Source organism: Euprymna scolopes, chromosome 23 (genome assembly GCF_053919585.1).
Source record: "Euprymna scolopes isolate OS-2025 chromosome 23, ASM5391958v1, whole genome shotgun sequence".
Lineage (NCBI taxonomy): Eukaryota > Metazoa > Mollusca > Cephalopoda > Sepiida > Sepiolidae > Euprymna > Euprymna scolopes.
The window spans coordinates 25,366,974-25,439,062 of record NC_136504.1 but is presented as its reverse complement, the minus strand read 5'-3'; the positions used below and the strand labels follow the sequence as shown (position 1 = coordinate 25,439,062).

The 72,089-nt window shown below is 33.8% G+C and overlaps 2 protein-coding genes across 3 annotated transcripts; one reads left to right on the top strand and one right to left on the bottom strand.

The window, feature by feature from the left end:
- Positions 1-12,629: 12,629 nt before the first annotated feature.
- Positions 12,630-66,779, bottom strand: LOC145245802 (iron-sulfur cluster assembly 1 homolog, mitochondrial-like). 2 transcript variants are annotated; one of them, XM_080107447.1, is made up of 6 exons: positions 66,360-66,494; positions 61,434-62,161; positions 32,148-32,304; positions 22,558-22,611; positions 15,467-15,572; positions 12,630-12,989 (listed from the first exon to the last, which is right to left on the bottom strand). In XM_080107447.1, the coding sequence occupies exons 3-6, from the start codon at positions 32,235-32,237 to the stop codon at positions 12,841-12,843; spliced, it is 399 nt and encodes a 132-aa protein (XP_079963573.1). In that variant the 5' UTR covers positions 32,238-32,304; positions 61,434-62,161; positions 66,360-66,494; the 3' UTR covers positions 12,630-12,840. The 2 variants fall into 2 exon arrangements, with proteins under 2 accessions (XP_079963573.1, XP_079963574.1); XM_080107448.1 differs by lacking the exon at positions 61,434-62,161 and having other exon boundaries at positions 66,360-66,779.
- On the top strand, positions 41,702-66,912 carry LOC145245803 (protein PET100 homolog, mitochondrial-like). Its single transcript, XM_080107449.1, has 4 exons — positions 41,702-41,863; positions 57,109-57,195; positions 60,450-60,482; positions 66,278-66,912. Exons 1-4 carry the CDS (start codon positions 41,834-41,836, stop codon positions 66,350-66,352), a joined length of 225 nt encoding a protein of 74 aa, XP_079963575.1. The 5' UTR covers positions 41,702-41,833; the 3' UTR covers positions 66,353-66,912.
- Positions 66,913-72,089: the final 5,177 nt, after the last annotated feature.

Here is a 72,089-nt window from a genome sequence, read left to right as displayed (position 1 = left end):
TGTTTAAATAAAAACGATGTTAAACGTCTGTAAAAAAAATCGGCAAAACCAAAACAAAAAAAAAAAAAAACAGCAAACAAAGATAAAACTTCTTTAAAAAAGAAATCGGAAAAACAGAAAGCATAAATCAGGGAAAAAGATAATGGACGTGTTCAGAAAAACGAAAATAAAAAAATATAGCGAAAAGGGAAAGAAAAAAAAATGGCCTAAATAAACATTCGATTCGCTTAAATCTAATGGTGCGTTTCATCCATTCCATTCCAGTTTTTTTAATCAACTACAAAACGAAATAAAGCGAAATTCCCTTCAAGAAACCTTTGATTTATTTAAATCCAATGATGCGTTTCACCCAGTTGAAAACATAGAATGAAAAGGAACGTTAAAATGCCATTCCATTTTTGTTAAGCAACTACGAACTCAAACTGGCGTTTCTTCGTACTGTAAGTGTGTAAGTGCTAGCAGGGTAGAGAGAAAAGATTTTACAACTTCCAATGATTCTAACTGATTTTGGCCGTGAATTCTCACCAGAAAAAATATAGGAATCCACGATTATTGAGGAAGTGTAGAGGTAATAGGCCTATAACATACCTCAGATAATGTGCTGCAGTTTGTGCATATTACATTTGCATGAAATGTCTTGATTTTCAATCCTATTAAGGTCAAAATCAGAGAGGAAAAAATTAGCTCCTTTTATATATATATATATATATATATAATTTAAAGGAGATTAGAACAATAGTCTAAAGAGCTGAGTGTATTTTAATGTAATAGTGAAATTACTAGTTTAATTAAAATACAGGAAAGAAAAAGTGCTCGTTGTAATTCTTTTTAAAATTCATCATTCAATAAGGTGAAAAGCTATAGTAAACATCTATATGAGTATTTTAACCATAGTTCCTGATTTCAAAAGGCGAAAAATTAAAAGGTAAATTTTTGTACCTATATTTTTATGTATATACCTGTATATCTATGTATATGTATGTATATGTCTATTTTTTCATATATATGCATGTATATATTTGTAATGTTGCACTTAAACCAAATTTATAATTTAAATTCAAATTTATATTTTACTCTATTGCTTTTCTATCTCTAACCCATATTAATTTTATTATCAATTTTAAATCCAGACCTTTATTTCAATTTTTTTCAGATACATCTGCCTTGCTTTTAATGCTAGGTTTATTTATGGTGTCTTTTAAATTTAATAAAAACCCTTCACAATTTGCTGACGAGGAGACCTTGTTTATTAAAAAACTATATGTAATAATTATTGTCCGTAACTTGATGTCTACCACAATAAAAATACTGTTTTCCGAAACGATCGTACAGATAATTGATTTTGTTGTTGTTCCTTCTTATGAAACAGATTTTTAATTTTAATTTAATTATAATTTGATTTTTGAATTTTAAATTATCAATCACATTACTTAATATATATATATATATATATATATATATATATATATAGTAATTTATAAAATATATATGGCGATTAAGCTACACTGAATATTCGGCATTTCATCCACTCTAGGACTCTTCAGGCTTATGCGCGAATTCTGTGGTTGTTTATCGTTTTTATAATGATAAACAACCACAGAATTCGCGCATAAGCCTGAGGAGTCCTAGAGTGGATGAAACGCTGAATATTCAGTGTAGCTTAATCGCCATATATATTTTATAAATTACTAACTAGCTCTACCTACGTATTGAGCACTTTTGAAGTAAATACTTAAAGTTTACGCATAAATCTATACTTCCGTATATTAATTTTATGTGAGTAAATTAAGTAGTATATATATATATATATATATATATATATATATATATATATATATATATATATAGGGAGGATAAGCCTTACATCATCGTTATTGTTAACTAGATTGAGTCAATCATTTTGTTTATGTAAATATTACTGCTTTGCGAAACTAAAATTTCAAGTCTTTTATTATATAAATATTTAACTGGTTTTTAAAATATTCAATATGGTAAATATTTTTATTGCAATTTTTAAAATGTGTTATTGAAAATCTTTTATGTTTCAATAATATTGAACCTATCACAGTGCTATCTTTTTGTTTCACTTACTCTCTCGAGTAACCTGGTGCTGCATGGAAATCAATACCCAGCAGGACTGCTGTTTTCATCTTGAGTGTTATTTGCACATTTCGGTCAATGTGACCTGCAACCTTCTTCAGCTGTATCTTGTCAAATTTGAGAATCTGACTGGAATTTCAAATGGAATCCTTTATTTAATCCACAGGGATAGCATGCGTTTGTTCTGTCAGCCATGACAGGGTAGAAGTCCTAAGTAATTTGCAATTGTATTTTTGTATTTTACCCGCACTGAGAATTGAACCTTCAATCTCCAGTAATGTAACTTTTGCAACTAAATTTCACCAAGTACTCGATCGACTATGCCACAGGTCTATGGGCAACCCAAAAATAAAATTGTAAATTATTTAGGACCGCTTCCCAGTCATGGCTGATGGAATGAGAGCATGCTACTCCTATGGATTAAATAAAGTTTTGTTCGTAATTCCATTCAAATCCCGGAGTTCAACAATCTTGTTAATCTTGGTAAATGGTAAATAGAAATCTTTTAATGAATCCCATCTAAATTTCATATTACTTGAATTCTTCAAACTACTCATCAAATCTTGAGTGCTATTTGCACAGCATTTCGATCAATGAAACGTCCAATCTTTATACGGGAGATACACATGAAGAAGGTTGGTGGTTACATCGACCAAAACGTTGTTCAAATGACACTCAAGAAGCGAAAAGTTGTCCAGAGAATTCAAGAAATACAAAATTTAGATGGGATTTATAAAAAGATTTCTATTTACCAATTCACTAAACATTCTTCAAATTATTTTAAATTTGAATGATTAAAAATAATAATTCGTTAGAAAGCCGTACAGTTTTGTTAATTTATTTTTTCAGTTAAATTTTTGAAGAAATATGCCTTCATTAGAATTACAAATAGAAATACTCCAACAATAATCGCTGACCACAACATTGTTTTTCTGGTCTTCTCTTCTCATCCTGGCCGTATCATCGTCTCTCACACATTGGCAACTATTGAAGGCGAACATTAGTTCACAAGTGTTGCATGTCTGGGTCTATATATATATATATATATATATATATATATATATATGCATTCGTGGGTGCAGCAGATGCAACATATATGCATATGATGAAAGTCCTACCTTCTCCTTCTGCTCCCTTTGTCTTTCATCTCATCTCGTTGCTCTGGAACCAAGATGCATGCTCCAAAATCACGCATTTCTTATTTGGGGAGACAGTCTTTATTGATGAAGTTTTCACACTCTCTGGAAAGGTTTTCTGCACACAACCACTTTCTGATTTCTTTCTCTTCTTCATATTTCCTAGGTGACCGGTCTTCTTCAAATATCGCTAACTGCCTTGATGAACTGACCTGACTAAACTCTCAACCGAACTCCCCATGCACATTTTTTATATTAGGGATGGGTTGTGTGGGTGATCTCTGACCAGATTCACCTACAAACCAACGTCAGAGTGATGTCGTTGGGTTGATAAGTCTTAAACTTTTGAACCCGATTGTACTCAACACCATCCTGCATTAATCGTGCTATTCATGTCATGGATTCCATAACACATGTACAATAAACGAAGAGAACTCAATAGAGAAAACACAACTCCAGCAAATTCTGTAGTGTGTGTGTGTGTGTGTGTGTGTGTGTGACACTATCGGCCCTATAAACGCTAACATCCACATCTTAATTTTTCGTTAAGGTTGTATTTGTCAGTCAATCGATAAATTTATCTCCTCACCTCAGCTTCTTAAGAGTTCTCTTAATCTGACCCACGCCGCAAACTGCTGTCAAATCACTCCCACTCCTAAAACTGTCCATAAACACAATTCTAAATATAGCGACTCTTTTGTTCCAGTCACTGCCACTGTGATTAACAATCCTATTTCAGATATCCTTTGTTTCTTTCTCCCTATTGTTTTATTCCTTTTCTTTAAAAAGCTGAAAATACTTAAAAAAAAGAAATAAATAAAAAACTAAAGAATAACAAAGCATTAGACGAGGATAGCTTTCTGGCAGAACTCTACAAGAGCTGTCCAGACCTTATGGTCAGATGCTTACACAAAATTTTCGATAAAGTATGGCACTTTGAACAGTTACCTTGACTGGAGCGATGCAATACTCCTCTCCATCTAAAAAAAGGTGACCATCATGATTGACACAACTATAAAGGCATTAGTTTGATTGATGTAGCCTCAAAAATTTTCTCAATTATCCTATTGCATCGTTTCAAGAATATCCAGGACTGTAGGACCCGATCGAACCGCGGGCTTTGGTAGAAGCAGAGGATGCATAGATCAATTTTTTTTTTGCTCAGGTGAATTCTCAAAAAGCGATGGGCCAACCGGCAAGCTACCATCATATGCATCATCAATTTCATTGTAGTTTTCAACTCTGATCACAAAAGCCTTTGGGACATCATGCATCACATTGGCTTCCCGACCAAGTTTCTCAACCTCATCAAGGCATGCTATGCACACATCTGAATAAGAGTGAAATGTTACAGGAAGAATCTAATTGTGCAAATGGGCATCTGCCAAGGATATGTGCTCTCTCCCATCTTGTTCAACTACATCATTGACTGGATCCCAGAAAAAAACTTAGTTGGCTTCGATGGTGTCAGAGCTGGTCATGACTGATTCATCACCAATCTTGATTTCACTGATGACGTTACAATCCTTAGTGAGTTCTAGACAGAGGTTCAGCATGCATTTGACAAAGCCAGTCACATGACCAAACTGATGAGGATGAAAATAAATGCTTCCAAGACAAAAATTCTCTCTGCAAACTACCCCCCTACCTGACAGAGCAGCTATAACTCTTGATGTAGCTGTGAAAGAGGTTGAAAGCTTCAAGTATCTGAGTGCCAATTTTATAACGACTGGTCAAGTAAAAGATGAAATTAACACACATATCGATCTGGCTAGAACTGCCTTTGTCTGTCTTCAAAAACAACTTTGTAGATCATCTTATCTCTTGGTGAGACCAAAGTTGTGAATCTACAAAGCCATAGTCAGAACAATTTCTCTATGGATGTGAGACCTGGCCATCAACTATAAGTCTCCGATCACTGCTGCTTCGGCCATATCCTGCGTGTTCGCCTCTTGGTCCAGATCCCTAACTTGACCATCAACACTAGATGTAACATTCTTGGCCTGGAAGAAACTCTGCTCAAAAGGAGACTCCAGTAATTTGGCCACATGTTGCACTGGTTTGTTGAGGAGTTCATCCATAGCCTGATGGTACTGATGACTGGAGGAGGTGCTGAGGTGACCAACTCAAGGTGTGGCTTGGAACTGTCAAGGCAGGCATAGAACTCAGATCTGGCCCTCACGTTTTTGGTGTCTGACACTGGAATCGTGAATAGCTAGATTATGCCGCTGACTTTGCTATCTACTGACAAGAGTGAACAACCTTGGCGTGTGATATGATTAACATCATTGAAGGTAGTTCCACCCACCCCAGGTAAACGCCACTACAAGTACGAGGAAAAAATGAGAGATCAAAATGACTAAATATTTACTCGAATGTCTTATTTAGCAACATTCTAGCAAACGTGGTTATAGGAAATTATCAAAACTAACAGCTTAATATGGTTCTGAATTTTTTAGATGAAGAATAATTATTCATATTAATTGAATTCTTTCAGACTACAGTTCTCATCTCAGGTACTATTTGCACAACATTTCAATGTAACCTCTGACCTTCCGCAAGGATCTGTGGTGCAGTGGATAGAGTGTTAGGTAAAATTCAGCTGTAAAAGTTACACTCTTCTGGAGGTTGAAGGTTCAATTCTCAGTGTGGGTGACACCCAAAAATTCAATTATGAATTACTTGGTACTTTTACCCAGTTATGGCTGACTGAATGAGAGCATGCTACTCTTGATATCTAAGGAGTACCAGTGCCACTATCATCTATAAAAATGCAGATTTTTGATTAAAAAAAGAAAAACAAAAGGTCAAGTTAACGTTCACAAGGAACATGAGCTGGAACAGATACATCGAGAACATTGCCAAGGTTGCTGCAAAGAAGGTAGGCTCTCTCTACCGTGCTAGAAAGCTACTTACGCCTGAAAGTATCCTGTACCTCTACAAGACCACCATTCGCCCATGTATGGAGTATTGTTGTCACATTTGGGCTGGTGCATCTCTTTCTCTTGGACAGGGTTTCAAAAGAGAGTCGCCAACCTGATAGGTCCTAAACTGTCAAAGCTTCAACTTTTGTCCCATCGACAAAATGTTGCATCCCTCTGCTTGTTCTACAAGTATTTTAATGGTGAATGCTTCGACGAACTACAAGCCCTTGTACCCCTTTGACGTAAATACCTCCCGACAAACCCAACAAGCAGCAAAATCCCACCCCTACACAGTAGAGATCCCTAGATGTAAGAAAGAATAGTTTCTTCCCCACAGCTGTTAGACTTTGGAACTCTCTTCTGGGTTCTTGCTGTTCCAACTGTACTGACATGCAGAGGTTCAAGTGTAATGTAAACAGACATCTTGCTGCTCAACTCCCTGCATAGTATCCCTGCAACTTATGTCCTCGATAGTAGCCCCTACATCAAAGTGGCACTGTGCCTTGCTTGGGGTAAAAATGGTATTAAAAAAAAAATTAAAAAAAAAAAAAAAAAAAAAAAAGTTATTTTTTTTATTATTGTACCTATTTACAATGCCTCCCCACGGGACAGAGTTAGACACCAGGGTCGTTTTTTAGTGTGGAGAAAAGGTACAACAATAAAAATTGTCTCAGTCGTGAAGGATTTCACCTCTGAAAGAACGAGAAATGGAAGTGCAGCATCTGAAGAACAGATACTACACTTTGATCGTAGCCAATTGTAGATTAAGGACTAAATTATAAAAATGAAACAATGTAATAATCAAATTACAACTACATTCAACAATGAAGTTTCCTGCTTCCCTTATTTTGTCCTTTAGTCCTCACATTCCATGAGCAATGTTTCTGACAAAGGGGGAAGAATCACTGTTTTCTGGGTCAGAATCGATTCATATAACACTTATCGTTAACCAAATTTTTTTTTTACCTTGCAGTGGTATATTTTTCTTTTTAGCTGCTTACATCAAGTGGCTTCATGCCTTGTCTGAATCAATTTCCACAAATATATATAAAAAAAAATGGTTACAGAGGTTACAAGTCGCCATTTAAAAGGCATCTTAAGAATGTATGTTCTGTTTTTATTTAATTTCTTGAATTCAGCAGTTTTTATCTTGTGGAACCTTGGTGGAAGAATACGCTCTTCCGAGTGCAAGTCTATTTCATCTTTGGTTGAGGGGTCATAAAAATTGTTACTGAAAGGTTCCATTAATTTCGATTATCATAGTATTCTAAGCTAAAGTATAATTATTTAAGAAGTTGAAGGTTTTAGATTAATGAGATGTGGATAAAAAAAGTAAAATAGCAACTTGTGTTCAACAAATGATTTCAATAAATTTGAATAATTAATGTGTTTTGGGATATAAAAAAAAAAAAAAAAGGAAAAACAGATAACACTGACAACATGAATAGGAAGTTTGAATCAAAATGTTTGATGTAAATTTTAATTAAATTTCAATTACAAATCAGATAAAAGTTATAGGATTCACAAATTTCAAGCAATTACAGTTTAACTCTATAAGAGTTAAAATTTTGCATTTCGAAATTATATAAGTATAAATACACATTCACACATACAATATATATGAGAGAAAGAGAAGCATCACAAAAATCTATTACAGGATGGAACGATAAAATTGTCGCTATAGAGAAGACAACATGATTCCATTTCCGTTTAATGAAAACTGTTTTTTTTTTTTTTTTTTTGCAGACCATCTACTAGTTGGTCAGTTGGGTACAAATCTCAAGGGCGATAAGAGCCTTTAATCATGTCTGAAAGTGACACAATGTTTAATGAGCAAGGTTGGAAATATGCTGCTGTACAACTTATGTTCTCTACTCTTCCGAGTGACGACAACAGGACCATTGTCAGCACCCTCAAAATACATCACTGGATTGCCATGAATAACAGGGACGTGACCAGGGTGATGAAAACAGTTTCTGGCTACAGTTATGGTCTTTGATGTGGTTTCAAGTGAGGGCCACATCATGCAACTGCACATATTTGAAGTCGGCTTGAAAGTCAACACCAAAGTGTACCTAGATGTGCTGAAGAGTGTGGTGATCCCATGGTGCAATCAGGTGGCCGCAGGGCTCGGTACTGGCCCACAAGTCCAAAGAGAGCCAGGCTTGGTTTAAGAAGGAGTGCTACGACTTTATACCCTTCTCTCACTGACCCCCACCCCTCCTGATCTGAACCCGTTGGACTAATTTGTTTGGTCATACATTGTGAACATCACTAACATGACCTCCCACAAGACCAAAGACAGCCTGATTGGCGCCAACCACTGACTATTTGCCAAGCTCCCACCGACACTTGTGGAAAAGGCATGCTCCCTGTTCCGAACTCGCATCGAGGCGGTAATTGAAGCTGAAGGCAGCGAAATTGAATAGATGTCAGCTCTACTACATAATCAAGTTATTCGAATTGATTTTTTTTTCAATAAAAGTTTTAAAATAAAACTGCAATGTTGTTTTCTTTAGGGAGACATTTTTATCGTTCCACCCTGAACACTGCAAGATGCAGAAACATGCAGATATTGAGGACAAAAGAGTATTTTTGTTTTTTGAATAGATTTAGTCTCAACTTCTACATAGCAATCTAATGTGGGTAAACATAGTTCATAATGTATTTCAAGGTAAAACTACTACATCAAATAAAAAACATTAACTTTTTGTCCAAGTGATACTTCTTATTTGATAAAGAGGTTTTAGCTTGAAATATATAGCATGAAACACGATTACACACATTAGATAATTGTGTAGAAGTTGAGACTAAATCAAGAAAGATTGAATCTATATAAATAAAACAGATGTTTGTCCGTAAATATTTAACCAATAAACTCTTAAACTACTTGTCACATAACACTGAAATTCACAGGATATAGTAATCATACACTAAGGATGGCTTACAATGAGTTAAATCTTTGTTTGGATGGATGAATAACAGAAATATGTCCGCAAGTTGTAATGCAAAATGTTCATTTCAACTTGCCGACATTTGTATTAGTTTGCGCATGCATAAAACTAATAACGACAGGCTGCTAAATCCCACCCCCACACTGTAGAGATCCCTAGATGTAAAAGATCTTTCTACTCCAATAGTTTCTTCCCCACAACCGCTAGGCTTTGGAATTCCATTCCAGGTTTCTGCTTCCCCAACAGTACTGACGTGCAGAAGTTCAAGTGTAACGTGAACCAACATCTTGCTGCCCAAATCCCTACATAGTACCCCAGTAGTTGTTGCCCCTGATAGTAGCCCCCTACACCAAAGTGGCAATTTGCCTTGTTTGGGGTGAAAATGTAAAAAACTAAAAGTGGTTTTATTTTAAAACTTCTTATCTGTCTGATGGGCGAGCTCAAACAGTGGGGAACATTACTGCAGCACTAAAGGAGGAAATGCGGCTAGAGCGCTAAATGCTTTGATTTCAATTCTAGCTGATGGCACCTAAGTCACCTTTTTTTTTTATTTTTGAAACGAGCACTATACATTAGTGCAACAACGGTCATGGAAACAAGCGTTCAAGGGTGGCATGTGCACACTTTAAAAAGTCACAGACACTGAAACTTGACCGATAGAAAACGAAAAGGTGACATATGCAAATTAAGACGCGGTAGAATTTGAGCATATAAAAAGCTGGTATTTCTTTCGTTGGAGACGACATTCTGTTTTAGACTCGGAGGCGTTTGAACGTACGTTAACTTGCATGTAAGTGGGAAGAAAGAAATACAGATTTTCTACGAATGTTAAAACAAGAAAAAAGGATTGTTGTTTTGTGTGTGCTGAGAACATTGCAAGCCAAAGAAAAACTTCTTTTTTTTTTGCACGAACATTTAAACAGTATTTGACAGTTGAAAGACTTTCATTTCAACCCTTCAATTAAGTACAATATAATAATCAATACAGAATTGGCTTTGTAATAATAATTACGAGATCTGTATGAATTTAAATATATTTAAGCATATTTTATGACCGGACAAGCCCCCCCCCCCCCCCATGCTAGTAGTAAAATAAAAAACCCATTTAGGTTTTTGTCCTCAACACATGCATATTTCTATTCTGTGCGTATTATAGCCTTTAATGACCCCTCTCTTCCCCACACACAATGATTCAAGCAAACTACACACACACACACTAGCACACGCATACATACATATATATATATATTACTGACAGCATGACACAAAATAAAGGAAGGAATGTACAAGTCTATTAATTATATAGTTTAAGTTATAAAAATATATTTATGGCAAGTTATTTTCATAACTTAGTATTTAGCTCTACTAATGTCTCGAGCACTGTTGAGGCAAATACTGAAAATTGATACACAAAATATTATATATCTTTATAATATTTTATGTCGATACATGAAAAGAAACACATAACTAATAGACATATACGTTCTTTCCTTCATTATTAGTCACGTCATCAGAAATATGTAAGTATTAAAATAAGTTCAACAGCTTCAGCCAGTATCACAGTTACAACTTTGCGATGTATACCCCAAAAACATTTCCATGGAAATTTATATTGCAGATGATTTATTTAATTCTTGATCAGCAATTATATCTATTCATTAATCATTAAATGTTTACAAAACCTAGCATCATCATTATCGTTTGATAGAAAATATTAGTCATGGTCTTATATAGATTTGATTTCATTTGGGAATATCTTTGTCAAGATCGAAAGAGGAAAGTCATATTTTTCGCATTGACTTCAACTGATGCTTATCATAGAGACTCACTATTCGGCTCATACTGTAGCTAATGAAGTTCTGCATCTTATAAAACCTTAACAGATTCAGTCAGGATCTAAATTTTTATGGATTTCTAATTACCAATTTTTTCAAAATTTTATGTCTGAATCTGATGCTTCTTGATAAGAAAAATTTCAGCCTGATAGGATAAAATGGTACATTTTAGTAAATTACCAATTGTAATTCTAAAAATTTTCACTTAAAAAAAAAAAATTACAAAGTTAAATTCAGTTATTTTAATGGAAGCAGCAGTAATCTGCAGTTGAATAACAGGGATTACCAATTTGAATCTTGAAAGCCAAAGTTGGTCGAATGACATTTACTTTTTATGAAAATAAATAGTTTTACTTTAAAACACTATTACAACTACTACCGCAGATATTTATTATATAAGCGTTTTTAATTATATTTAAAGTACATTTATTTAATCAATTTTTTTATTTTCTAGGTTAGAATCTATTTCATCTAACACTTAGCATTGGCAAGGTTTTGATCTTGAAAAAGCATTTTTTTTAGCGCCTTACATCAAGTGGCTCCATGCCTTGTTTGGAATGATTCCCATAAAAAAAAAAAAAGTATATTATTTCTCAACATTTACTGGGTCCAGAGGCAGAGAATGGATTATTCACAGGTATACAGGTTCAGAAAAAAAGAATTTGTCACTGGTCCATATTGCTCAATTTACATGATTTTTTTGTGTACTATATTTTCTTTCCGTCACGGGTAACATAAAAATGTTTTCTTTACTTTTAGTAGTTTTGTTTTCACATGGAGTGGAGTGGGTTAAGGTTAGGGACTTGTACCATATTTTCACACACACACACACACACACACACACACACACACACACACTTGATCCAAGTACTTCCTTAGAGTCCAACCATTCCTCATAATATCAAAGCCTTGTTATCTGAAAGTCTGGTTTCTGACAAAGCTGTCTGTGGCATCAAGTGGTATCAGTGAACATGGTTTTGGTGAAAGTCCAGAAAGAGTTGGCATCAAGATCCATCATCTTCTCGTCATATGCAGGGTCAGATGATCAAAGGCATGTCACATGCGGAACTACAAATCAAGTGAAAGTGGCAACATTGCTTCTGCGATATTCCTTTGTATGCTCTTGGTTAAACCTAATCCATCATTTGCATGCACTCACAAAGCATTGCTGTGTTCACATTAAAAGCCTGCACATTAACAAATACTTGCAACAAATGAGAACTTTATGCAGACCACGATCTTTGTGGGCTCTATGTGCAAGTCTGACTCTTAACAACAATCAGCAAAAAAAAAAACGTTTCTGAATTTTTGAGATAAGGATTGACAACTCATTATCTGCATTATTCGGACTACTGTTCTCACCTTTACCTACAACTTCTACCCAGTCAGGACCACTATAATGAGAGCACGCTACCTGGATGGATTAAATAAAGGGTTCCATTCAAAATTCTGTGCCGATTCTCGAGTTCAACAAGATTCACCTGAAACATTGTATGAATAGCACTAGATATGAGAATAGCAGTCTGAATAATCCAAATAATCCCCTCCAAAATAAAATCGTGCCAAAAATCTTGACCTATAATTACATTAAAGAAAAAAAAAAAAAAAAAAAAAAGCAGAGATGGATTTTTCAAACCATAAACCACCCTCCCCCCAAGAAACACACAGAAAAAAAAAAAGTGAACAAACAAAATTGAGGTATTTATCTTATCTACATTGCATTCCATAGTTTCTTCTTCCCAGACACCATTTTTTTTTTTTTTTTTTTTTTAATAGGCTGAGTGCATCAAAAAGGAAACACTTATAAAGAACACTATAGATATATTTTATATATACACATATGCATCCGTATGTAAAAGAAATGGTCCATAGCTAGCCAGGAAGTTGGGAGTTATACACTGAAGCTCTCTCCACAACCACAAGTGCCCTTGACATTGGGGTTATTAAATATAAATTCAGACGAAAGTTTTGTTTCTACATAGTCCATTTCTGTGCCCAACAATGTCAGCTGGGCTTTTGTGTCCATAAAGATCTTTATGCCTGAAAAGTAAAACAAAATTATCTTAATGCAAAAAATCAATGTTTGTGTGGATGTTAAAGAAATTTATATGTCGATAATTAGAACATTCAAATAAGTTTCAATAAAGATTACATTTTTCAAACAATCGACTGACACCATTGAAATTTTCCTTCCGTTCCATCCAAGATCACTAAGGGTAATTATTGTTAAACTTGTTAATAGCACTGAAAGATAACACAACGCGTGGTTGCTAAAGTTGGACAGAGGTGCTTTATTACAACTCATCACACAAGGATACAGATTGCCTTGTTCTTCAACTGCTCCTCCTGATTTTCTCATGTAGAAAATCGACTTCGTTATTAAAGAGTTCTACAACCCTCGACTTTAGGATAGAGAAGGGCTAAAGTCTCTCCATCCATTGATATACAGTATAACTCCTATAATTTGAACATCCGCTTCGTTCAAATTAGAGGATGCTGTTCAAAATTGAAAATAAATTAAATCTACTCTTACTTGTTAGGTATTTATTACCTAATTTATCATCTACAGAAATCATACATTTATGTAAAATACAGTTTTTTATCTATTCATTGACTGAGTCTCATTGCAGTTTCTATTTTCATCAATTGAGCTCTCGGGCGCTGCCATTGTAATCCATAAGCGATCACAAAATGTATTAGTGTTGGGGCGATTAATCGGAATAGAAATCGGGAATAAAAAAATATCGGAGCTTTTGGGGGTATAGGTATCAGTATCAGTAAATTTGCGCCTATTTCTCGATGCCAAGACAGATTCCTTTAATTATCCTTTTTATTCGATTTTGGTTTAAAAACATCTTCTACTGCTTGTAGTAATAAAATAGCCAAACTTTAGAGAAAGTTCAAATTAAAGGAGTTTTACTGCATTAACAATTATCACTTGGGTGCATAAAATAACCGAATTATATTATTTTTATTGGAATACTTTGAGATAAGTAATTTGTGTATTCATTCTTTTTTTTTTTGGGGGGGGGGGCGACTATTATCCTCATCTTCATAATTGAAATGACTACAATTATGAAGATGAGGATAACAGCATGCAAAAAAACATAACTGAATTACATCATTACTTTTAGTACTTATACAGAATATGGACCATGCTGAAATTAGAACATTTATTATTTAGAAAACCATTCTCAACATGGGAAGGAGAGGGCGTTTTTTTTGGCACTTCTGCACTATTAGGATGAAATTTAAAAATTGTAAAACTGCATTTCACATGACAACAATGGCATCTACATATTCCTCGTATTTTTAAGATGATTTTATCCAAATATTACGAAAATCGATAAGGTAGAAAATTATTTTTTTTACAGAAAATAAAATAAGAATTTGATTAAAACAATCGTAAGACACAAGAGAGTTCAAAAGGGAGGTAATCCATACTAACAATGCCTAATGAATACTGATAGTTATTATTAATACTAACATGAATAAAATCCATGTATATAATACGCTTTTGTTTGTGTGTACGTTAATAACTTAAACAATCATCAAATAAAGTGCAAACAAAATAAATAAAATAATTGTAAACTATCTGATATCGCAGTTTACATTGTTTACATTGGATTTGAAGATGACCATATTGTAGTCAGCTAGAAAATAGGCCAGCAGAACAGAGTTCCTCAGGCAGACAGTTCTAAGAAAGAAGCCATGTTCATGGAATTTGCGTTTAGATTTATGCACAGATAAAGTGAAGGAAATTGTTGATAGTTGTTGTAGAAGACGAGTGTTTTATATGGAACTTTGGCAAGGAGGGACCATAGATTGAAGTTCAGAAGAGCACTTGCCATGAAAATAATGATAAAGTAGAGATAGGCTCACAACGTCTTTTCTGTTGAAAAGCGGTAGCAGGGAAGGGCATTGCCGACTAGATTTGGAAGCTGGTTTTGAACTTTGTCAAGGCAGGATAAGTTGCTCAAAACAGCTCCTGCCCAGATGTGGTAAACTTACTTCTTATTTTAAAGAAAAAAAAAAAAAAATTCACATCAGTTTGGCTTTCTAAAATTTCAAATTTTAATATTCAAATTCGTAGTCATATTTTAAAAAAGTGACATTCTATTTCTTATTACACATTTACACTTAAATATAATTTCAGATTATCCAGTTTACATCAAAGGACAACTATTCATTAAATTTTTATATCTCTAAGGGGAGAAACAAATAAATGATTTATAAAAAAAAAAAAAAAAAAAAAGGAAAAGTCGCTTGACAAGACCTGTTGGGTCGAAAGCTTGCTTCATATCTTTAAGGTAAATAAATGTTCACTTTAAAATAAATATAAAAACGTATTGTTTTGGTTTTCTTAACTTTCAAATCTTAATATTCAAATTCATAACAATATTTAAAAAAAAAGTGCCATTCTATTTCTTAAAAATAGAAGTTTATTATGGTGATGTAAGAGGAAGTGTTAAAAAAAAAAATCAAAAAAAATCAAAAAATAAAAATGCCAAAGTTACCATCTTGTACAATGACTTCATCAAATTTCCCTTTTTGATTTGCATAATCCAATGTGTAGCTGAGTCCATTACAGCCACGTGTTTTTACGCCAATCCTTAAAGCAATCTGAAGAATAAAATGAAAAAGTTAAACGTGAAAACAACGTAAAATAAAAATGTCTTTTTAAAAAATATCCAAAAATAAAACACAAAACTGCATAGCACTTCACTTAGAATGCTCCTCCCTCTCTCTGAAAATTTAGAACTTTAATTCACAGTGACCCTTTATATCTCAGAGTCAATGTACTTTGAGGTGAATTAAAACAAGTAAAAATAAAAATCCATTTTACTTATATACAGGCTGTCCAAAAAGTCGTTGAATTATGATATCATTCTGTAATTCTAACACTAAGACATTGGGAATTAAAAAAAAAAAAAAAAAAAAAAATGCAAAATTCAAACAATATTTATGAAAAATAACGTTTTTTAAATGTTGCCCATTTTCAACTCCACATATTTATGCTCTTTCCAAAACATTATTCACGACAGCAGAATCTCTGAATTGCAATTTATAACTCCCTTATTTCATTTTTGATGTTTTCCTTCAATTCTTGCAGGGTTTGGGGTTTGTTAACTTTCTTTAAGATATCCCCAAAAGAAAAAGTCGGGGCTAGTCAGGTCTGGGGAATGTGGTGGCCATTTGACATTGCTAATTGAAAATCCAAGGGTAAAACTAAAAATGGGCAACATTTTAAAAAAATTATTTTTTATAAATAAAGGTTGTTTAAATTTTGCATTTTTTGTAAAATAATTTTTCCAATATCTTAATCAGATTGTGTTGAAATTACAAAAATATATCAGCAAAAATAAAGAATTTATTTAAGTTGAAAACCCTTCAGTGACTTTTTGGACACCCTGCACTAACACTAGAATACCTGATTCAAAGAGAACAGTTTTGCACCACTTATTTCTTTTGAAACTTTTAAATTAAGATTTAATGTTATTAAACCTTATGTCTAGAATCATTTTTCCAATGTTGATCAAAATCCATTACATGATCTTGATTTAAAAAATTTAAGTTCTTAAACTTAAAGAATTGAACCTGAGGGATTGGTTAGTTGGTTGGTTGTTTTACAGCATATAAACCCTTTTCAGTTAAATACTAAATTCTTTTTGTTCCCCAAATTAAGTTATGAGAGTTAGGTATTTTTACTCATTTGTTAAATTAAGTTCAGTTTTTTTTTTTCTTATTTGTTCGATGATGTAGGATTAAAAAAAATTTTTTTTTAACAGGGTCAGTTTGGATTGGATTAGTTATATTTTCTTGTATAGGTTTACTTTTTTCAAAAATGTTAATATTGTGTTAGTATTTATTTTTTCACATTGTAAAAATTTGGATGGATGTGTTGGAGATCGCCACAATCTAGCAGAAAGTGTTTTACTGTAAAGTGTTTTTGGCACGTCATGCATTCTGGATAATTTTCATTTGTCAGAAGGAAAGAGTGGGTTATGTGTGTGTGTCCTATGCGAATACAGGACAAAACGATTTCTTCCATGCATAATGAAACTGAGGGAATCTTAATTGATGTCTAATGACTATCGATCAAATACAATGCAAATCTGAAATATCTGAATTGAATAGGAGGCTGTGGCCATATATACTAGCATGGATACCCAGCATTACCAGGGTCGACATGAAGTTCGGTTTGGCCATACCTGCTATACTAAGAATATTATATCAACTATCGTTACCTCAACAAAAATTTCAAAAATAAAAACGAACGAAAACATAAAAATGTACCCCCTGCCCCGAGAAAAAGAAGTACGTGACAAACTCTCCACCAGATATTTCGATAAGAGGGATACGAAGAGAAGCTATTCTCTGGATATTGAGCACCTTTTTATGACTATATTCCAGTTTAAGCTAATTTCTTTTATGCTACCTCAGTCTAGAAAGATCTGTCTTTACGGTCTGTTGCAACGACAACAAACTAAATAATTCAGTTTCAAAAATACCAAAGTAGAATTTGTGTTAACAGAAATACACGTTTTTATGTCATAAAAGTGATGAGTTATGACTTACTGTGTTATTAAAGAAAAAAAAAAATTAGTTACGATGTCAAAAAAATGTGAAGAAAAAAAAAAACTGGTAAAAAAATGTAAATTAAATTTTTTTTTTTGTTTTTGTTTTAAATAACGAATCGTAGTTGAATTGAATTGTTTGTTTATTTTAAAATAAAAATTCACTGGATCACAACGTTAATTGCGAAATCACAGAAATTATTTTTTTTAAACTAATTCCAAAAATAATACTTGAAAGTTTTTAGTTTTAATATCCGCCGAAAAAGAAAACTAAAACAAAAAGAACAAAGTTAGTGTCCAGGGGAAATAAATCAAACCGGTTTATAAAAAAAAATTGATGTCAATAAAAATAAATTTAATATGTTATCAACATAAATCAAATTTAAATAATGAACTTAACTAGAACACTTGAAACAATTATTTCACTATAAAAAAATAACATTCTCTCACTATAAAAAATAACTAACACATCACTATTTAATAAAATTGATTTTTCTTAATGTAAATGAGGTCACCTCTTAATCGTATATTTTGCAAGAATCATACTATATATATATATATATATATATATATATATAGGATTGAATGAAATAATAAAGTAAATGGACTTTTGTATATATATTAATCAAATTGTGAACAGACAGACAGACAGACAGACAGACAGGAATACAAATTTATATATATATAGATTATATGCCCTAAAAATAGTTTACAATAGTAGAAAACAGTAAAAAAAAAGAAAACAGCAATGTCAAGAATAGATGTTAATTAATGTCTAATACCCATTGTTTTAATTTCACAAAAAAAATGGAGTTTATCTGAAATTTCACAGACGGCTTTAATCTTTTTTGACATTAAACTAATTAATGATGGGATGATTTCAATATTATTCCGATACCAATTCTGTACTAAATTCCGATTCTTTATAAATCTCTAAAGAGTTATTTTTTTCCCTGATTACCATAAAAACACATTAAATGTGCAGATATTTTCTAATGAACCCATGGGGGTGGGGGTGATTCATAGATTTTAATTTTATTCGTTGTTTTAAAATCAATTTACATTTATAATTTTATCATTAATACCAGCAGTGGAAAATTTCGTTTTTATACAAAATAAAAAAAGACAATCGCGGAATCGTTTTTGGCATTGTAAAATAGTAAATTTTTTGGATTACGATACGGATTCCCCGATTCTGATTAATCATCCCAAACACTAAATATATTTCACATAACTGTGTTTCAAAAGTCATCATGATTGGTTTAGTTTAGGAGTTAATCCTGTACATAGCAACATCTAAACATAAATAGGCATAGCTGATTAACCTATGTACGTTTTTGTTATAATTAAAATTTGTTTCTTGCCTAAAAATGAATTTTTCACATTTGATGCTATGAGGACTTCATCATATATATATATATATATATATATATATATATATATATATATATATATATATATATATATATAAGGTCTTATCCATCAATTCAGAAAAGTTTTCTTTCATGAAGATCTCTAACCTGTATATAAAGAAAACAGTAGATGTTTGCATGTCTGTGTGAAAATATTTAACTGCTAAACTACTAGTCATGTAACACTTAAATTAACAGGAAATAGTAATCATACACTAACGATGGTTTATAATGAGTAAAATCTTTGTTTGGATGGATGAATAATGCATACAGAAATCCATAAGTGTTGAAATGCAAACTGTTTATTTCAATTTGCCAACATTTCTATTAGTTTTAGACATACGTAAACTAATCATAGCTGAAAGTTGTTTAATTTTATAATTTCCTTAGCTGTTTGTCAGTTTAGCTCAAATTGTAGCGAATGCAGGTAGATTGCTAAATGAGAGAATGCAGCTGGAGTGCTAAATGTTTTGGTTTTGATTCTAGCTGATAGCACCCAAGTCATTTTGTTTTTAAACTTTTGAAATCAGTACTATATATATATATCTATATAATGATAAAATTGTGGACCTTGCGCCCTTGCTTGAATCTTGTCTTTGATGATCAGGCGATTTCATCTTTTAAAAAAGGGATGACAGGTGAATTTTAATATATATGTGTGTGTGTGTGTGTGTGTGTGTGTGTGTGTGTATATATATATATATGTGTGTGTGTGTATGGGTGTGGCTCAGAGGGTAAGGAATGAGGGCAAAGGGTTGTATGTTTTGGTTCTAGCTGATGGCACCTAACTCCAATCTCTGGTCCCCCCTCGCCAATCTTTCACGAAAAACACCCGTCTAGCCAAATCCACTTTTTTCCCCCACTCTTTATCTGTGCCTAAATCAAAACGTGGAGTCCATGAACAAAGCTTCTTTCTTAGAACTGCACGCCTGTGGAACTCTGTTCCGTCCGCCTGCTTCCCACCGGACTACAACTTGGATGTCTTCAAGTCCAATGTTAACAAATTCCTAATGAACCGCCCCCTTAAGTAAACACTTCATCAAATCTCCACACTAACGTAATGTACTTGCAATAACCCTTATCCCTGAGTAGCTTCCGGGCCTTGATAAGTGGTGATCACTGTGTAAAAAAAAAAAAAAAAAAAAAAAAGTCATTTTTTTTCAGTTTTGATCTCATTACTAGATATTAGGTTCAATATAATTGTTAGAGAATTGTTTCTGTAATAATTAATACGTAATCTGCATGAATTAAAACATCATATTTAAACATATCTTACGACCGGGCAATGCCAGATGGCAAATTGACTTTGTAATAATACAAAATCTGCATGAATTAAAATATATTTAAGCGTATTTTATGATTGGCAAGGTTGGGTACCCCCCCTGCTAGTAACTATTAAAAAAAGAAATAGAAAGTTTTAATACAGAAGGTTTTAGAATTTTCTATTAGTTGGCGCTTTATAAAATGTTAATGACGCAGTTTTGTGGCCTTAATGAGTTGAATTATAACTCTGGCGTAATTCATTATAATATTAATAGTCTAGTTGGAAGAAAGCAAATGGTACAGGTAAAAAAAAATACCACTTCAATGATAAATGTTATGTGGATAGATTCCCATCCAAAAAAACAATTCTTCCCCCTTTGTCAGAAAAATTGCTCATAGAACATAAGAACCAAAAGGACAAAATAAGGGAAGCGATAGTTACTAGACTGCTGAAAGTAAACTAGATGGTCCACTCTATTCCCCATAAACCACTAGTTAATTTTTCCTATACATTATATATTTTTCATATAAAAGTTTACTTTTAATAACAGAGCTGTACAAATATTCTTGCACGCTTCAGGCTAATTAAACTCCCATTAAAAAGTCTTACAATAATTATGAGTATATTTTTATACTATTGTAAACATGCACTAGGAGGCTGCATATTTGTGGTGCACGTGAATAACAGGCTTGCTGCAGGGGAGAGATGTTTGGTCAAGAAAAGGGGGAGGGTCACAGAAAAAATTGAAAATATGTCAGATTTTATATTTGGTTTGTTTATTTGCTTTTACGGTATACCAACTCTTTTCATATTTAATTCAGAATTTGCTCATTTTGGTAAAAAAGTTTATGCTTCAAGTTCTTAATATCTTCAAATATCTATTCATGGAGTTTGGTTAGTTGCTTAGGTAAGAGGGGGTAAAATTTGTGCTACTTCGTCTAAGTTATGACGATGATGAAGATGGCGCTACTAGGAATAAATGTAATGTTTTAATATTACGGAATAATATATCTGTAATGGAGTTCTATAGTTATATAAGCTAATGGCTAATAGTGTAAACATAAATTTTTATGCGCCATCTGTTGGTGTAAACCTATGGTATTTTGGTGCAGAGGGGAAAAACTGCGCCTCTCATTATTTAAAAGATTATAAATTTCAAACAAGTGAAATATTTGTTTATTTTCGTAAAATTGCGTCGTAATTTGGCTTTCAAGTGCACTTGATGCATATTTTATTTTATTAATATTAATTATTTAAAATTATGTTAATGGTTAAATCAACAATGATCGTATTTGAGTTTTTAATACAAAACTAACTTTTATTTCATACACACACACACACACATATATATATATATATATATACATACAAAGTTTGTGGAAAGTGTTTGCTTCAATATAATTTTCTTGTGGGCACTAGATACACAAAAAGTGAAGTTGAAATACACACAGGTTGAGAAATGATATCAAGTTTGTGTGCAAAAAGTGTAAGACAATGGAGACATGAAAACTTAGATGTGGAGAAAAAGTATATTTGGATGGTGAAACTATTGAGGCCATTCAAAAGTTTTGTTACTTCAGTGATATCATCGGAACTTAGAAATGAGCTGGTGCAATTGTAAGAGTAGATAGAGTATGTTAAAGAAATTCTGTCATTACTAACTGTCGATGAAAGGAAGAGTCTATCAGGCACGTGTATGCAGTGTGAAGATGTATAGGAGTAAAACCTAGCTAATAAGTGTTGAGGATATGCGTTGCATGGAAAGAAATGATATAATGGATGTGTAATGCGAGTCTTAAAGATAGGCTTAGATCTGATGACCTCAGAGTAAAATTTAATTTGAACAGTATGTGAAGAACAGGAGACTTCATGGCCATGTTAAAAGAACGAGTGAGAGTTCTTGGGTTGGTAGATTTAGAACAGTTGAGGTAGAAGGGTCAATTGGTGGAGTAAACCAAGGAAAACATGGAAAGGAATAAGGGTGAACTGGCCAGAGATGATTTGTAAGGCAATTTCTAAAAGCCATACAATATGTGCATGTATGTAAACACGGATATTAGACTGATGATGAAGAGATCACATGAAAATACCCCTGGAAATTTACCATGTAAAAAAGAAAAAAAAAAAAAAATTCAAAACAAAACAAAAAAAGAATGAAAAACAAAGAACAAGAACGGAGAAACAAAACAAGAAAAGAACGGAGAAACAAAACAAAAAAAGAACAAAAAACAGAAAAAAAAGAACGAAAAAAACAAAAGAAAACCAAAAGGATAAAGAAAAAAAAAAAAAAACAATCTTTTTTGTCATTATTTCAAATGCTGATAAAAAAAAAAAGAAAAAAAGAAATTTCTTACCATTTCTGGTCTGTTATCCATTATTTCTCTAATCTTCTTAATAGCTGAAGGAGTCTAGAAAAATAGATATAAATCCAAAATTATGTTTCTGGAATTTTGAGATGAGAAATGATAATTTGGATTATTACTTACTGTTCTCATCTTGAGTGGTATTTTCACGTTTTGATCAGTATATCTTGTTGAACGCGAGAATCTGCACAGAATTTTGAAAAAAACAAAAACAAAAAAAAAACTTTTATTTCATCCACCGAGGTAGCATGTTTGCGTTCCTTCAGTCATGACTGGGTAGAAGTTTTAAGTAATATAATTCACAACTGTATTTTGAGTATTGTCCGCAATGAGGAATGAACATTCAACCTCCAAAATTTTACCAAGTACTTTATCTGTTACACCATGAGTACTTAAGAAATTCATCTACACACATACGGAGTTCAAAAACTTTGAAAAACTTAATTTCCAATATTGGCAAAGATAACAAGATTGGTTTAGAAATACAATTCCAACAACATAATGAGAATGGTAAGAAAAAAAAAAAATGAAATTGTTTATAAACATAAATATTTAATATTCAATTTATAAAGAGTTGCACATGTCTACGTCTTATACACATTACAAGAATGTTTTATTGTATTGTCCGCCAATTTTTTTTACCGAGTTGATCATGAATTTCAGGCTTAAAAGATAAAAACAGTTTACCCTAATCTTATTGACAACCACTCTGAAAGTAAGTGTACCTGGATATGCTTAAGAGTGTGATGATTCCCTGGTGCAATCAGGTGGCCGCTGGCATACCCTGGGTGTGGCAGCAGGATAGCGTCTAAAAAGACCAAGGCTTGGTTTCAGGAGCGCCAAGACTTTGTACTCTTCTCACTCGACTTGAACTCCGACTACTGCATTTAGTCATATGTTGAGAGCATCATCAACATGACCTCCCACATTACCAAAGCTAGCATGATTGCTGCCATCTGCCAAGTATTTGCCGAGCTCCCGCCGACGCTTGTAGAAAAGGCATGCTCCCAGTTCTGGACCCATATTGGTGATGTAGGCTGAAGGTGGCTACATTGAACAGATGTCAGCTCTACTACATAATCAAGTTACCAGAATTGATTTTTTTCAAGTTTTAAAATAAAGCTGTAGTATCGTTTTCTTTAGGGCAAAACCATTATTGTTGCACCCTGTACTTTTGTTTTGCAACCTCGTTTTTTTCCTTAATATAGAAAATGCATGATTCCTTTTCTCTTCTTTTTGATGGCAAATTAGCGTTGCATAAACCCTCCCCCCTCCTTCTGCCATGTAGTTTTGTTGTTTATTTTCTCTTTATACTGTTGTTTCTGTCTTGCTTCTGTATTATTCTTTGTTTGGACCCATGTTTGTTGTTGTGTAAACAAGTGCTAGGCTGCTTATTTTAGTGATGCACATGAATGGCAAACACTGCAGATGATAGATGCACGGCTAAAGGAAAAAAGGAGGAGGGGGACATAGAGAATTGAAAAATGATACTTGTACAGTTTAAATAAAGACATTAAAAAATATCGAAAAAAGATTATATTGTACGTATCCGTTATGGAACAAAGTTCTAAAAAAATTTTCACTTAATTTCATCAAGTAGTTTTTTTTTTTTTTTTACAGCGAAAAAACAATTTGTTATGATACCGAGCAAAAGGTTTGATTTTTAGGAAGAAAAGCTAGTAATAAAGAGGGGGAGGGAGTCTCGGTGCTTTACATAGAGTTATCTCCCCGTGGCATGTTAAAAATTTCCATAATGGCCGACTTCAACGTGCTCTCATAAAAACGTGTTTTTCTGCTGTAAAAAACAAAACAAAAAAAAAACTACTCGATCAAATTAAATGAAATTTTTTTTCAGAGATCTTCAGTCCAAAACGGATACGTACAATATAACCTTTTTTCGATATTTTTATTTTTTAATGTCTTGATTAAACTGTACAAGTACCTTGAAAATATCTGCTTGGAATTCAGCCACCCATGAGATGTTTTTTGTTTGAAATAAAATACATTAAACGGAGACTCGTGTTAATGCCTAAAATTATCTGCAGATAAATCCCTTTGAATGGACACTATCTAGCTATTATCTTCAGTGGATATCTTGAGTAGTCAGCTTTTGGGTGGTTGAATAGTGATCACTAACAAAAGCCACAATCTAAGATTCAAGGAGATAGGAAAGGGAGGCAATTTGATGGCTTATGGTCATTTATGCTGGCATACCTCTCCTGAGGCAACGTGGGCCCTTGGAGCTCTTAGCTAAAGGATTGTGATGCTGAACTTCGGTTTGGTTAGGCAAAAATCTCATTTTACAAGTTTGCTATTCAACCTAGGAACACGAAGACCATTTTAACCTCCAATGAAAAATAAATCTTGGTTAATTGTATTCAAACAGGATGTTTTTGTTTGGAAAATTCCTTTATTGCAATACCGACTAAATCGGACAACAATTTTGTCTTATTGGCATTTATCTTTGTGTCGATTTTTGAAGCGTATTTCACCCAATATGACAATATCATCAGCGTAGTTGAGATCTGATATTTGTAGATCACGACTGATCGTTACACAAAGTTGGCACGGGCATTCAATGTGATCCAATCGATATCGTAATTGAAGAATGAAGGTGAGAGAACACATCTTTGTTGGACGGCAAAGTGAATGCCAAAGAATCATGACTCCTATCCATACAATTGGACTTTAGTGCGGGTGGAGATATAGTAGGCTTTGATTTGAGGTAAAGCAATTTTAGGAGCATGCCATCAAACACAGACATTAGAAACGTCAATGAAGCAGATGATAGTCTTTTGGTGGTAACTCCAGCGATACTCAAGTACTTATTCTAGGGAAAATCTAGTTGGTACATACTTGGCCTTGATGAAATCCGACTGGTTTGGCCTTGTCCATGTGTCTTTGTTTTTGAAACCGCTTCATCAGGATGACAGTGAAGAGTTTTGCACTGGTATTGATAAGGCTGATACTGCCATAATTACTGCAACAGCATTTATCTCCTTTCTTGTAAAAATAAAGCAAAACAACATCGCTCTAGTCTTGAGGAAGTTTTTCGGTTTCCTAGACATTGGTGAAGATTTGATGGAGGGTTGCGATCAATACGTCTAAAGAATATTTGAAGATTTCAGATAAAAGACTATTTCTCCAGCTGCCTTATTGGTTTTCAGTTTTTTATGCCATCCAGGATTTCATCAATAGTGGGGACAGGGGTGATAACAGTCATAAACTGCAGAAAGAACAGTTGGAATCTGAAGGGTTTGACTGGAATGATTAAGCGTTGGGGTAAGTGATCACTCCAATGTTGGAGGCACTCAAGATTTGTGATAGTCTCCTTGTTGATTAGAGAATTATTTCGTTGCTGCCTTCGAATGGTTTCGTGGTTGATCAAAGAATTCTGTACAGCTTTCTGGTATCACAACGAAGATTGCTTCAGGTTTTCAGAAATTTTTTGCCAATAAATGTTATGATCAGCTTTCTCAGAGCAGGCAGCTTCATAATGCAGTTGGAAGTTATGGGACCTGAATCATCAAACTTGTTTTGTTCAGTTTGCAATCTTAATTGTGCAGCCTGGTATTGACGATTTGACATCTTTTGACTGATGTGTTACATCATTAACATTGCTTTTGAAGGATTGCCACAGATCCTTGGTATTTGTGTCAGTCGATAGAAGTGCTTCAAGAGCGTTGAAATTAGTGTTGGGACGATTAATCGGAAATAAAAAAAAATCAACTTTTTGTGGTATCGGAAAAAATTTGTGCCTATTTTCCGATGCCAAAAACGATTCTTTTAATTGCCTTTTTTATTTGATTTTCTATAAAGAAAAATATTCTCCTTTTGATAGTAATACTAAAATAATGAATATTTATTAATTTTAAACTATTAATAAAACTAAAACCAATGGATCTTCACTCACAAGTGTATCTTTACGTTTGAGAAAATATCTGCCCATTTAACCTGTGTTTTTAACATGGGTTTACGGTAATCGGGAAACAATAACAACTTTATAGTTAAATATTTAGAGATTTATAAAGAATCGGAATCAGGAATTGTATCGGAATCGGGAATTTAATACAGAATTGGTAATTGGATCGGAATCGGAAAAAATATTGGAATCGTCCCATCCCTAGTTGAAATGATTGGATAGATGGATTCGAAAAGAGTTTGAGTAGCTTCACACTTGATACATCATGTTTCAGTCACCGATGAGTCTTCTTATTTGCCTTTAGTTGTAGACGTAGTTTTGCACGGCCCAAGACATGATTGGAGACTCAATGAAGATGTGGTCTATTTGGTTCTGAGTGACACCGTCATTGGAGTACCAAGTTACGAGGTGGTATTGGAGATGTTGAAAATGGATGCTTGAGATTGAAAGCTGATTTGTTGCTGCAAAATCAATGAGATGTTCTCCGTTTGAACAGTGATCCCTGATGGCAAACTGGCCGACATAACCTGTCTCAACAAGTGACCTTGTTGCTGTGTGTGCGAAAAGTCTATCAAACTCCTATCTAAAGATTTGGTCTAGAGTTGAAATTTGATATTTAGGGTATTTGGACTTTCGATTTGGTTTTTAGCCAGCAAAAATTACTAAGGGGTCAAAATTGAAAATAAAACAATTTATTTTGGCAGGGTAAGTCAAATAAAACATTACTCCCTGCTGTTACTTTTGCGCATGCTCAAAACTAAGCATTCATAGCTCAAAATTGTTTAATGTTTAACCTTTCATATCCATCTGTCGGTAGCTCAGATGGTAACGACACTGGAGAGATAAATAACGATTAAGGCTGGAGCACTTAAACATTCTGGTTTCAATTCTAACGGATGGTACCTAAGTCGTAATCTGTTTTTAAAACTTTTGAAATCATTACTATATGTTAGGCACCGCCAAAACTGGGGGGGCAGGTCAGTACTTTTTGACGGACCGTCTTTTTAAAAATCTACCAAAAATCAGGTAATTATCCGATCAATACGAAATTTTCAGCGATTATTAGGAGAAGAATGAACTTTATAACAGTGTACTTATTTTTCATAAACGATATTTATATATATATATTTTTTTGCTTACAAAACCCCCCCTTGTTTTGAAGTGGGAACAAATATGCTTAAAATAATCATCTGAAACTGAAATCAACAAATTGTGTTGTTGTAAGGGACAGAATTATAGATTAAAAAAAAAAAAAAAAAATTGTTTGCATACCTTATTTTGACGTCTGAATATCAGAACTTCGATTGTGTTTAATTATCCCGCTTTTGAGTTTTGAAGTGTGAAATTCGGTGAATATGTTAAGTAAAATAATTAATTTAAGTTAAGCAAAACAAAAAAAAAATTTTTTTAATATTTATACGAAAAAAGCTATTTTAAAATTTTTGATAAATAAATTAACAATTTTTTTTTAGCGAGCCGAATAATGCATGACCATTATTAAACAGGGCATGCTTTGAATAATCGATACCAAAAAAAAAAAATTCGATAAATATTGTGCCCTTTGTGTTAAAAATAGCATCATTTTTTTCGATCCCGTTTGAAAACGTTTGCCGCCTTTCGACTACAGTGGACCAAACGCGCTGAAATAATTTTTTTTATTCTGCTTTAAATTGTCCCCCCCCCCCATTTTGGGGAGCCTGGCCCCCACACACATACACATTAAAAACCAAACTCATACAAATGGTCACCCATCTGGTACTGGCCAGCCTTAGCTTAATAATACATTGAAATTTTCGTCACTGAAAAATAAGTTTTTTTGGCCTGTTTGGTCTTCCATAGTTTTCTTATCATCAAAAGAAAATGTAAACAGAGTCGATCTGAACTCTACGTCGACGCGAAATATTTGGTTACCTATATGAATAAGTGGAATTATTTGAAATTCAGGTACTTATATTATAATATTTTTGCATATTCTCTTAGAAAATCATCCTAAATCTTAGTTAGACAATAAATAAATAAATTGATTATTTCAAAAACCCTTTTTTTTAAATATTTAAGTACGTTTTTTGTGCAAGACAAAAAATGTCAATTGTTAACTTTTTGGGAAAATTTAACATTTAAAATTGAATTAAAAATAGAAAAAGTTTTACATTATTCTGTTTTCTATATGATAAAATTCAGGGTTTTATCTTTCTGGAAAAAAAAAGTTACTCAGAAATAATGGATTTTAATAAATGTAATTTAGTTTTAAAAAACAACAACAACTTGATTTTGCGGCCATTTTTGGCGGTGCCTACTATATGTTGGATAATAATCAATAGAGTTGGTTCTATAATAATGAATGAGAAATTTGCACGAATTAAAATATATTTATGCGTATTTTATGACCAGGCAATGCCTGGCAGTCTGCTAGTATTAAATTATATTGCAGAAGAACGAAAAACACTATGTTTTTGTAAACCGATCGTGAAAATTAAATGTTTGGATCAATTAAAAAGCATTAAAAACTATGTAACACACACACAAAAAAAAAAAAAAAAAAAAAAAAAAAAAAATGAACATTTTTTTTTTTAAAAACTTTTATTTCAAATGTCTGCTAAAGATTCCTCCACGATGTGATAAGTCACTTCACTATAAGAAAACACTACTGAAAGTGGTGAAATGGTGTAAGATAGTCCCAGGGTCCATACCATGCAAACAGTAAATTTGTGACGGGTTTGATTATCACACTCTACCCTCCCCATGTTAAGAATTGCTTTCTAAATAACGGTATTATTTCAGCACGGAAACATAAGTGCATAAGTACCTATTTTTTTTCGGGGGGGGGGGGCGAGCTTACTTTTATAAGAGTGTACGGAGAGCTCTAATTAGTAAAATTAACACAATAGGCAAAATCGCTGCTTCCATGATTCATGTTATTGTCTTTGGTCATCCGTAAAATTTATACACAATTACAAGTTAGACACAAAATGATGATGTTACTGTTACTGCGTAAAACGTTGGAGATTTTACAAGAATTTGGAGGTGCCTACTGACACGGCCACCGATACGAGAGTGCCAACCCCCCAAAAATGCGTGCTTTACACCTTTTTTCGACGATTATCAGATTACGGACTTAAGTATTATATTAGCCGAAAAGATTTTGAAAAAAAAAATAAACACACAAAAAAAAAAAAAAAAAAAAAAAAAAAATTAATGACTTAAGGGGCTCACTTTCTCGTTATAACCTACCTGACTTACTGTCCATGTCTTCCCAGACGTGTCACGTGGTTAGAACGTTATAACGAGGAAGTGATCTCCTTAGAGGTTATTAAAAAAAAAAAAAAAAAAATTCTGCCGATATGATCAAGTCTGTAATCGGTACTTGTACAGTTTAATCAAGACATTAAAAAAAATGAAAATATCGAAAAAAGTTTAAATTGTACGTATCCGTTATGGAATGACGTTCTCCCCCCAAAATTCACTTAATTTCATCAAAGTAGTTTTTGTTTTACAGCGAAAAAACAATTTGTTAAGATACCGAGCAAAAGGTTTGATTTTTAGGAAGAAAAGCTAGTATCAAAGATGGGGAGGGAGTATCGGCGCTTTAACGGGAGTTATCTCCTCGTGGCGGTTCTAAACTCCAAACAAAAATTAAGAAAAAATCCAATATGTCTGCCTTCAACGTGCTGTCATAAAAACGCGTTTTTCCGCTGTAAAAAAAAAAAAAAAAAAAAAAAAACTACTTGATGTCGTCGTCGATCAAATTAAGTGAAATTTTTTTTTGTACTGGTCGCGATTAGAGTTCCCTGCCGAACACCCTAAAAAAACACTGACTTCTCCCTTAGTTGCCATAGTAACTAAACGATCATGAATTTTTATCGACTTCGTTTTACTGTTTATGAATATTGAAATAAAAGACATTACTACACATTTATTAATAATATCTCACTTTTAATCACTTTTATCGACTTTTTTTTACTGTTTTACTGTTTATGTGTCACTTTTATCGACTTTTTCTTTTCTTTTTTAAATAGCATTTTCTTTTTAAATGACTACGTTTTAACCTTACAATTGAATAAAAAACATTAAACTTTAATTAAGTTTAGAAATACGATTTAAAATATAGCGCGGATCATAAGTGCACTAGCACCCATTTTTTTATTAATAAATGTTTAGTAATTATTTTTCTTTTAATATTCATAAACAGTAAAAACGTCGTCATTTAAAAAGAAAATGCTATTTAAAAAAGTGATTAAAAGTGAGATATTATTAATAAATGTGTAGTAATGTCTTTTATTTCAATATTCATAAACAGTAAAACAAAGTCGATAAAATTTCATGATCGTTTAGTTACTATGGCAACTAAGGGAGAAGTCAGTGTTTTTTTTTTAGGGTGTTCGGCAGGGAACTCTAATCGCGACCAGTACCTTTTTTTTTTTCGGAGATCTTCCGTCAAAACGGATATGTACAGTATAACTTTTTTTTTTTTTTTCGATATTTTCATTTTTTAATGTCTTGATTAAACTGTACAAGTGCCCTGTAATATATAATTGTTGGAAAAAAAAACTTATTGATCCGCGCAATTTTTAATTAAAGTTTTATGTTTTTATTAAAATTGTAAGGTTAAAGTACAGAATAAGTACAAAACACCCTCCCCATGTTAAGAATGGCTTTCTAAATAACATTATTTCGGACTAATAAGTGCACTTGCACTAGTACCAAATAAAAAAAAAAAAAGGTGAAAAACATGCATTTTTAGGCGGTGGAAACTCGCCTACAAAAGCAACTTTACAAGTTACAGATCGATTTTACAAAAATAAAATTGCAGAAACAGGGGACATAACTCAGATTGCTTATTTTAGAAATCACATTTTAGATAACTTTCAATGCTTTGCTTATTGTTCGTTATTTAATTAAATTACTTCAAAAATATTTTTTACATAAATTTACGAAAACAGAACTGGAAATTATTAAAATGTTAAAATAGTTTTTTGTTTAACTAAATTGGTACTTGTGCAGTGCACAAGTTGTGCACGTTACCACGCTGAAATAATGGCGTTATTTAGAAAGTCATTCTTAACATGGGGAAGGTGTGGCACTTCTGTACTTTCAGCTAACAATTTAATGTATTTATTTGCTTCACCACCAAAGCAAATTAGGCACAAGGCCGTTTTTAATGTGGGGTAAAAACCAGCTCCCCTAAAAGTAGGCAAAAAGGGGGCACTCTGGTTACCAAAAATAATAACTGTCCCAGTATAGAGCGTTTCCCCTCCATTGACTGGTACAACTTATCTTAAGTGCAGCACTGCAGCATCTACAGAACAGATACTACACTTTAATCCCGGCCCGAAGGCCAGGAAGAACACTATTTAACAAACAAACAAATTTCTCGTTTCACGATTTATCTCTCTTGCTCGATCTGTCGCCTTTATACACGCTCTAAAATTTGCACATTTTTTTTTAATTAATAATAAATACAAAAGAAAAATCGGAATCTCGATTTTATAGCAATTTTGTTAAATGATTTTTTTTTTTTTTGCGTATCAAAATAAAAACAAGAAAACGCTGACATTCATTATGTAACGGTGGAAAGACACACATTTATGCCACTAAGATTAATGTTGGAAAACCGAAATTTTTTGCACATGATCCTTACATAAAAAAATAAATTACTTACTAATGTCAATGGTGCTTTGTGAAGTCTTGGGGTCTTCCTGGCCGCGGCCGAAACGGCTTTTACAGTCGCTCCAACAGCCTTGGAGGCCATGATTAGAGGTTTCTTCGTTTTGTGATCTCCGACCGTTTAGTTTGTCTACCGAAAACGTTTCTCCTCACTGAAAGTAATGTTTAAGAGTTCCTCAGATGAATCATGCATTCAATTACTAATTTTACATATATAATATAATATAATGTAATATATACATAAATATATATTAAATTACTAAGTATTTTTATGTTTTTTTATTATATATATATATATATATATATATATATATATATATATATATATATATATATATATATATATATATTCAATAACTAATTATTTTTAATTATTTTATTTTACATATATATATATAAAATAAAATAAATTAAAAAAATTAGTGATTGACTATACACACACACACACACACACACACTCACACACACACACACACACACACACACACACACACACATATATATTTAAATGCAAGATTACAAGATTTAAAGGAAGAGAATAAGATCAATTCTTTAAGCGGAGACTTATCAGGCTAATGCAAAGCTCAACAAATTGTTTTGGAGCTTATATAGAAATCAGTAAAGAAAGAAAATGACGATATAAAACTACATACTAATATATATAGATTTATTCATTTATTCAATAATAGTATACATCAGTTGGAGTGTAGGGTAAATGAGAACTCTTTATACCATCGCATTTCAAAGCCTAATGCTTCTCATCAGAAGAGGAGAGAAGATACTAGGTAATATAATAGGGATGCGACGTCTAGCGATAGTTATATCAGGGGCGAAATAAAATATTGAGGCTGTTTGGGGCAACTAAATTGATTTCTGTGATATAAAAGGAGTATAGTTTTTATTATATAATGCCGGTAGGTATAGGGCATATCTATCGTAGTGGGTTTAATATATATGAACAAAATGTATGATTAGACTCTATAGGAGAATATAGGGTACGTTAATTGAAGGAAGATGCTTGTTTAATTATATGTACTAAAGGGTTATAGCTATGGAAAGGGTTTAAATGAAATATGGGGTTTATGCTATATCAGTATATTTTAGAGAAGGTATCTGAAATTATAACAGTGCTTAAAAGAAATGTGTAATTATTAGGAACTAGCGGGGGTACCCGGCGTTGCCCGAGTGTTTGTTTCCGGGACGGGGGGGGGGAGTTTTAAAAAATGTTATCGTAGGTAAGTAGGAAGGATCAAACCCGGAGTCATGAGTAAAAGTAGGAAAATAAAGTGTGAAAAAAAAAGCAAAAAAAAAAAACATCTGCAACGTTAACAGTTCGGCCACCAAGAAAAGTCCATTCCAGTTGTTTAGGAAAAAAAAAAAAATAAATGAAACGACTACGGTAGGTCGGCGCGAACGTGAAAATATAATGTGAATTGTCCAGCACGCTAACCACTACGCCACAGAGCACTGCAGCTTAGTTTAGTGATTTTAAATAACTTCACATGAAAGAACTACGAAAACAAACCGGTGTTCTCTTCTCAACTGTTCCTTGTGAACGATCCCCAAACGGTGTTAAGTGGTGGCAGGGGGAGGAGGAATTTATTAGAGAGAAAATATTTTACCACTTCCATTGATCTTAACCGATTTTGGCCGTGACTTCTCAGCAGAAAAAGTATAGAAATCTAAGATTATCGAGGAATTTGAGAAATAATAAGCCTATAACACACCTCAGATATTGTTCTGCCGTTTGTGCATATTATATTTGCATGAAATATCTTGATTTTTAATCCTATTAATGTCAAAATCAGACGGGAAAAAATGAGTTCATTTTATTTATATAGAGAAGATAATATTAAGATAATAAATGTGAGAGCACAAATTATAAAGGATACAGTATAGGAATATTATAGTTGAATAAGATAGAGGATAAACAAATGGTGGAATAAGGGCATAAAGATGCAAAGGAGCATGTGATGAAAAGATATGCGCGAGCCTTTTCTACAAAAACACGCATTCACATTTCAAGCCATATTACTTGTCATATACATACGCACACACAAACATACGCGCACATGTACACACAAGTAGATATATTAACGTTCGCGTACATACACTCACATTCACGTGTATACACACACATGCTAACGTACGCACATGTACTCACATATACGCGCACATGTACGCACACATGGTGACGTCACTTCCCCTTCAAAGGAAATCCACACATGCACAAAAGACCACCGGAAACACCTATAAAAGGAAGAGACAACCTGTTTCCAAGCCTTTTCGACTTAGCCCTCGAGCTGAGCAGTCGTCGGACCATTCTCCCCTTTTCGGGGCGCCCACGCGCGTCACGTCCCCTGCGACTATGTATGGGGCACGAGCTAAGAGACAGTATGTACACTTTATGTGTTTTCTATCTCCATGGCCTGGATTGACTTTTTCTCATTTTCTCTCTCTCTCTATACTACAACAGACTTTCCTTCTCACCAGCTAACAGCGAGAGACGCACACCAAACTGGATTGAATTTCTCCCTTTCTCTCTCTATGACAATAGACTTTCCTTCCCACCAGTAAACAGCGAGAGATGAACGTGGACATGAGCATGTGTTGTACCCTTTTCTTTCACTTGTTTCTTCACAAAATAAATCCTAGTTCGTTTAATTCAAGTAAACACCTTGTTCGTTCCTTCCTCAAAGCAATTCATTTTTCCTTTTCCAATTCAAATCATTTTTCCTATTTTGTATGACTGGGGGATATGTATAATATATCCACCAGTCCACGACAGATATTAAAATATTAAGGATTATATAGTAATAATACATAACAAAAGTTATAAGAGATACAAAGCAATTAAATATAGAAGAGTAAAAATAGGGAAACAAAATGGATACAAAAAAGGATATAAAAGTTAAATGCACAAATGTAAAGATCTAAATTGCCAAGTGACACCAAGAGGAGAAAAAAAACAAAAAAAAAACAATAAAATGAAAGTACGATCACTGAGAAAATATACTGTAGGAGAGAGTTTTTGGGAGTAAGGGATAGAAATGTATTGCAAAGTTTTATTTATTTATTTTTTTGATGGGGGTATCCTTTTTGAGTGCAAAGCAGTATCGAAATATTATTAAAAAAAACCCCCAAAACAAACAACTAAATAAAACAAATAAAATAAATAAAAATACCCTACACATAAATTGATGTATACCCTTATTGAATAAATGAATAAATCTATATCTATATCTATCTATCTATCTATCTATCTATCTATCTATCTATATATATATATATATATATATATATATATATGAACAAATGATTAATAAAACATGTTAAAAGACATCTTGAAAAAGAGTTAAAAACATATTTAATTTTAAAAAAGGAAGCACAAGGTAAGTGGATAGTCCTTAATCCGCAGAGTTTCGAAGAAATACTCTCCTTCTCATCAGAGGGCAGGAATTAGCAAAATGCAGGATCGGATTTTGCATATAAAAGTATTTAATGAAACTACAAATAAGTCAAAGATCTTACTTGGTTAAAAAAAGGGTGAGGTAAGAGGAACAGGAGGCAAAAGAAAAATAATAAAAAGATTTCACATGAATGGATAGTCCGGTGAAGGGTAAAAATCCAAAAATGGTAAAATCCAAAACGGTTGAATTTAAAATTTCAATCCAATGGGTAAATTCCAAATGGTCCAAAATCATCCAAAAGGCAGAGTTCCTTGGAAAAAAGCGCTAATGGAATGAATTCCAAATCATTAAAAGAAAAGCACTAGAGATAATATTTAAAACACGTCTGTCAAGGCTGGATGAATAAAAAAAATTAAGGCTTAAAAAAACTATTATATATATATATATATATATATATATATATATATATATATATAAGAGCAAATAGTTAATAAAATATGTTAAAAAACACTTTGAAGAAGAGTTAAAAACATATTTAATCTGAAAAGGAAACACTTAATAAGTGGATAGTCCTTAATCCACGGAGTTTCAAAGAAATACTTTCCTTCTCATCCGAGGGTAGAAATTAGCATATGCGGAATCGGATTTTGCATACAAAAGTATTTGATGAAACTGCAAGTAAGTCAAAGATCTTACTTGATAACAAAAAGTGAAGCAGAGGGACTTTGGTGAAGAAAAAGGCGATTTCACGTGAATGGATAGTCAGGTGAAAGGTAAATTATCCAATGACGGTGAAATCCAAAAATGTAAGTCCAAGAAAGTTAATTTAATTTTCCATTCGCACAAGTAAAATCCAAGGAAATCGCGTAATTGGAAGATGGTCCAAAATAATCCAAAAGGCCGAAATCCGTGAAATAATTCACAAATATGTACATGGAAAAGGGGGAAAAATTCCAATAATATTAATAAAAGAAAAATAAGATATGCTTTTAACATGGCTGCCGAGAACAAAGTGTAATTAACAAAATCAGTAAAGAAGAAGAGAGAGAGAGAGAGAGAGAGAAAAAAAAAGATTAAATTGTGATAGAATTAAATATAAATTAGAAAAGTAAATGTCAAAATGACCCAGACAAGATGATGTTAAACGGCACGAATAATATAAGGCAAAAAAAGAGGTCAACTGAAATGTACAGGTTATTACTTAAGAAAATGTCAGCAAGAGTTATTAAAAGACACTAAATGGAAAAAATAAATAAATAAAAAAAAAATAAACATAAAAATAAATATAAAATATAAAATAAAAAAAAAATTTTAAGGGGAGAGGATGGCCGGTATCTGCAAATTCCGGATAAAGCAAGTAAGTATGTAAGTAAATGCATATAGTAAAATATAAATAAATATACATACAGGATATGAATGTGTAAGTAGATTAATATAATTGATAGATAGGAATATTTAAAGACAAAACGGAAATTTTATTTTATATATATATATATATATATATATATATATATATATATATATACGAGCAAACAGTTAATAAAACATGTTAAAAAATCACTTTGAAATGAGTTAAAAACATATTTAATCTAAAAAGGAAACACTAGATAAGTGGATAGTCCTTAATCCGCGGAGTTTCGAAGAAATACTTTTCTTCTCATCAGAGGGTAAGAATTAGCAAAATGCAGGATCGGATTTTGCATGTAAAAGTATTTGATGAAACAACAAGTAAGTCAAAGATCTTACTTGATAACAAGAAAAGTGAAGCAGAGGGAATATGGTGAAGAAAAAGGTTATTACACATGAATGGATAGTCTGGTGGAAGATAAATAATCCAGTGAATTATAAGCTCTATCTCCTATTTGGTTTTATCGAGCTTTTACATCTGGCTAAGATAACTTTATAAATATTAATTCTTTAATATTTATAATATACTTTGATTTTACCATCTTGGATCATTTTGGTAAATTTAATTGTAATTTTTTATTTTATTTTATTTTTTATTTTATTTCATATATATATATATATATATATATATATATATATATATATATATATATATCTATATATTACTAGATAACTTTATATCGTCATTTTCTTTCTTTACTGATTTGTACATACATACATACATACATATATATATATATATATATATATATATATACATATATATATAGTATTTTTTTAAAAATATTTTTATAGTGTTTTTATATTTTTATAGTGTTATTTTAGAGGTGTTGAATTTTAAATTGACAATTCGGTTTCCTTTACTTGGAGATTTCATAACTATCAGTTATTTTGAATTCCGTTTGATTTGGAAATACATCATGAAGAGACTGATAGCCAAGCAGCGTTTGCAAATTGCAAATGATATGATCAAGTTACAGAGAGAAACATTTGATATTTATATATTTTAATTTTAGTGTTAATTTAAAATCAATAAATATTTATCTACATCTGTATAAATGAACATTTATTAACTGAAAATACTTTTATTCTTATAAAATTGTAATATTAGGTCATCCCAAAAGCTCGTAAATACTTGCAAAAAATCGAAATTTTACTCGCCAAGTAACAATAACAAAAAAAATTAACCCTAAAAATAAAGACTATCATTTTCCAAGACTTTCTGCTATCGATCAGTCAGCTTCGAAGCAAAGAATTCTTGACATGTTTCCTCGACTTCATTTTTTTTTTTTACATGGAGGTCACCACTTATCAAGGCTCAGAAGCCACTCGGGGATAAGGGTTATTGTGTGTACAGTAATCAATGGGATAGTATCGTAGTAATAGTTAGTATTGGAGATTTGATAAAGTGTCATTACTTAAAGGGGCGGTTCATCAGGAATTTGTCTGTGTTGGACTTGAAGACATCCAAGTTGAAGTCGGGAGGGAAACAGGCAAGCGGCAGAGAGTTCCACAGGTGTGCAGTTCTAAGATAGAAGCTTTGTTCATGGAATCTACGTTTTGATTTAGGCACGGATAAAGAGTGGGGAAAATTATTGACAGTGGTTTCAGTTAGTCAGGTGTTTTTCGTGAAAGATTGGCGGGGGGGGGGGGGACCAGAGAATGGCGCTCAGACGAGCACTTGCCATGGAAATAACAATAAAACAGAGACAGGCTCGCAACGTCTCTTCTGTGGGAGAGAGGTTGCAGGGAAGAGAAGAGGCATCACCCATCAAGCCACAAAGTCTATTTTGTACTCTGTCAAGGCAGGATAGGTAATTTTAGCAACTCCTGCCCAGATGTGGCAGCAGTACTCCATCCTTGGACGTACTTGGCTTTTATATAGATAGAGAATTGCATCATTAGATATCTTTTGGAGCGGTAGAAGGATCCCACCATTTTCCCGGTGACCTTGGTCACAGATTTGATGTATGTGTTCCATTTCAGATCAGGAGTAAAGGTCAAACCCAGAAGCTTATCAAAACATGGGAACTCCCCTAGACAAGAGCCATCCATTTCAATTGATGCCAAATGGGGATCAGAGCGTTTATGATGTAATGATAGGAGCTTGGTCTTAGATGCATTAAAGGTAACCAGCCACCTCTTCCCCCACTGTACAACGAGTCGAATCGGCAGCCATTCAGAAAGTGTTGCATTCAGCAGAAAATCTGATGGAGCAGAATCAGGACTGTACGCTGGATGTGGCAGAACCTCAACACCGTCTAGCTCTTCAAACTTGTCTTTGATCTTTCTGGCGATGTGTGGCTTGGCATTAATGAACCAAAACTCGTAGCTCAATTTTATCCATTGCCATCTGGAATAGAAAAATGAAGATCACTATAACAATATAAACATAAAACAAAAAAATAAAACCTTAAAAAATTGTATAAAAATTCCAATTTTCGAAAATGTTTACCAACTTTTGGCACAACCTAATATAAAAACGTTTTGTTATAAAAGTTTCCCAAAACTCTGCTTTAGTCGTCCTAAATAGTCTTACTTAGATCAGCGACAACATCAGTATCCGTTTCTTTCTATTCTACCGAATTCTTCTAACAGAGAATAATAATACCATTAAGCTTTTCACTCCTACTTGCCATTGAGAAATACATACATCTTGTTATAGACAGCTGCGCTCACACATTCACCATACTGAAAATAATCTGCAAACATTGTTATCGCAAGGTATTCTACAGAAATTTTTAAATCTTACTTTGAAGTTTATTGATTTATTTTTTTTTTTACAAAGGAGTCTCCACTTATCAAGGCCACAGGCCACTCGAGGACAAGGGTTAATAAGTGTACAGTGGTCAAGGGGACAATGTTGTAGTAATTGCTAGTAGTGGAAATTTGGTAAATTGAATTACTCAAGGGGAACGGCTTATAAAGAATTTGTTTACGTTGGACTTGAAGACGACCATTATAGTCAACCGGAAAGCAGGAATGGAAGAGAGTTCCACAGGTGTGCAGTTCTAAACTTTGTTCATGGAATCTACATTTAGGTTTAGGCACAGATAAAGAGTGGGGGAAATTATTGATAGTGGTTTCAGCTAGACGTTTCTCATGTAAGTTTGGCGAGGGGGGAACCAAACCATAGATTGGAGCTCAGACGAGCACTTTCCAGGGAAATAATGATAAAGTAGAGACAGGTTCACAACGTCTCTTCTGTGAGAAAGAGGTTGCAGGGAAGAGAAAAGGGTATCCTCCACTAGGCTACAAAGTTTATGTCTTAATTTTGTGTGTTTGAATTCTGTTGGTGATATCTACTTTTCGTGTTCCTTTATTTTCTTCCTGCATTCAAATATTAGGTGGACATGAGAGTTCTTGCGAAATTTTCAATTTTGATTTCAAATGATGTATTTTCAAATAAGTTTTTGCTATAATACCTTTACTTTATATATTATCTTAAAGAGAGTTTTTGCTCGATTTAATCATTTAAAATTACAATCGTTTTAAATTATGTCTTCTTTTCAGAACGTTGAATACAAGATAGAAAAAAAAGAAAATTTGCACAATTTTCTTTTTTCAATTCACGCTAGGCCCAAAAACTGCTGAAACAGCTTGCGATATCAATGAAGCACCGCAATGGTGGTTTAAGAAATTTTGGGGCAGTGAGGAGAATCTTGAAGATGATGCATGTAGTGATCAGCCATCGGATGTTGACAACGATCAATTAAGAGCTTTAGCTAAAGCCAATCAGTGCACGACTGTTCAAGAACTTGTTTCTGAATTAGATGTAATATATACAACGATTTCCAGCCATTTGAGAAAAATTGGAAAGAAAAAACTTGATAAATGGGTGTCTCATGAATTGAACGATAATTAAAAAAAACCGCTGGTATGAAATGTCAACTTCCCTTCTTTTACGCAACAAAAACGACCCGTTTCTTGACCGGGTTGTGACTTGCAATGAAAAGTGGGTTCTTTATGACAACCAGTGACACTCAACTCAGTGGTTAGATGCTAACAAAGCTTCACAACACTTTCCAAAGTCAGAGTTGCACCAAAAGAAGACCATGCTAACTGTTTGGTGGTCTGTGACTGGTCTAATCCGTTACAGTTTTTGAATGCAGGTGAAACCATTACAGCAGAGAAATACTGTCAACAAATGGATGAAATGCACCAGAAACTTCGATAACAACACCCAGCATTAGTCAACAGAAAATGCCCAATTCTCCTCCACGACAATACCCACCTGCACGTTGCTAAACCGACCCTGCAGAATTTAAATTTCAGGGTGAGAAATGCTCCTAAAACCTTCATCGCCACGAGAATGCAAGATGTTTACGTTACTGGCATAACAATTTTATCAAATCTCCATTACTAACGATTACTACGATATTGTCCCATTGATTACTGTACACGCAATAACCCTTATCCCTCGAGTGGCTTCCAGACCTTGATAAGTGGTGACTACCATGTAAAAAAAAAAAACAAACAAACAAAAAAATACACTTGTTTTGCGTTGGCAAAAGTGTATTTTGATGGTGCTTATTTCGATCAATAAATTTTTGTTTGAGCCGACATGTTCATTTGAATTTAAAAGTTAAAAACCGCAAGAACCTTCTTGTCAACCTGATAGCATTGAGGGTAAACTATCTTTATAAGATTCTACAAACGAACGCTCTCCTCATTTGGAAGTAACACGTTCATTTATTTCTTGTTCGTCTCAGCGACCGTGAAATAATGGTCTATACGCGTCGTGAGGTAATCATTTAAAGGACATTATTATCTTCACCTCTGTTATTTATTTTCATTATATAAGACCCGTGTTTTTATTTTCACCTCCCCCATCAACTAAGGAAAAGGAAGATCCTGTAGCGTCATGGGTAACTGGAAACTCGAAATATTTAAAGTAAGTATTTCATCAATTTTTTTTCCACACCGTAAACACTATTTTCTTTTTCAATAAATAAATAAACTGCATATTGATAAGACACCGACTCTGTGTCTAACTCTGCCCTCGTGAGGAGGCAATTTTTTTTTAGGCATAAGCATCACCACTTATCAAGGTCCAGAGGCCACTCGAGGATAAGTTTTAAAGAGTGTACAGTAATCTATTGGACAATATAGTAATCAGTAATGGAAATTCGGTAAATTTGTTAAGTGAAACGAAACGGCTCATCAAGAACTTGTTTACGTTGGACTTGAAGTCGACCATACTGTAGTCAGCTGGAAAGCAGGAAAACTGAAGAGAGTTCCACAGGCGGGCAGTTCTAAGAAAGAAGCTTTGTTCATGGAATCTACGTTTAGATTTAGGTACAGATAAAGTATGGAGGGGAATTATTGATAGTGTTTTCAGCTAGACGGGTGTTTCTTGTAAAAGTTGGGCGAGGTGGGGAGGAGGACCATGGATTGAAGCTCAGTCGAGCACTTGCCATGAAAATAACGATAAAGCAAAGACAAACTCGCAACATCTCTTCTGTGAGAAAGAGGTTGCAGGGAAGAGAAAAGGACATCTATGAGGCTGCAAAGTCTATTTTGAACTCTATCAAGGCAGAATAAGTCTTTTCTAGCAGCTGCTGCCCAGATGTGGCAACAGTACTCCATCCTTGGATGTACCTGGCTTTTATATAGATAGAGAATTGCATCAGCAGTGAGATATCCCACTATTTTTCCAGCGGCTTTGGCAACAGATTTAATGTATGTGTTCCATTTCAGATCAGGAGTAAAGGTCAAGCCCAGAAGCTTGTCAAAACATAAGGCCTCCCCAAGACGAGAGCCATTTATTTCAATTGATGCCAAATGGGGATCAGAGCGTTGATGATGTAAAGATAGGAGCTTGGTTTTAGATACATTAAAGGTAATCAGCCACTCCTTTCCCCATTTTACCATGTGATCAAGATCAGAGGAGAGAGAATCGGAGAGAACTTGGTCGTTTATGGTCTTTGATGTGCTACGATAAATGATAGTGTCATCAGCATAAATGTCTATGAATGATGTAAGGATGTGATTTGGAAGATCATTAATGTAGATCAGGAAAAGAGTTGGGCCCAGGATGGACCCCTGCGGGACTCAAGCATTAATACTCATACTGTGAGCTTTGATTTCTGCCCATCAACTACTACCCTTATGAACCTATCAGAGAGAAATGATTTAATAATTGAGAAGACATTTCCAGCTATACCATAGCTAGAGATCTTGTGAAGTAAACTTTTATGCCATACCCTATCAAAGGCTTTTGATACGTCAAGAGCAATTGCCCTAGAAAGGTTGCCTCCGTCTAGAGATTCGCTAATCCTATGAAATATAAGAGGCAATGGCATTATTGTTGAAATAGACAAGTGTCATTGCGAAAAGGAAGTACCACAGAGGGCATATGATACCACAGAGATGGATATTTGAAGGTATCGATACTGTCTCAAAAATCCAATTTTTGAGATATGCACCTGACAGGTCAGTTGATATATCTATCATCAAAGAATTGATACTGCTAAGTAGTGTCATCGATTCTGATGCATGGAAAGCGTATGAAAGGATAGGAAATATACCAATCACCCCGCCATATGTACATAAGGTTGTGAACCGTTCAGAATTACGTGGACCCTATGACTAAAGTACATACCAACACAATGGAACACATGTGGATAGTATGCAAAATAGTTTTCCCTGCAAAACTACTCTGTCAATTTTCAGTCTGCAGACTCCAGATTTGACATAAGGGGTATTGAGATTTGGGGAAATCTTTTTAATTGGCTTTTGGACAGAAATTTGGCTGTTAAGGGGTCAAAGTTCAACAATTTAACCTTTGAAAACTACCAAACTCCTCTGCTAATTTTGGGTCTAAACATTTAAAATTTTAGATGTAGGTTACTTGGACATGGATGAAACTTTTTAATTTGATTTGAGCCCAAAACAATAAATGTTACGGGATCAAAATTGGGGTTAAAGTTAAAAAAAAAATTGACCTCTGTGGTCTCTACCAAATTACTCAGCCAATTTTTTATCTCTCTCCAGTAAAATGATCAATAATTAACTATCTGCAGCCATTTAATTTTTCTGTATAAAGCATTTGGTCCTCTTCACGAAAGGGCTTCTGGAGCCCCTCAGCCTCAATCACGGAGCCCTGGGGACCCACTTTGGAATACCCTAATCTAAAGGTCCCATTTTCACAAAGTTTACACATTAAATTATTCTGTATTTCAGCAATAGTGTGTTGAATTTTGTCTGGCTGGTTTATGTTGACATGGAACTTTACATATCGCCAAAGAAAATAATCTAATGTGGTTAGATTGCATGAATGAGGAGACCAGTGCAATTTGTGAAATTATTTGCTTATCATTTTGTATCATTTGTAATTTGTGAACGCTGCTAATGTGTCGGTCTCTTCATGTTGAATTTCCAAACCAAGCTGAACTTAAAGTAACTGATAAGTTACCAAATCTGCAATTAAAGAAAATAGAATTGTAAATTTGAAATTCACTAAAATAAATATTTGTAAGGGGACATAAAAGTGGTACAAAACTTTTTTTTTGTTCAGGAATTGATTTTACTTGTCTATTCGTGTGTGCGTGCGTGCGTGTGTGTGTGTGTTTATATATATATATATATATATATATATATATACACACACACACTGCGTATCAAATTATTAAGAAATTTACATTTTTTAAAAATATTTTAGAAACGAGTAAATAAAAATCAATGAAACTTTGAGAAAGTGCTTATGATACTATTCACCTACTCCAGTCCGAAAATAAAAGTATTTAAAGAAGTATTAGCGAAACTATGGCAGAAGATAAGAATATCTGTTGATTTCAGTGTGTCAAGTTATTAACAAGGTTGAGAAAGAAACACAATATAGCCATAATTTGTTTATTGAAATAATATTCAAACATTACATAAACTAGCAAAAATCCTTAGAACACAATAACTACATAGAAATTTATATGGTGACATAATTAGTAGAGGATATGCGATCCTTTTTTATGAATGACTTGTAAAAGACGTTGGTCCACAGAATTAGTCAAATTTGTGATTTCGTCAATGGTTATTCCTCACGATACCTCTTGGAGAGCATCCCATAACTCATCTTTGCTCTTAAATTCGCGTCCACTGAGGCGTCGCTTCATGATACTCTAATGGTTCTCAACTGTGTTCAAATCTGATGAATTTGCAGGTGACTCCATCTTCCGTCGCCCAGAGAACGCCAGTTGTTGCAAATACTCTTTGCTTTTGTTTGCTGCATGCAAGGGAGCATTGTCTTGCATAAAAATAATGGTTCTTCTGAATGTCAACCTTTGCTTCTTCAGCTATGGTTCAAAGTGCTCCTTCAGAAAAGCTGTGTAAGCATTTGAAGCCATTTTTACACCTTCTGGGACTCTCCATGGGTCAACTAAAGATCCCAGCCCAGATCATTATCCCACCACTAACTTGTTGGTGCCTTAAACGCTGATGATGATGTTGTCCATCTAGGACCCATTCCTTGCTCTAGCCATCTGGGCTATCAAGAGTGACACGCACTTCATTCGTGAACAAAACTTTGGAAAAATCCATTTTCATGTTGTTCTCTGCCCATTTCTATCGGTTTTGTATGTGATGTTGCTTTAATGGAGCCTTTGTCATGGCTTAACAGACTTTGCCACATATTTCAGTAGGCGACATCGAGTACTTTTTGAGACATTCTTTAATGATGAGGCATCTGTCCGGCAAGTTGAGGCTGCCATTTTGGAAGATCGGCACATTACTATTTGCCAAATAGCCCAAAATGTCAAGATTAGTACAGGGTCTGTGGAAACTATCATTCATGACCATTTGCATATGCATAAGGTGTCTGCCAGATGGATTCCCAGGTTGCTCACACCATTCCAGAAGCAAGAACGCATCGAGTGCTCGAGGATGAATTTGGAGATGTGCCAAGAAGATGAGTCAAAGTTTTTCAAAAGACTGATTACACAGTATGAAACCTGGGTCCATCACTATGATCCAGAGACCAAAGCCCAGTCAATGCAGTGGAAACACTTGAACTCACCACCTCCAAAGAAGGCAAGGGTGCAGCCCTCCGCTGGCAAGGTCATGCTTACAGTCTTCTGGGACCATGACGGAGTAGTGATGACAGATTTCCTGGCAAAGGGTACCACAATTACAGGAGCCTATTATGCTTCACTTTTTAGGAAATTACGGGAAACTCTCAAAATTAAGAGGCGGGGCAAGATCAGCAAAGGTACCCTCCTCCTGCAGGACAACGCTCCGGTCCACAACTTACATGTCGCACAGGCGTGTGGTTATGAAATCCTCTCCCATCCTCCCTACTCTCCTGACCTTGCACCCTCTGACTTTCACCTCTTCCCAGCCATGAAGTTGTTTTTGAAAGGAAAGCGTTTCCCAGACGATGCAGCCTTGATTTCTGAAGTCACGTCGTGGTTGGAGGACCAACCTGGGGTGTTCTACAAAAGCTGCATCAAACGATGGGAGAAATGCATAACTCTGGGTGGTTTCTATGTAGAGAAAGACTAATAACTATGCCAAGTTTCGTTGCTCTACTGCTATGGGAAGTGTAGGTCAGGGGCATTACTTATTGTATACCCCTCGTATGTATAGTGGATTCATCCGAACCATATAAATGCAGTAGATCTGTAAATAATAAATAGTTTCTATTTTGGAGATAAAGACAAATGGCACATGTAAGTAAAAACGTTTTTTTGACAACATGAATAGGTCAGCCTAATTAATGTGGAGCAAAAAATGGATGCAATATCCAAAACATTTTTTATTCTTTTGTTTAAGGGAGATGTGTTTGATCCACACTGATGGGGAGCCATGATTTAACGTACTGTTTTGTTTTTAAATACCCGAAACGGTGTTTCGTGGTAAACAGCTGATGATCCCTTAAATAACATTAAGTCTATTGTGAGTTTGAGAAGCAAATGGATTCAACGATTGCAGGAGATTAAATGACAAAATAATTTTCCCATAAAAACTAAAGAAAATAAAATTAAAAAATAATTTAATGTAGTTTTGAAGGTTAAAAAAAAAGCTTCCAAAACTTTGTGGATATTGTTTGTTTTGTTGTTATCGTGTTTGTTTTTGTGCACACTGGATGACCTCACACAGGGATGAAGTCACTCACTAAAAGAATGATGGAAGACATCGAGAATATTCTAATGTTTATGGCATCCTAAATAGATGTCATCCAAGAAAACAGAACGGTCCAAATGATCTTTTATATTGTCATCTTCAGGCCAAGATCACAGTGTAGTATCTGACTGAAAATATTTTTATTATTGTTCCTGTCCAGAGTGCCCCTTTTTGGGGAGCTGGATTTTCCACACATTAAAAACCGACCTTGTGTCTGACTCTGCCCTTGTGGGGAGGCAAGTAACTAGGAACAAAAGAATGACATCATTTATTAAAACCAATGAGGGTTAACCGTGCACAGTGAATGAAGTAAAAAAAAATATTGTTTCCTTCATGAAACCATATAGATATGGGATTTGAGTTTTTTTTTATCTACTAGTTGTAGCAGCCCTGTCGGTGGGGCATTAGAATACGCCGACTGCCCCCCCCCCCCTGCAGAGGGTAAAAGTCCCTCAATGGGGGTCCTGGATATGACCTTAAACTATATCCAGTGGTGAGGCCCCAGCTTGTGGGCTTTGGGGAGTGTGGAGCCACCCTTTAGTTACCATTGCTCCCAGGTCCACTCTGACCCGGAGTGGTAGTACCTGTTAGGGTCCCAACTATGGGTTAAATAGAAACCGACGCGAAAACAACAAATATATTCTATTAAAAAAAATTTCTTCAAAATCTTTGGATTCGGCATCAAATAACCCGAAAAGGGTTGATATGCCGTAAAACAAAAACAACCAACCAACCAACCAACCAACCAACCAACTAGTTGTAGCTTTTTTTCTTTCCCCCTTTTCTTTCCCTCCCTTTTTCTTTCCTTCCACCTTTTTATTTCCAATGCCTTTTTATTTTCTTTCATCCTTTTCTTTCCTTTCTGCCCCTTTACTTTTCCTTCTCTCTTTTCCTTTCCTCCTCTTTTTCCTTTCCTCCTCTTACTAGGCATATTGCCACTTGGAACATAAGGGATTACTATTTGGGATTGTGTCTAACATGGGACCGTGAGAAGTTGAGTAGCAAGATGTCAGTTCATATTACATTTAAACTTCTGCAGTTTAATGCAGTCAGGGAAGCACAGAGCAGAAAGGGAATTCCAAAGTCTAGCAGTCCACGGGAAGAAATTATTAGAGTAGAAGGCTTTCTGACATCTTGGAACATCTACAACTCTGTCAGTCTTGCTTGCTTGTTTCATTTCTTTTTTTGTTCCTGTGCACACTGGATGACATCATCGATTTGTGGCCTCATCTATTGAAACAAATAGGAAGATAAAATAAAGTAGATGACATCATAAAATTATGACATCAGACAATTGAACTAAAGAATTTGAAAGAAACGCAAAAAAGATAATTTATGATGTCTGAAGTTCTACGTATTTTTTTTTTTTCTGCCACAAACGTAAGCGACTACTATTTGGATCCTGCCTAGATTAACAAGGTGCTGGTTTACATTACATTTAAACTAAAAACATATCAGTACAGCCAGGGAAACAGGTAGCAGGAAGGAAATTCCAAAATCTAGTTGTTTGAAAGAAAAAAATTATTAGAGTAGAAAGCTTTCTGGCATTTAGGGACCTCAACAATGAAAGGGTGTGATCTTTTTGCTAAGCAGGTTTTTCGGGTTATGTATGTCGAGGGGGCACAAGTGCAACAAGTTCATCAGTGCAAATTCCATTAAAGTATTTGTAAAACAGACACAAAGATGCAACATTGTGGCGATAGGACAGGGGTTGAAGCTTAGTTGACAAGCTGGGACCTATTAGATTGAAGACTATTTTTTTGGACCCTATCCAAAAGGGAGAGACTAGTGGTAGATGCACCAGCCCAGATGTGACAACAATACTCCATGCATGGGCAAACGGTGACCTTGTAGAGGTACAGGATATTCTCAGGTGTGAGTAGTCTTCTAGCATGATAGTGAACCCACCTTCTTTGCAGCAGCCTTTGCAATGTCCTCAATGCCCTTTTCTCTTCCCTGCAACCTCTCTCCCACAGAAGAGACGTTGCGAGCCTGTCTTTGTTTTATCGTTATTTCCATGGCAGGTGCTCGTCTGAGCTCCAATCCCTCGTCTCTCCTCGCCAATCTTTCACGAGAAACACCCGTCTGCCTGAAACTACTGTCAACAATTTTCCCCACTCTTTATCTGTGCCTAAATCCAAACGTAGATTCCATGAGCAAAGCTTCTTTCTTAGAACTGCGCGCCAGTGGAACTCTCAATGGAACGTCTTCAAGTCCAACATAAACAAACTCCTGACAAACCGTCCCCTTAAGTAAGACACTTTATCAAAACCCCCAATACTAATGATTACTACAATACTATCTCATTGATTATTATACACGCAATAACCCTTATCCCTGAGTTGCCTTTGGGCCTAGATAAGTGGTGACCCCCATGTAAAAAAAAAAAAAAAATGGATTTGTTCCAGTTCATATTGCTCGTGAATGTTAGGAAGGATTCTCAGGTAGTGTTATTTGCCATGGACCTAGTATATTATTAAAACTTTCGATTGTGTCATCTTGCCTATCGTCTTGAAGTGGTGAAATAAATTCTTTGAGTTCATAAAGTGAGATTTAGTTTTTCAAAAGTTGGCCAAAGCAGCCATTGCTCTTTTAGGACATCATCATACACATAAGAGAGATCATAGGAGTTTTGTAAATATCTGTGTTTCGATGAAAAAATTCTTGAAAGCATAATACATAGATATCAATTGTAATAGTAAAAAAAAAAAAGATTTATTATAAAAGAAATCATGACATCTAACAACATAATTAGCAGCAACATTTCTTAGGCATGAAATAAAACATAGACAGCTTGAACAACTCGATAAGAAAAAGTCATAAACATATGCATTCTGAATTATAATGGTTGCCTAAGATGAAGGCTTGATGACGAATGCTTTTAAAAAAATGAGTAGTCTAAGCAATGACAACAAGTACAGGTTCTGCCACACAGAAGTAGAGTGTGGACTAACTTACATCCAACTCTAAGGTTCTGTTAGGGGATGGTTGTTATACGATCCGACACGTCACAATGGAGTGTGCAAATATCTCCACTGGAAGATCCGTAAAAAAAGTTGAATATCGAATGTAGCAGCAAATCCTGAGAACATATATCAGAAAGAATAGTCCGAAATAAGTCCTACACCATCTATGTACTATCTAATTCCTACAGCTATGTACCTAGAAAACGGAACCATAAAACGTGACATAATGATATGGGACAAGGAGAAAGAGGCAACCTTGGTAGAAGTTAGTGTCCCCAATGATGCCGAGTTAAACAGAGCTGAAAGAGAAAAAGATGACGAAATCTTATGAAAGACACGAAAAGAAATTGGAATCTTTCATCATTCCAGTTATTATAGGAGCAACGAGGCTCATAAAAAAGAATTTACAAAACTAATGGTAAATATACCTGGTGAACCAAGTGCAATAGAGATTCAAACAATTACTCTTAACAGGACAGTCAGAATCTTAAAAAGATCTCTCGGTTGGAATACCTGAGTTAGTGGGTGAATGCATGGCATCCGGTAGGATGCTCCATCCCCAGCTTGAACAAATTGATAAGAAAATTACTAAATAAAAGAACACACACACACACACACACACACACACACACACACACACACACACACACACACACACACACAATGCAGTAAATCTTTTATTCTGTCGTTTTCTGGTGGAACGCAAAAATATAAACTTATTCATTTTAATATTTCTACCATTTCTCACTGAACTTTCTACAACAAAAACTAATTAACATTGACTCATAATAACTTTTAGTTTTTGTATATTTTGGCATTTAAGGTGACCGTTAGATAAGACGAGGTACAAAATTGGAGCAAATTTTCATAAATTTATCATATATCGGTTGTAAAAGACTAGAGATTGCAACACCTGGTATCTCATGAAATATTGGTTTCTAAAGAGGATTTTATAATCTTAAGGGTCGTCTTATATGCGAAATATACATTAAATGTAATTTATGTAATTGAGTGGGGATGATTTGGTTACGATTTTTCATACCTGTGAATAATTCACAGCCTTTAAATTATTGCCGCTGGCTTTCTTGATATTTCAGCTAGTGATGGGAGATTCCAATATTTTCCCCCGATTCCGATACAACTACTTATTCCATACTAAATTCCTGATTCCAATACAATTACCGATTCAGATTCTGATTCTTTATAAATCTCTAAATATTTAACTGTATATTTTTTTTTTTCTCGATTACCTTAAAAACACGTTAAATGTGCATATATTTTCTCAAACGTAAAAACACACTTGCGGGGAGGGGATGATCTATAAATTTTAGTTTTACTGGTAGTTTAAAATAAATAAATATTTATTATTTTATTACTAACAGCAGTAGAAGATTTTGTTTTAAACAAAATCAAATTTAAAGGAATCGTTTTTGGCATTGGAAAACAGGCACAAATTTTTCCGATACCGATTCTGATACCCCCCAAAAGTTCTGATTTTTCCGATTCCCATTGTCTCAACACTAATCTCTGCTAATGAATCCCTTTTGTTCTGCAAACACTCAAAATATTAACAGACATTCTGTTTATAGTCATATTAACGTACTTCCTAACTTCCGGTGTAGTGGTAATACCGCAAGTATTACAAGAGAAAATCTTAAAGGAATTCCACATGGGACATCCTGGAATCTCAAGAATGAAGGCCCTAATGAGAGGATTCACATACTGGCCTGGAATGGATCAGGACATTGAGAAAATGGTGAAATTATGTAAAGGCTGCCAACCAGCTGCAAGATCTCTCCCCCATATGAACGCAACCTTGGCCTAAAATAGATTACCCTGGACACGCATTCATATCAATTACACAAGACCTCTGAAGGGATATTATTACCTAGTAATCATAGATAGTATGTCAAAATGGCCAGAAATTTTTAAAATATAAACACCCTACAGTGGCAAACACAATAAAAGCGCTGGACGAGGTATTTAGTCGGTCTGGAGTTCCGAAAACAATTGTTAGTGATAATGGCACTATGTTCACATGTCAAGAATTCAAGCACTACTATGAGGCACTGGCCATTGAACACATTACAACACTAACTTTTAACCCTCGATCAAACGGACAAGCGGAAAGATTTGTCAATAGTTTTAAATGAGCTTTAAAAAAGAATAATAACATCGACACGGAAGAAAAAAGCATTAAAAAATTCTTAGCAATATATAGGATAACACCAAATCCAAATCCAGAATGTTAAATTATTTTCAGCTGAAATTATGTTTGCCAGGAAAATATGTTCGGTGTTCGACCGGTTAATCCCAAGAGAAAAAGTAAAAAAAAAAAGTATCAGGGATAATGTAAGGTACAAGACTTACAATGACGTGGATAAAGTTTTCTTCAAAACTTATCGGGCAGGAAAGAGTTTTTGGGAAGACTTTTGCCTGACTTTCCTTTGCGGACAGACGCCACGCTAGACGATCTAAAAATCACCCTGGCTCAGGTACATGCTATCATAAAAAATCTTGACACTTCAAAAGCATGTGGACCTGATATCATCCCAGCTGTGATATTAAAAAAGTGCTCAGCTGAAGTAGCTCCAGTTCTCTCCAAACTCTACAACAAATGCCTTAATGAATCATGCTTTCCGGGCTGTTGGAAAACCGCTTCTGTGATACCAATATTCAAGAATTCTGGCGAAAGAACTGACCCATCAAATTATCGCCCTATTAGCCTCCTCCCACTTTTCGCCAAAATATTTGAGACCATAATTAACCATGCTCTAGTCCGGCACCTTACAGATGCTAAACTTCTGACTGACAAACAATATGGATTTAGACAAGCCCGTTCCACAGCTGACATCCTCACTGTAATCTCTGAACGTATATACCATTCACTGGACAAAGCGGGGGAGGGCAGAGTGGTAGCTCTAGATATATCTAAGGCTTTTGACAGGGTATGGCACAAGGGTCTCCTCAGGAAAATTAAATCATACGGTATCACTGGTAGAATACTTAGCATAATTAAATCCTTCTTAGATAAGAGAAAAATCCAGGTTGTCCTCGACGGTCGAACATCTAAACAGTGCGATATAAATGCGGGAGTGCCTCAGGGGTCTATTCTTGGACCTCTATTGTTCCTGATATTTATTAATGACCTCCCCGACAAAACTGCCTCTGAGATGGGTATATATGCTGATGACACTACACTCTATAACAGGCATGACAGGAAAACAAATGAACACATATCTAAAGAAATGGCAAAAACACTAGAGGATGACCTCCAATCTGTAGTGGAATGGGGACATAAATGGATGGTCACATTCAATGCTGCCAAGACCAAACTGGTTTCCTTCAATAACTACAAGAAACCTTCTCTGCCACCAATAGCAATGGCCAGTGACTCCCTGTCTGAGAGTACATCTTTCAAACTGCTTGGCCTAACGTTCACAGGAAACATGAGTTGGAACAATTATATTGAAAACATTTCCAGGGCCGCTGCAAAAAAGGTAGGCTCTCTCTCCCGTGCTAGAAAACTACTGACACCTGAAAGTATCCTGTATCTCTATAAGGCCACCATTCGCCCATGTATGGAGTATTGTTGTCACATCTGGGCTGGTGCGTCTACTACTAGTCTCTCGCTCCTAGACAAGGTTAAAAAAAGAGTCGCCAATCTGATAGGCCCTGAACTGGCATCTAAGCTTCAACCTCTGTCCCATCGACGAAACGTTGCATCCCTCTGCTTGTTCTACAAGTATTTTAATGGTGAATGCTCTGACGAACTGCAGACACTTGTACCCCCACGACGTAGACACCCTCGACAAACCCGACAGGCAGCTAAATCCCACCCCCACACAGTAGAGATCCCTAGATGTAAAAGATCTTTCTACTCCAGTAGTTTCTTCCCCAGAACCGCTAGACTCTGGAATTCCATTCCAGGATTCTGCTTCCCTAACTGTACTGACATGCAGAAGTTCAAGTGCAACGTGAACCGACATCTTGCTGCCCAAATCCCAACATAGTGCTCCAGCAGTTGCTGACCCTGATAGTAGCCCCCTACACCTGAGTGGCAATGTGCCTTATTTGGGGTGAAAATGTAACAAAAAAAAAAAAAAAAAAAAAAAAAAATTGGGAGAATGGTTTACAAGGGCAGACTTTTTTTCACAATAAACATATTAACCAACTGAGACCCCGATACATAGAAACAGTCAGAAACCAAGAGTTACCAATGGAAGTGCTATATGATAGTTTCCATATAAAACCTCCAAACAAGGAAGTACCAGTAACTCAGAAATCCAGTCACTCTCCAAAAGTAAAAAATCGGCAAACACAAATGGTGAGGAGAAATGAAAGGAAAAGGAAAAAGACCGAATTTTTTGGACAAAGTTTAAAAAGGAAAGAATGGTACATGCAAAATTCTATGGAAGAATTTAGCTTGGAATGGAATAACCTAACATCCCTTCATAGATGAGATGAACTATAGATATATTGACCCTCTCACGTGACAGAGAGAAGGAAAAAAGAAAGGAAGAGAATACGAAAAGAGGTGGAGTAACTCTTATTTCACATGTATTCCCTTGTAAATAAACCCCTGTGTCTTTCACCCATAACCCTGTGTTTCTTGCTGTATTCTTATTAAAAGTAAGAATATAACAAGGTGAAAATTGAATTAAAAAAATTTTATTTCAATAAATCGCTTCACAATAGAAATACTGAAGAACAATAAAAGTGAAGGAACTGATTTGCTTTGTCACCACTTTTGGTAGCGCTAAGCCAGAAGTTAGGAATTATCTTAGTTGACTATAACCAACATATCTATGTAAACTTTCTTTTTAAACATACATAAAATATCTTTTTTGTGTATTTATGCGTTTGAATTCATTATTTTGTGTCCATCGTATAAAATTTCTATCACTCTTACACATCTGAGCATTACAAAAAATACTTGCCTTAAAAATGTTTATCTAAAACTGGTTTTCCACAAAAATCTTCCTCTCAAAAACGGAAAGCTAAAAATGTTCCTCCTCCCAAATTTTACCTGTAATAAAAAGAGAAGTTTCTACAAAGTTCGCTAGGTTTTGAAACTCTTGCTAAGAACAATCACTTAGAATCATAATGGAATTCAATCAAGTATTTCTATCTCCTTTGACCTAATTATCTCCCTTTGATAAAATCCTGGGTGCAAAAAAATTGATTTTCCTCTTCTACAACTAAGGCATTTTAACAAAACTAATAGTTTTCCAAGTTTTTTTGTCCGAGTATTGTTGGATTACAGAAAGGATTGTGAATTTTATCAACAATTCTATAAGTGGCATTTTTTTTTTAAGGTCACCCTGTATGAACTTTGTAATTCCAAAAAAATATAAGTGTTTTGAGAACTCTACATGCCCCCACACCTACCCGTTATCAAGGGAACTATGGAGACAAACTTTCTTTTTTCAGTGAAATAAATGAATCATAAAAGATTTGTATTTCATTAAATGAGAGAAGGATTGAGTTACAAAGTTTACCACTTCCTTGCTGAACCGAAGCTGCATTTACGCTAGGTGAGTTGAACTGGCTTCCTCCAATGGAGTAAGTTTCATGGGAATATCAAATTTACAAGTGATCTTGAGTCGCTTGTACTTCCTTATAATCGCATAATTCAATGAAATGTTTGCTAAACTGGAAACTAAGATATGGAAGAAAAAAAGTTTTTTAAAAAAATTAAATTCTTAAACAGCTAAACTCTAGCAAGTAGACATGTTCTACAAATCTAAACTTACTGATGAGTTGATTATCAAAGTGCTCCCTCTCCTTATTGAATGCTGATAAAGCAGTCTATTGGACATTCTTGATTGCAACTTGGTGGACATGCCAGGCTTAGACTAAAATTCATTTGTATACTAGCAGGGAAACCTGCCGTTGCCTGGGATTGAATGATAATCAACAAATGTTTCACTCACCCATATTTTTATTGTCATCGAAATCAGTGAAATCGCCCATTTTTTAATCAAATTGATTGATTACCTGCTCTAGGAGAACCATCACGGTGCACCAGCAGGAAGCTTCACATGCATCCTCACAGAGACTGCACCCACAATACATTATAATCTTCATTGCACTGTAGAAAACCTACTATTGATTTTATAAAATTATACTTATATACAACAGCTTTAATTACAGTTTAATATACAAAAGTCAAGTATCCTAATTCAATTGTGCTCTAAACAAAAACATTCATTTGGAATGCACCCCTGTCATATCAAAGAACCTACTGTTGATTTTATATGCTGGACCTTTCTGCTTGTGTGGTATTAAGGGTTTGAATTTAAGTTTTAAATGAAAATATCAAATATCATGGTTCAATTGTGCTTTAAACAAACATTCATTTCGAATGTGCCCCCATCATATCAAATAACCTACTGTTGATTTTATATGCCAGGCCTTTCTGCTTGTGTGGTCATAAAACTTCTTAAATATATTTGTGATGTTACACTGTATAAGGCATTAACTTTTGTCAAAATCGCCTGTTCATTATTTCATCGGATTTTCTCGATTATCGATACTTATCAAAGACATTCCGATACAAAACCTATCTAAGAACACTACCAGGTACATAAAGTACATTTGTGAGAAATTTGATAAAAATCAGCCCAACCATTGCGGAATCTATAGGAAATGAACTCACACAAATAAGCAGACAAAGTTCCTTTTATATAATTGTAGATAGATAGATAGATAAATAGATAGTTAATATGATTGGATTGCTGAAAGGATTTTACTAATGACACCATGAGTCATCCTATATGAATTTTGGGTACTTCTGTAGTTTATGAACCATGTTATTTTTTAGATAGTATTATCGAGTTAAATTCAAATTTTATGCTATCCTTTGTTTATTAAAATGTTAAAACAGAATAGTTAACAATCCCCCCCATCTCACCCCATGTTAAAAATGGGTTTCTAAATAATCTTATTATTTCAGCATGATTTATAAACTGCAGAAGTACCTCATTTTGTACTCATCCAAAATCAAGTTTCTCGCTCGGTAATAATTTGTGACTTTTTTCTTTTTTCTCAACAGATGACCATCTACATGGGATTTCCTGTCGGTTTGTTTTATTATTTCAATCAGCCGGCCTTCTTTGAAAATTGGATGATGGAAAAACGAGTGAGTTTTGTTAAAATAGCTCGTCTTTGCTCTTCATATACTGACTTGCTCCTTTACGCTTACAGGGTGTGTCTGAGAAATAGTGGGACTGGATACCAACTTTCTTCCTGCTGACTGTTTCCCTCCTACCTATAACCTTGTTTCTCTTAAGACTAATCTACTGTCTTTGTTTTAATCATATTTTGTTCTTTTTAGCTTCTTACATCAAGTGGTTTTCATGTCTTGTTGTATAGTATCCAGTTTGCTTTTAATATCTATGATGAACTTAAAATATTTCCATAAATTAAAATAGCAAAAAAAATGAATATAAGTTCATTACATAAACATTACCTTTCAATCTGATTCACCTCCAAGTCAAACTGAGATACAACTGCGCCATAGCATGTGTGCTATACCCAGTGGTGTAGTATCAGTTTTTGCTGCCTGGGGCAGTTGTAAAATTTGCTCGCCCCCAGGCATATAATTACCCCCCCCCCGGCATATAATAATCTGTTCCCCTCCCCTCCTATTTTGCCACCCTCCCTTCCCTGCTGGCATATAACAACTTTCAAAATTGCAAAAAACCCTCAAAATATTTATTTTCATTAAACTAATGTTTACACAATTCCCTTCAGATTAATGTCTACACAATTCCCCATTTTAAAAATTTTAATTTAATTTAACAATTTCTTTTCAATAATTTGAATAATAAGTATGTAAAAATTAACGTCAAGGGTGTTAGTTCCATACAGAAACGTTGACTTAATTTGAATAAAATAAAATATGCATCAAATGCACTTGAAACCAAAATCACAACGTAATATTAGAAAATAAACAAATATTTTACTTGTTTAAAATTTATAACAAATATATTTGGGAGCTATACACCATCCTCAATGTATTGTTTTCTCTGAAATATATTTATGTGATATTTGGCTTTCAAAAGCATTTGATGCATATTTTATTTTATTCAAATTAAAACGTTTCTATATGAACTCTCATTCTTTGACGTTATTCTCGCGTTACCCACGCACAGTTCAAACATTTCAAAATACAACCGCTAGAAACAATGCACGGCTCTTTACAAATTCTTTCCACAAATTTACAACATGGCAAGGAAGAAGAAAAAAAAAAGAAACAAAACAACACACTGAAGATGGAGTATACCTCGGAAATATATTTGTGATAAATTTCAGACAAGTAAAATATTTGTTTATTTTCCTAATCTTACGTTGTGATTTGGCTTTCAAGCTCACTTGATGCATATTTTGTTATATAATAATAGATTTATGCGTAAACTTTAAGTATTTACTTCAAAAGTGCTCAATACGTAGGTAGAGGTAGTTTGTAATTAATCGCCATATATATTTTATAAATTACTATATATATATATATATATATATATATATATATATATATATATATATATATATATATATATATAAAAGGACATAGTTGTGTTTCTTTGTTGATTCCTGAGCAACATTTTTTTTTTTGTTTGTTCTTTATTAATCTTTTCTAAAATCTTTCAGCATGGTAAGTGTTTTATGAAGTTAACTGTTGAAAATAAAATAAACGAATCCTCGAAGATTTGTATTTCATCAGTGAACTTTTAAAATAATAATAAAAAAAATGATCGCACCACAAAGTTTAGCATCGCCTTATTGAATTAACGGCATAACGCAAAAAAAAATGTAGAAGAATAATGAATCATCATCACACAAGAAAATAAATGTCTTTCTTAGAAAGAAAAAGTAAAACTGCAGTTTAGTGGCCTGTACAGAATGTTATTAACAAATTGTGCAGTGTTTTATCTTGTTGTTTTGTTAAATATTAGTAGATGAAGAAACCATTTAAAGTTAAAATCTACTTAGTATTACGCTTGTAATCTTAAGAAAATGCTCGAAATGTGTACATATATTGAAATGATCGCTAGAACATGACATGCAAACGAAAGTTAGAAAAATAATGATCATTTCAGTATATCTACACATCTTAAGTGTTTTTTTTTTTTTTAAAAAGATTATAAGCGTAATACTAAATAGATTTTAACCTGAAATGGTTTCTCATTTATTAATATTATAATGGTTAGCGTTGGATTAAAAGACAACTACACCATGAAAACAAAGATACTTATCAACAAGATCAACATCTAATCAAGCATAGATTCCGTTTCAGATTGTTAGTTATTTCCCTTGAACTGAAGAAGGTAGAGATGTCCCTTGATGAAACGAAAATCTGCCATGACAGTTTGGCAGGAAAACAAATGCATCCCGCATCACAGACTTTAATCATCACTCATCCAGCGTCTTCCAGCTTACCGTTTTGTTCTGTAAGTTCCTGAATAAATCCGTTAAAGCTTATATATTTTGTCCTCCACTCATTTTTTAGTTAGTATTAAATTAATAACGTGTATCATTAGGCGTGACATAGATTCACAATTCTGTGATTCTGTTTTTGTACTTTGTGCTTGTAGAGAGCAGTTTTACAATGGGTAAGCGCGACTCTGAATTCATGATGTTTGGACATCAACAACTTTGTTGAATACCTCAATCTTTGGAATTTTCTGACTCCAAAATTTTGAAATTTTCTCTTGGAATAAACTTTGACCTAGGCATCCAGTTGAGACTAGGTCAGGATAACACAAAGTTGTCAAAACTTAACAAAAAGAGTTAGAGACGTTGCGAGTTTGTCTCTGCTTTATCGTTATTTTCATGGCAAGTGCTCGTCTGAGCTCCAATCTATGGCCCCCTCTTGCCAAACTTTCACCAGAAACACTCATCTAGCTGAAAACACTATCAATAATTTCCCCTCACTCTTTATCTGTGCCTAAACCTAAACGTAGATCCCATCAACAAAGCTTCTTTCTTAGAACTGCATAACTGTGGAACTGTCTTCCATTTGCCTGCTTTCCAGCTGACAACAATATGGTTATCTTCAAGTGCAACGTAAACAAGTTCTTGATGAGCCGTTCCCCTTAAGTAATTCAATTTACCGAATTTCCATTACTAACGATTCCTATGATATTGTCCCATTGAATACTGTACACACTTTAACCCTTATCCTCGAGTGGCCCCTGGGCCTTGATAAATGTGTGTAAAAAAAAAAAACAATGTTAACAGTTGTCTAATGGTGTCTCATGTTGTGTGTTTTGCTTTCATCGAAAGAAGAAATTAACAAATTTTTGCTTCCCCCATTAACCCTTCTGCTATGAATTAAATTTAAGAATTCAAAGTATGTATGAAATTTTGTAATCTTGTTCTGTTCTTTTTCAGAAAATTATATATCCACAGGATTTAATAGCAGATGTAAGTTTAATTTTTCTTTTGTTTTCTACTTAGTTTTTGTTATTTTGAAGGTTTCCTATTAAAATAGAGTATTTAGACCTTTTCGAAAACTTCTTTAGAAGGCTGAAAAAAACCTCCCAAAAATCCCCCAGTGTATTTGGTAATTTTATAGAATCACTCCCTACCACTAACCATAATTCTAATCCTAGCCTAACTCAACTCTTGCAAAGTAATAATTGCAATGGATTTAATAAACATATTTGTTTCTAATGGCCCAAAATGCATAGGAGAAATCAGTTTTGAGACGGGAGTGATTTTATAAAAATAAATACCCTTTATTTTTTAAATAGTTCACATTTTGGCTGATGCTGAGTATGACTTTAAAGTGTATCTGATGGTTAAACTCCTAATTTGAGAGCTTTGAAGAGTGTGGAGTCAACTCTTTATTATCATTACTCCAAGTCCGTTTTTTTTTTTTTTTTTTTTTTTTACCTTATTTTACACTTAAATTTCTGCATGTTAGTACAGTTCAGGAAGCAAGAAACAGGGAGGGAATTCCAAAGTCTAGCAGATTGAGGGAAGAAACTTTCAGATTAGGAGGATCTCTAGCATCGGGGGTCCTTTACAGTGAAGGCGTGTGATTTTGCTACTTATTGGGTTAGTCATGGTATATATGTTAAAGAGGTACTAGTGGATGTACAGCTGTTACCATAAATGTTTGCTGTCCTGTTTAGTATTTATTTATTACTATTATTATTAAACGTTTCTGTTTCTGATCGTTCTCTTTTACGTTTCTTTTTACGATTGAGTCTGTGTGTTCTTACATATATGGGCGTGTGTATGCATGTTCTTACGTATCTTGCGTGTAGTTCACTGTTATGTGTGTGTGTGTGTGGGTGTTCTTATCCTTACATCATTTCTTGCCTTAAAAGTCTTCGAGACGTGTATGTGCCATGTATAATGCGTACATACCTGGTTGCCTTGGCCAGTGGATGATATCTTCTGGTCGCTGGTCTGGCATCTCATTGGGAAGTGGTCACTGCGGACAGATGCATCGATAAACAACAAGATGGATTTGAAGCTTCAATCTTTTTTTCAAGGCAAGCCTATCATCTCGCACCCTGGTTGTCGGAGAGCTGAATCTCCGATCTGCTTCGTCTGCAGCCTAAACCACTCTCTCCCATGTGGTTGTCAACCGGAAGCCTACGACCATAATTCCCGTGTCACCCCTAATTTCCAGTGCATTCTCTCTAGGTTGATACCTGTCAAATCTAACCTTTTGTGACCCTGCCAACTAGCTGATAGGAAATGAAAATATACCTACATAACTTTCTATTTCTAAAACTACCTAGATAGCAATTAAGCTGGGATTCCCAATATTACACAGCCATCAAAGACAATCTAAAATTTTCTCTTGTCTAAGGTATGATTATATTTAGTATTTGTCCAGTAATATCTTAAAATTTTCTGATTTAGAATCTGTCTTTGGTAGGGTTAAATTTCTAAGTTTTTAGGATGTTGTGTCACCTTTTAATCACTCTTAGGTCAATTCTGACTTGAAGTGGTAGCACCTATCAGGGTTCGATCTATGAATTAAATAAAGTCTCGTTTGAAGACTATTTGCTTACTGAATATATGTGTGGGTGTACAGTTGCTCGTGAATGTCTTGCGTGTCTGCTAGTTTTAGAGTTGTGTTGAGTCTAAAAGAAAAACAGTAAAGAGAAAAAAAGAGGTGCTTGTTTAGTATTACACTTATTAAAAACGACATGCTTGTTCTTATTCCATCAGCCATGATCGGGTAGAAGTTTTAAATAATTCTTAATTGTATTCTTAGTATTGTCCGCATTGATTATTAAACCTTCAACCTCCAGAATAATGTCACTCGGAACTGATTATTACTTAACACTTGATCCGTTGCATCATGGATTGTTGTGAGAAAAGCATCTACATGAGGACAGTAGTCCAATAAATCTAAATTATACAAATTGTCAATCCTCATCTTAAAACATTCTGAAACATTGACATTTTTTATATCGAAGTTTCATTAAAAATATTAACTATATGATATATTGTTTTGGGCCCTTAAATTTTACAGATCCCTTAAAAGTCAATTTCATCGAAATATTTTGCAAAAAGCCGATAATAAATATTTAAAATTGGTTGTGATTTATCTGAACTTACAAAAAAAAAAAAAAAAAAAAAAAAAAATCCGCTCGTAAAACATTATCTGAATGAAAATTATCTAAGAATTTCCTTGTTAAGGGAGACAATTCCTATTTAATTAATATAAAACACAAGGGAAGTAACTATGTAAATATTACATAGTTACTTCCCTTGTGTTTTATATTTACTAGAATAATTTAAGCCAGTGATTACTAGGGCCGTGACATTCTTTTCATTCTTTTGACTCTCGTAGTTAGACACAATTAATCAACCAAGAACTACATCGGTCTATATAAAACATATAATATATTAACGGATATGTACTCAAGAGTCAAAACAATGAAAAGAATATTCTGCTGTCACAGCCTTAATGATTACTAGGCACCGCCAAAACTGGGGGGGGGGGGCAGGTAAGTACTTTTTGACGGGCCGTCTTTTTAAAAATCTACCAAAAATCAGATAATTATCCAATCAATACGAAATTTTCAGAGATTATTAAGAGAAGAATGAACATTATAGCAGTGTACTTATTTTTCATAAACGATATTTATATATATATATATATTTTTTTTTGCTTACAACCCCCCCCCTTGTTTTTTTTTTGGGGGGGGGGTACCAAATATGCTTAAAATAATCATCTGAAACTGAACAAAACATATTCCGTTGTTGTAAGGAACAGGATTATAGATAAAAAAAAATAAAAAAAAATTATTTACATACCTTATTTTGACGTCTGAATATCAGAACTTTAATTGTGTTTAATTATTCCGCTTTTGACTTTTGGAGTGTGAAATTCGGTGAATATGTTAAGTAAAATAATTAATTTAAGTTATGCAAAAAAAATTTTTTTTAAATATTTATACGAAAAAAGCCATTTTAAAATCTTTGATAAATAAATTAATAATTTTTTTTTAGCGAGCCGAATAATGCATAACCATTATTAAACAGGGAATGCTTTGAAGAATCGATACAAAAAAAAAATCGATAAATATTATGCCCTTTGTGTTAAAAATATCATCAGTTTTTCGATCCTGTTTGATAACGTTTGCCGCCTTTCGACTACGGTGGACCATACACGCTGAAATAATTTTGTGGGATCTCCGTGACTGCCAAAACTGGTGCAAGCGTGAATCAGTACAGTAGTACCCAATTTTGGTTGGTCACACTCACATAGAAACGAGATGCTTCTCTTTTCATTGCGAGACAAAATTATGGATGGTAAATAAAAATTTATTATTATTTTTATTATTACACGTGTTTATTTTTATTTTACCGAAACTATAGCGGACATTTGTTCGTCCGTCTGCCGTAAACGAAACTTTACAGTGAAAAATTAATTTTAAACTAGAAACAGTAGTTTTTTTATACTGCGAAAAATATGCACCGTAAAAAAAATGGTTAAACCTTCTTCATTGAATTATTAGGTGAAAGTGCAGAATAGTTGAACACCCCCCCATGTTAAGAATGGCTTTCTAAATAAAGTTATTATTTTAGTATGACCCGTACACTTGCAGCCTCAGGGTTGCTTATGTAGTTTAGTTTAATTTTTATCCTGCTTTAAATCCCCCCCCCCCCATTTGGGGGAGCCTGACCCCCCCACACACATACACATTAAAAACCAAACTCATCAAAATGGTCACCTATCTGGTACTGGCCAGCCTCGGGGTTGCTTATGTAGTCAAAAAACCCTACAGTTCTTCTTCGTTCAATGAAGGAGAAATCTTTCTAGACTGGGTCAATTTTAATTTTTATTCTGCTTTAAACCCCCCCCCCCTCCATTTTTGGGAGCCTAACCCCCACACATACACATTAAAAACCAAACTCATCAAAATGGTCACCCATCTGGTGCTGGCCAGCCTCAGCGTTAATAATACATTGAAATTTCCCTCACTGAAAAATAAGTTTTTTTGTGCAAGTTTGGTCTTCCGTAATTTGCTTTTTATCAACTACAAACATAAATAGGAATGTAAACACTATCAAATCGATGCGAAGTAACTGGTTGCCTATATGAATAAGTGGAATTATTTGAAATCCAGGTACTTATATTATAATATTTTTGCATATTCTCATAGAAAATAACCCTAAATCTTAGTTAGACTAAAAATAAGCAACTTAATTCTTTCAAAAACCTTTTTTTTTTTTTTTAAATATTTATATATGCTTTTTGTGCAAGACAAAAAATGTCAATTGTTAACTTTTGGGGAAAATTTAATTAAAAATAGTAGAAAAAGTTTTACATTTTTCAGCTTTCTATATGATAAAATTCAGGGTTTTATCTTTCTGGAAAAAAAAAAGTTACTCAGAAATCATGGATTTTGATAAATGTAATTTCGTTTTAAAAAACAACAACTTGATTTTTCGGCCATTTTTGGCGGTGCCTAGTGATTACCTGTATTTCTGAGATAAAGAGTTATGGGTAAATTTGTAGTTTTTCACCTAAAATGGTGTCTGATGGCGCTAATTAGAATAGGTACGATTATCTAAGGGGGGTGTTAACCACCATTGAAATAAGCAAAAACAAGCATATTTTGCAAGAAATAATTTTAGATGCTAAAATAATCCATTGAACAATTAAACAATTTTAAGTACAAAAAACAAAAAAACAAAAAAAGAACTCGTTTCCACAAAAACCAAATGTAATTAGTCCCAGTAACTGCCGAGAAGAAAAAAATATTATCAAAATAAAAATGAAACAAGTTGGAGAAATTGCTTAAAAAAGTTTACAAAAATATAAAGAATACACTAAAGATTAAAGTGAAAAATAAACATTTATCATAATTATGAGAAATCAAAATAATAATAATAATAATAATAATAATAATAACATTTAGTGAGTAATGAGAATTCATAGGCATTATGATGATGTATAAGGTAAATTCTGAACTCTATTTCTGAAGAGATATTTAATTCTTTCCCATCGCAAAAACTGTTACACTAGAGTGAAAAGTGGGATTGAAAAAAAGTCAGTTCTCCAAAGGAGGAGCACTCTAACCGTGCAAAAGATGCCTATGCAGCCCCGTCGACATATCCAGCAGGGCGGCTCAGGCGATTAGCAATAAACTAACCTCTTCTCAAAGAGAGAAGATAAAGCCTGGGAGGATGCACTTCCTCGAACTGCATGGAACCAGCCCTACATGACAATCAACAGGAACCAGGTCATTATAGGAATGATCTAATTTCTGTTGATTTTCGGCCTGATAGCTAAAAAGCTTACAATCGTTAGACTTACCCTTCACTAGACACTTTCACCAAAATACCACCTTCACTCTGTGGTTAAATCTTTTTGGATGATCCACAACTTATTTTAAATGAGAATTTATAGGCATTATAATGTACGAGGTTGATTCTGAACTCTATTTCTGAAGAGCTGTTTTAAAGGGGATTTAACTTGTGATGAATGCCAAAATGGTGTTGCGTGATCATCGATCGTCACTTAGAGATAAAATTTTTTAATTTTTTTAAAATCAAATTATTTGATCAATTCGTGTGATTCTTGGTGTATGTTTTCTCTCCATCACTAGTACATTTTAAAGTTTAAAAAAAAAAATTTTGTCTTTTCTATTGTATTGGAAGTTATAGTCAAGCGCCATTCATCTTTTAATGTACATTTCTTACAAAAAAAAAATTATATATGTATTTTGCTATTCTTTCAGAAAGAACAAGTAGAAAAACTAAAGAAGGTGATGGAAGAGAAACGGATTGCCCAATGGGAAATGACAACAAAATAACCCGAACCTGATTTTAGATCTTCCAAATGTAGTTGTCCAGAGGGAAAATATGTTGATGGATGAAGTGACCTCAAAAACATATAAACTTTTGTCTGTCCGATCGGCAGAATTTATCAAGACAATTTTTTTGTTCTTATACGGGTTCTCAAGTGAGAAAACAAAAAACAAAAAAAAACTAAACAAAATATTGACATCCTGTTATGTGGTGTCTGGTGTCCAACACCAATATCCATTCAGATCTGTTGAGGGCAAATCAAGTTTATTGATGAAAAAACAAAAAACAAAAAAAAAAAACAAAGCATTAAAATTTGAATTAAGTGTGTGCCTAGCCCATCCCCAGCACATACCAATTCAAATGTGTGCTTCAAGTACTGGATTCCAATTTTTCATCATAAATTATCATGCAGAGTAAATTTGTTGAATTTCTAATGTTCGTCTTTCACTCATTTTTTTTTTTTGTTTTTCCATTAGAAAAACTAAAATGGATTGATTTTGTGATTATAAAAAGAAAATAAATGACTCAAAATCGCCAGATAAAAAGAAAAAATGTAAACGTTAAATATCCTTTTTGTTTTTTCTTCTTGTTTGTGTGGTATTCGTCCATCACTTTCGAAACTGATCATGGTTATGCATTTGTTCCGTGGTTTGAAATATGGCTCATCAGTTCGATCCTAGATCTGAAGTATTTCCGTATGTTGGGCACCTGTGGATGACTAGGGCTATGCCAAGAGAATATTCTTTTCATTATTTTGACTCTCGAGTATATATCAGTTAATAGCTTATATGTTTTTAGAGTGATATGATCCTCGATTCATTAACTGTGTCAGACTGTGTCGGATATATATTTGAGAGACAAAATAATGATAAAAATATTCTCTTGTTATAGCCCTGGTGATGTCTAGGGCTAGGACAACAGCATATTCTTTTCATTGTTTTGACTCTCGAGTGTGTATTTGTTGATATTTTATATGTTTTTATATAGAGTGATGTGGTTCTTGATTAACTGTGTCTTACTGTGTCGGATATATACTCGAGAGTCAAAACAATAAGAATATTCTGTTGGCATAGCCCTAATGATGACTCTTTAACAGAGGTGTTAACTTTTCTAATGTTTCCTTTCTTTAATGCCTGCAGATTCAGCAAATAAGAAAATAAATGACTCAGATCACCAGATAAAAAAAAAATTGAAATGTTAAATATTCTTTTTTTTTTTTCTTGTCTATGTAATATTTGTCCATCACTTGTGAAGCTGACCGTGATCATGAAATGGAACGTGATATCCTGGAGTTTCATCTCGCCTGCTTTTTGCAGTGATAAAATCTAATTGGGAACTGAATCAATTTTGATGCCAACTCTCTAAGTGGGAATTAAAGAAGTTTATTCCTTTAATTCAGTTGACATTTACAATTCTTGACAGTATCTGTTTCGTAGCACAAAATCAATCACTTAATTATTATATCAATTAGTGAATCTATTTTGCCCTTAACACATCAGAAGAAATAGCAACAACAAATCCATCAAAAGGAAAATAAAGTGCGTTTTGACATGATTAAAATCCGAAAATTGGAAGAGAAGTTGTAAATACCTTATAATATGTTTCCATTATGCCATTTTGAATTTAGAAATGAAGTCACTAAACCCATCTATTCGTACTAACAAGTTCTATTAATTTAGGTATATTCTGCCAAAGGTGTTGTATTTAATAATTAATGTATCCATATTTTATTTAATAATTAATGTATCGATATTTATGAAAATGACATCAATAATTATAATCTATTACACATATTTGCGTAATCAAAACTAAAAAAACAAAACAAAAAAAACAAAAACAAAAAAAAAACTGTTTACAATTTCCGGTTATATTAAATTATTTATTAATTTGAATTTGAAACCATTAATTAATTAAGTTCACTTAACTGTTATGATTAAGTTTATTACTACTTCGATTATAATTGAATTTGAAATCATCTGAATTGGTTGGTTAAAATGAAGTTTCATGTGTCATTTTAGCATTTGTTGTTTTCTTATCCTTTAACATTTTTATCAGAACTGTGCATTTTATTTATGAACTAGTATGGGTGCCTGGCGTTGCCCAGCGTTGCCCAGCGTTGCCCAGCGTTGCCCGGCGTTTGGAGGTGTGTGTTAAACAAAAAAAAAATAGTGGTAGTAGGCAGGCGGACTGGAACCCATGCCATGAAGGAGGAAAAGAACGTGAAAGAAAAAAAAACGTGATGTCTTTGTCGTTGTGTCCATCATGAAATGGAAGTGGCGAAGGTTTAAATTAACACTTATCAATCTAAAAGAGGGGATGACTTTCGAAAATATCGCCGAAAAAAAAAATGACCCCTCCCTGTAGAAAAGTGCCAAGTTGAAAGTGAAGAAATTAATGTTTTAAGTCAAATTTTTTATATTTGTCGTCCGAAGGGTTGGGCTTCAAAATTATACCAATCTTGTGAAAATCCATCGCATCTGTCAAAAGTTTTAGGCAGACATACATACATAATACTTACATTTAAACAGACAGGTGAAATTTATGTTATAGATGTCTCGTATCTATTTTTAATGACGATTTGTTTCCTCGAATGTCTAATCCTTTGCATTGTTTTGTTGATTCTGTTCTAATTATCAGTTTCGAGCTTTCTGAAAATAACTTCTGGATGTTTTTTGTTATCAGTCTATAGCTGTAAATCTGAATAGCATTAGTTGGGGTGCAGAGAACAACGTTGGTTTTAACCCAGTAACTGAGTATATATTGCTCAGAAATATCCAAGATCTGGAATAGTACTGGAGTGATTATGTAATTAATTTTATAATTTTGCTGAGATTTCATGACTTGAAATACATACATACATTGCTTAATATAGAGTATTTGAATTTATTTTCTAAGGTAAAATGTTTCCTAGAAGTAAATGCATATTTTCTTGGTTAAACAATCAGTGAATAACTTAGCAGGTACTGTTTTTGTGACACTACAACAGACTAGCAACACATGAAAAATAGATATAAAACATGAAGCTTGTCGGAAAATTTGTTCCAATTATCGGATTAAAAAAAAAGAAAAAGCTCCCCCCCTCCCCCCGTACAAAGAGTCTGGCTCCACCACTGCATAGCACACTCGCTGTGTGACTGAAAATTGTACTGCTTTTATTCTCAGCTGTTTGCCAAAGATGACAAAGCTACTGGAACGTCACTGGTTTTGAATCCTTGTGGAAAGTAAATTTGAAAATTACTAAACACAAACAATTAAAGTGTCATCTGTTCTGTATGGAGAAGTTTAAAACGGTGACTTCAGGACTTCAGATGCAAACAACCATCGATGCAGCACACATTTCCTTGATGGAGAAAGAGAAAAGAAGTTCAGAAACATTCCGCACAGAGTTTTCATTTAAAAACGTGGAAAAAAAGATAACAAGTTTATAAGTCAATATTTAGAAATTTATAAAGAACCGGAATCGGTAATTGTACTGAAATCGGGAACTTAGTGCAGAATCAGCAATTGTATCAAAAAAGGGGAATAATACAGGGGATCACTAGAAAAGCGGGAAATTTGAAGGTCAGCTTAGATCATGAATAAAATGCTTCAATTCAGTTTCTTCGGCAATCTTCTGATTTCATTGCACCAGAAAATTGGCCCTCAAAACGTCCAGACTTAAATGTCATGGATTACTGTGCTTGGAGCTTGTTATTAACAGAGACGCAGAACTGTCGACGTGACATACACTCTATTCATGACTTGAAAACGTGCTTGGCAAGAGCTTGGAATGATATCCCACAAGTTACCCTTCAAAACGCCACACGAGCTTGGATTTCTAGGTTAAGACGCTGCAGTGAAGTGCACAGACGACATTTCGAGTATCTATGAGTATAATACAACATTTGTCTTTGAAAAACTTTGTAAAAATTATTCTTTGTAAAAATAAATCGTTGTTTGACAAATTTCCCGCTTTTCTAGCGACCAACCTGTATTAGGATTGTCGCATCACTAATAGTTACCACCAGCCTTTGAGATTTGAAAAATAAATCACTCGACCGCCGGTCGAGTGTGAGGGAAAATTTACTTGCCCCAAAATATTTTTACTTGTCCGACTTTATGTCTTTGTTTCAGTCAATAATAGTAAATAATTTTACAACCGTTCAAGAAATTACCGTGTGTATAATCTAACAAGAAAATATTTGTTTAACTCTTGTAAATCAACTATTTTATTGCTACAAACATTTCAGTAAATATTCAACAAAACGTTAAAATACAACACCAGTTTCTTTATATAGCATTATACATATTATTGTTCCATAGAAATAAGAATCATTTCTTCGGATGCTGATACATAGCATCAAAATGACAATTGAAATATAAATAATTCAAGACTGTGTTTATTGGTAACGTTAGAAAACGAATAAATCTAATTTTATACACAAAGAAAACATAATGTAAAATCACACCCTTGAAATAAATATATTTTAAAATGTAAAACAAATATTAGAGATTCATTTTTTCATTAAAACATTTCAATATGAAGTCTCTAATTGAAAAATATTCTGAAACACATAATCATTCCAGCAGCTCAAAAGAATCAGAAATAGTTACTTACAATAATTACTGAACAAAACTCGAAGCGAAATCATAATAAAAATGGACATCATTGAAAATTTCAGCGAAATTTATATAGATTAACCTAGTAATTAAATAGCTTTGTTAATGAAACAATAAAGGTGTTTTATACATTTATTCTATATTTTTATTTTTTACAAGACAAGTCGAAATATTATATCATGCATAACATGTTACTAATAATCAGCCGTCTTGATATTTTTATGTTTACATTTTTATAATTCATGCCCAGATTTGTTTATACCCTAATACATTTCTATCGTCCCTGGAATAAATAATGTTTGTTTACGAAGAAACAAAACTGAGGCGAAAACTGATTACTTACTTGTTGTATAATTTAATTTTCGGTGCATGCTTGACGGAACGATGCGTTTTTTTCCTCTTTCAAATGTTCGTCTTTACTTTTGTAAGCATGAAGTGTATGTAGTTGTAGCGTCGAAGAATTTTTTTTTCCAAATGAATTTCAAAATCAGAGAGCTAAATGAAGGCGACATTTTGACTACACACCGAATGTTTAAATTTGACCTCTTGTTGACCTTTAGCCTGACCACTCTTTTTTCAGTACGATATTCCAATGATCTCACAGCTAGAGATGAAAGAATTCACAAATGATGAGACATAGGTCATTCTAAGTCACCGCATATTTGAGGGTCGTAAAATAAATGAGTTTTTCCCGTTTTTTTACTTAAAGAAATTTTATCAACTGGCAGGCGAGTGATTTACGACTTTTAGTCGCCCTAAGAAATTTTCAATCGACTGTAGCGCCCGGTCGTGTAAAGTCTCAAAGCCTGATTATCACTCAGAATATGAGAGAGAGACTAACAGATACTAAAAGATAATCAAGGATGATCTAGAACTGTGAAAGGCAGGGACGTTCATCTTCCAGAGGTATTATACATACAGTGTCTACTATTCCCAAATGATCACCCATCTGGTACTGGCCAGGTTCAACGTCGCTTAACTTCGGTGATCTAACGATAGGTACGTGCAAAATGAATGCCGATGCTCAAAATGAATAAATATTTTGACCCCTCCCTTTACTTAAAAATTCACCAAAAATCAGGGAATTAACCAATTTTAATGAAATTTTCAGTATTTATCAAATAATGATCACGGAATATATTG

Bases quoted from the DNA above. Each gene is read 5' to 3' on its own strand.
- LOC145245802 (XM_080107448.1), bottom strand. From the start codon at position 32,237: ATGGCCTCCAAGGCTGTTGGAGCGACTGTAAAAGCCGTTTCGGCCGCG. The intron at 22,612-32,147 runs GTAAGTAATTTA...CTATTTTTCTAG, and splicing joins ACAAAGCACCATTGACATTA to ACTCCTTCAGCTATTAAGAA. The intron at 15,573-22,557 runs GTAAGAAATTTC...TTTATTCTTCAG, and splicing joins TGGATAACAGACCAGAAATG to ATTGCTTTAAGGATTGGCGT.
- LOC145245803 (XM_080107449.1), top strand. From the start codon at position 41,834: ATGGGTAACTGGAAACTCGAAATATTTAAA. The intron at 41,864-57,108 runs GTAAGTATTTCA...TTTTCTCAACAG, and splicing joins GGAAACTCGAAATATTTAAA to ATGACCATCTACATGGGATT. The intron at 60,483-66,277 runs GTAAGTTTAATT...CTATTCTTTCAG, and splicing joins CACAGGATTTAATAGCAGAT to AAAGAACAAGTAGAAAAACT.